At 39.9% G+C, this 62025-nt stretch overlaps 4 protein-coding genes and 2 long non-coding RNA genes across 10 annotated transcripts; 3 read left to right on the forward strand and 3 right to left on the reverse strand.

Moving 5' to 3' along the window:
- The first annotated feature begins 18754 nt into the window (after positions 1-18754).
- On the forward strand, positions 18755-20128 carry LOC109706132 (aspartic proteinase nepenthesin-1-like). Its single transcript, XM_020226934.1, has one exon. The coding sequence runs from the start codon at positions 18755-18757 to the stop codon at positions 20126-20128; it is 1374 nt and encodes a 457-aa protein (XP_020082523.1).
- A 13290-nt stretch (positions 20129-33418) lies between these two features.
- Positions 33419-34792, forward strand: LOC109706134 (aspartic proteinase CDR1-like). Its single transcript, XM_020226935.1, has one exon. It carries the CDS (start codon positions 33419-33421, stop codon positions 34790-34792), a length of 1374 nt encoding a protein of 457 aa, XP_020082524.1.
- A 1940-nt stretch (positions 34793-36732) lies between these two features.
- On the reverse strand, positions 36733-48781 carry LOC109706130. Its single transcript, XR_002215084.1, has 2 exons — positions 48742-48781; positions 36733-36938 (listed from the first exon to the last, which is right to left on the reverse strand). It is a non-coding gene; the product is annotated as an uncharacterized LOC109706130 (long non-coding RNA).
- A 10-nt stretch (positions 48782-48791) lies between these two features.
- On the reverse strand, positions 48792-50895 carry LOC109706131. 5 transcript variants are annotated; one of them, XR_002215089.1, is made up of 5 exons: positions 50470-50895; positions 50257-50368; positions 50055-50142; positions 49799-49982; positions 48792-48850 (listed from the first exon to the last, which is right to left on the reverse strand). It is a non-coding gene; the product is annotated as an uncharacterized LOC109706131 (long non-coding RNA). The 5 variants fall into 5 exon arrangements; XR_002215085.1 differs by having other exon boundaries at positions 50257-50389; XR_002215088.1 differs by having other exon boundaries at positions 50055-50154; positions 50257-50389.
- Positions 50896-53796: 2901 nt separating this feature from the next.
- On the forward strand, positions 53797-55167 carry LOC109706135 (aspartic proteinase CDR1-like). Its single transcript, XM_020226936.1, has one exon. The coding sequence runs from the start codon at positions 53797-53799 to the stop codon at positions 55165-55167; it is 1371 nt and encodes a 456-aa protein (XP_020082525.1).
- A 369-nt stretch (positions 55168-55536) lies between these two features.
- On the reverse strand, positions 55537-56993 carry LOC109706136 (the record flags this gene model as incomplete). Its single annotated transcript, XM_020226938.1, has 4 exons — positions 55537-55706; positions 56561-56645; positions 56736-56867; positions 56940-56993. Coding segments are annotated over 4 exons (333 nt in total), but the record flags the coding sequence as incomplete, so codon positions are not given.
- Positions 56994-62025: the final 5032 nt, after the last annotated feature.

Genomic DNA, 62025 nt, shown 5'->3' on the forward strand with positions numbered 1-62025 from the left:
CTCTTCTTAAAATTCTGGGCTACGGTCCTTTCGGTGTACGACGTTCTCGTACTCGTCCTCAAGATGTATCACTCAACGTAGGACAAGCATCACGCCTTGCTCCACTTGCTACGAGCCAAGAGGCTCGCTCCAGAAACTGGCTCGTAGAAACGCTTCCAGGTTGGGGAGTTAGACACTTGGAAAACCCGTCACCATCTGACGTGGGCTAACCATCTCTCTCCACTACGGTAACACTCGGTTCTCACATTCCGGACCTCTTTCCGTTCCTTTTCCTCTTTTTCACCAGGAGTCCACCAAAACTCTCGGTTAGTTTGAGGTTCGCCGGAGGGTTCATGGCGTAAGTGTTAACGTGATCAGGATACGAGAACCAGGGCACAGACCACGTACTAGATACCGAACCGCGTGGCTGGGATCGTCACTCTCGTCGTTCTCCCTTCTACGATGTTAAACTACGTATATCCGCTAACCTAATACCGTCACCTAAAGAACCATAGCTCTGTTTACCTCCCGAAACTGAAACACAATCCTTACCTAACCGAGAGTTCTATGATACGATGATAGCTAACGCTCTCAGCTCAGTACTGGAAAGTTCTCGGTCCGGTTTTCCTCAAACAAATGAACCCAACATTCTCGAACGAAAAGTGGTATTGTCAAAGGTGCAGAACTCGATTCTTCGATTAGTTACCATCTAGGCACCGGAGGAACCGGTATCACCACATCCTAATTCGTCTCGGAGGTCGTGAGTTCCCGTAGGAGCACCGAGTACTCAAAGATCTACACAAAGGATTCTTCGGTAGTCCTTACGACGACCTGGACCTCTAGCTCAAACATTATCTGAGCCAAAAATCCTGTTACGGTTAAAGGTTCCGTGACATGGTATACCGTGGCCATCTCAAATCTTTCGAGTTCTGAGCTAACATTCTAAACAATCTTTTCACGAAGTAGTTCGGATCACACAGGGACACCCCTCGAGGTCATAATAAACAATCCTTTGCTTACCCAGAAACGTCACATACCTAATATCTCTCGAGTTGTTCTATTGTTATTTTTTATCCATAGGTGATAGCGCGTAGCTTCCCCAGGGTTCACATAAATTTCTAATTAGAAGTCAGTTGTAGTTGACTTTTAAATCGGTTTCTTAAACGTATTTTGTCGAAAATCCTACGTAATACCCGTAATACTTAAGTGGTATTACGACAAGCTAATTACGGAGTAGCCGAAAAACCTAGAATACTTAGCGCAGAAATTCGGTAAAGATCTAGCTAAACATTATTAGAAATAACTGTTGAATAACCAGATGAGGACTTCATTGCTCCTTATACTTCTTGTGGAATACCTCCAAAACGTTTAAGAAGCTCTCGCTTTCTATAAGCGGTTTAATTTCTTTATACTTAAACCCGAGGCTTTTCAACATAAGAACCCCCTTCCTTAAAAGTTCTAACCCCAAAACCACCTGGGATTTTTTCATTTTCGTTAATTCCCAACTGGGATCGGATGTTTGCAGTGACTTCAGGTTTCGAAGTAGTCCGAACACCCACGATAACCGTCAAACACCATCCCAAAAGTTTTTAATGGTGAGACGAATACACGAAATGAGTGTTCCTTCGGTTCAAACAAACCTAACTATTCACGTTAGTTTTAAAGGTTAGTAACATCTTGTTCAACTGTAACCGAAGTTAAGAGTTGAACAGGTACCGCTTTTTTCCTAAGTACCATATGTTACTACGCAGGATTTTATCAGAACCCACATAGGACTACGTCTTCCTTTTCCACTATCGGATACGGAGGGCCGTTGAACTCTCGATACTCTTTTTGAGAGGGTGGGTACTAAAACTTAACCTCATCACTAGACCCGTAAGTCTAAGATGTTTCTACGTGTATCTTCTCAAAAACCCACGGTTTTCAACAAGACCCGTGGGTTTTTAAAACTTTAAACTTAAACTTAACTGAACAGCCAAAGTTTAAGTGATAAATCTTGGCTTTAGTACTTTAGACGTCAAAACTTGCGGGCTTTCGATAACGCCTACGAGCCTAAAGTTTACTAACGTATAACAAAAAGTGACACGTCTCGTTAACTCTCAACCAGCAGTCTTAACCCGTAGACCTTTATGAGACTACTTGCAACCGCAACATAATAACGCCTTCACTTACAGGTCTTTGATAAATCCCGTGGGCTTTCACGTATTAACTTCTTTGCTGATCAAAAATCTAAAACCGATATTGTCTCCCAAAACCACCAAGTTTAGATACATGAACTCGAACATTAACGATCATGAGTTATGAGAATCGATAAATGATACAGAGATTCGAACTCACTTGTAACATAACTCTATGTTAAAGATTTTCTCTCATTTTTCGAACATTATCACACTAGAAAAACACTCTTTTTCTCAAAGAATCACATTTCCATACCATGAACGACCGCTTTCGTAGTAGATCATCTCTAAGGTGTAGGAGAACACAACTCTTCAACCACCCCTATATCCGTTTCACAGTTTGGAGCTTTGTTTGATTAGTACACGAAGAACTCAAACTTAAAAAGACTGAGAAGAGTAAAAGTAAATAACGTCTAAAGAATCTAATTAAAATAACATAAAAATAAAATCTTGGATTAAGATGGGATACTCTTTTCGTATAGATCACCTCTAGGTTGTAAGAGAACACAACTTTTCAACCGTTCCTGCATCTGTTTCGCCGCTTAGTTTTTAAACGTTCTTTGATTTCAAACTTTTACATTTCATAGTAGACGGTGATGATATTTTAATCGGTAATCACCGTAAATAAATACGACAATTTATTAGTTTTTTACGACGATTTTTAAAATCGTCGTATACCGTAGTTTACGACGGATACGGTTACAACCATTTTTATAATCGTCGTAAATAATATTTACGACGGTTACATTTAGTTAATCACAGTAATTCTTGTACGGCGATTCTTCTTAATTTACGATTAAAATTTAATAAATAATCACCGTGTTTTTATATTACGGCGATTATGTTTATAGACTAAAATCTTTGACTTTAAAATTTTAAAATTAAAATAAAATTTAAATTGAAAAAAAAAACTCTACGATGGGCGAAGCAAATAAAGAAAATCTTTATTTGAAACGACCTTTATACTTAGATGATCCTAAGCTTGAATTCTGGAGCTTATGGTTGGTGGTTCAGGAAATGGTGAACGCGATCGCTGATAATCAATACAAAAATAATATTGCCACTTATTTTCTTTTCATATTTAGTGGCATCCATCTCGTAAAGTTTATCTAAATAAGAATAATTTTTGGGTGTAAATACCAACAGTATTTTAGTGAATATTGAAAAGTCTCATCAGAGTTTAGGTGTACACACCAAATAGGGTTTAGGTGTACATGCAAATCATATGGCGCTGATCAATATGTTTTTCTCCAAATAATATAATTTTGAGCAAATTTTATGCTATTGGAAAAAAAAAAACTCTGCATTAAATTAATTCACAGTTCCCAAATGAGTTCTAAACTTTTTTACTGAGACCACTAGGACTACTTTTCATTGACTTTGACGCATGTAGTTCTGACCTCCAAAAGTAACAATTAAACCATTTAAATATTATCTACACATTATGTTGTTTGTTCAGGAGAAGCCATTATGTAGTGGGAATCTACAATTGTCTTTTCTGCACCTAATGCAGTGGGAATCTACAATTATCTTTTCTGCACCTAAGACATCTTATGGATTCTCTCTATCTATTTGGTTGCCTATCTTTTCTATATTTATCTAGTTTTTTCTTATATGTACATATATACTTACACACACATATACATACATACACACACATATACATACATACATATATATATATATATATAGAGAGAGAGAGAGAGAGAGAGAGAGAGAGAGAGAGAGAGAGAGAGAGAATGAATGAGGCTACGATGCTTCTAAAAGTAAAGGGGCTTTTGTGCTTTTGTTTCTTTCTTTTTTTTTTTGACGATGCGACATCCAAATCAATGATTCGCTTCGTTAACTTATTTGAAGTATCTAGATGTCATGTTTCATGATTTTTTATTTCATTTATCCAGTGATCAAAAAGTCTCAAAAATTAATTATTTAAATAGTAAATATGAAGTAATTGCAAGTTTAAGGATGCAGAAATATTCAAATTGAATAAAATTTTGAAATAATAACTTTTTTACTCTTAAAGTAAGATCTTTGATCTAAAATTTAAAGATATAGAAATATTCAAATTGAATGAAATTTTGAAATAATAATTTTTTTACCCTTAAAGTAAGATCTTCGATCTAAAATTTAAGTCCTCTATATCACCTCTTTTTATGAGATTTTTATTTCTAGCAGTTTATTTTGGGACCACTCAATCATAAGTTAAATGAGATCAAAAAAACCATGAAACCTGATTTCTCAATACTTCAAATAGTGTAGATCAAGTCAAATAGAGTGGATCATCGATTCCAATATCTCATTATAAAAAAAAAAAGCACGGAGGCCCTATGCTTTAGAAAGCAAACGGAGCCTCACTCTATATATAAACATACACGCACACATACATACATACATACATACATATACATACATACATATACATACATACATACATATACATACATACATACATATACATACATATACATACATACATACATATACATACATACATACATATACATACATACATACATATACATACATACATATACATACATACATACATATACATACATACATACATATACATACATACATACATATACATACATACATACATATACATATATATATATATATACATATATATATATATATATATATATATATATATATCTTACCCACATTGTTATTCTAAACTCACAAAATATCCATCATGGCCAAAACCATCTATTCACATTTTATCTTTCTTCTTTCAATATCTATCCTACTCTTCTTCTCTGAAACTACTGGAGGATTGAAAAGATCCTTAAGCTTTGAGCTCATCTATCGTTACTCACCTCGTTCCCCTATTTACTACTCTAACCTTACTGATTCACAACGCTTTGAAGACTCCCTCCTCCATTTTGAGAATCGATTCCTCCAACTAAACAACTCTCAAGCAATGTCAGTTGGTTATGAAATAACTGCTATTCGCCCCCGTATCATTTTCTATGGGTCATTATACATGGTTTTTTTGACGATTGGCACTGGCAATGGTACTATTGGCTACTACTTAAGCATTGACCATCCCTTGGATCAATCAATTAAGCGCTTAATAAGTGCTTAATAAACGCTTAATAAGCGTTTAATAATTTTTAGGTTTAATTTGCCAGGCAAATGCTTAAAAAGGGTTTCTTTCTCTTAATAAGCGTTTAAAAACCCGGTCGGTTTAATAAGTGTTTAATAAAGGCTTAATAAGGGTTTAATAACTTTTATACTTTTTTTTTGAATATTAAAAATAAAAATTTATATTTAATAGAATATAAAATATAGATTATAAAATATGAAATATGGCTTAGGCAAAAAATCCGGCTTAAAAAGTTGCTTAAATTTTTAATCTTTTATTTAAAATACGCATAATATAGGCATGGCTTAAAAACGGCTTAGGTTTAATTGATTGATACCATCCCTTTTCCCCCTCTTCCACTTCCCACAAGCACACTCTACCTGGGTCGACCAACCCAAGCTCAAATCCAAGCCCAAGCCAAATCTTATCATAACCCAAGTTTTATCTACATAAATCATATTTTAATAATCAGTCATTTTTTTCATATCAGATTTTATTTATTATTGCCGATAAACTATTAACGTCGGTAATTTAACGGCGATTTACAGGTAAAACAACATCACTCGCGTCTCCAATTTCTTTAATGATCATCCAAACATTACTTATTAACTTCGTAACACAGCTTATTAAGTTTTTTTCCTTTCCTCATAATTATAACAGTAAATTGTTGATGTATCACTTAATTATGAATCTAGTTTTCTGTAAGATTATGATTTTCCTTATAAGAACGTCATATTATAGTGAAAATTATTCAACTATAAAATTCCATCGTCGCGGAACGTACGTCTATCTAATACAAAGCTTACAGGGAAAAGGAATATTTTTTGAAACTTTCCAACACTTAGAAATATAACTAGTGTATCATAACAAGGATATCACCTGTAACTTAGTGATAAGTAGTATATTTTATGTACTTAAAGTTTATTACACTTATAATTTAAGTTACTAGGGCAGTATACTTATCAAAATTATATTTCTAAACAAGAGATTTTTATTAGAATGAAATCTAACGAAATCTATTTATGATAATTTTTTCTTTTTGTATATATAACCCGTGTAATAAAACCCAGAATCAAAGGATGATGAGAGAAAGTACCAACCCTCAGTACAAGTGTTAAGAGACCTAACTTCCGATCAACACTAACGTCGTGTAGTTTTCATTTAGCTCATAAACGAACAACCATACGGGGCTCTTATGAACTTAACAGGACACCGTTGTAACGTTTCGTTTTATAAGGGAAGCAGGTACGTTACTCCTTGTTGAGAGCGGTGTACTATACGTAAACCCGGGGAACATTTACATTACAATACGAGCCGTAATTCGAGAGTATTGAACCAACCTTTTCGGTTGTTTCAAATTCTAAACAGAACATGGAGACACCCAGGTGAAGTTGGTTAAAGAATACCGCCTTTATTAGAGATTCGAGAAAGGAGTGAGCAAGTTTTCGACCTCAATAATCCATTCACTACTTACTCGGCCTCAGGTGTATCTTGGGCGGGCTGGGTAAGCCGAAAGCACGCTTGTAAGAACCGAGTTTGGGTTCAGCAAACAATGGTTGTGATTACAGTAAATTTCATTACATTATCTTCGTGTGTGGAACATACCCATAATAGCCACACCAAACCTGACCGGGAGAAACGTGTTACAACGAAGGCTTAGCATTTTTCGAATATGACAAACTTGGATGGCCCCCTTCTGTTATACTTTTCGCGGGGACCGACGGTACTAACTATTCAACGGAACGTTTACTAAGGAGCCTGTTTGGATTACGGTAATGAGGACTACCTATTGGTACCACCAGTGATCAATTTACACATAGTACACTCGTCGGTTTCCGTTCGGGAAGTTGTTTGAGCTCCACCGGTGGTACCGAGCTTACCTTCGGTTTCCACAGAAAACTCTCGCACGGTTAACAGGCCCTGGGTGGTTATATCGACTAGACCATCACCGTTGCCAACAACTACGTTACCATTATAGAAACACCCGTTCCCAAGACCAGCCTCGTCCTATGTAGTTGTTTCCTTCCCCTAACCGCTCCCAGCTTCATTCCAAGTAAAACGTGCATCGTTAACTACGTACCGAACGTAACCCAGGTTCATTCTATTGACGGACATAGATCCAGATTTACCATCGGTTACGATGGTAAAGGTCACGGTTAACAGTGTTTTTGGTACATGTTACGAACTATCATTTACTATCCCCCCGCTTATCACCAATAAAGTACCGGTTGTCCGCAACCAAGTTGTAACAAGTCAAACTCCTTAGCTAAAAGTCTTTCCGCCTCCCTGAGAAGTTTCGCAACACTTAGCCACTCCAATCCCAACATTTGACCCCTGGCTCCTCTCACTACTATATACTCGAGTTTCGAATTCTAAGAAAATTCACGATGTTATCAAAGTTTCCTTTTCTCTTCCTACCTGTAATTTTCTTCTTTCTATTGTATACTTACCTATTGAAACGGGTACCAACTATAAAACGTTTCTTCATTTAGTATCTTCTGTACTTTTCTAAATATGTATATATATATATATATATATATATTCTGATTTTATCTATTTCGATTTTTTAAATTCGTCCGCTTTTTTTCTTTCTTTCTTTTAGGTTTACTATAGAACCTACATTCCTTTTTTTTAGACACCTAAGTTATCCGTTAGGTGATGTATTACTGAAGAGATTTTACCTTTTTTTTAGACACCTAAGTTATCCATTAGGTGATGTATTACTGAAGAGATTTTATATTTCTCAATTAATCAAAACCTCCGATCTTAATTTAAACGAGCTCAATGTTTTTTCATCAACGTCACTAACCATTTTTGTAAATTTTGGATTAATTAATTCTTGTGATTTAAATTAAGTTTCATAAAAAAAGTTACGACGATTTATCAAAATCACCGCTAATTAAAAATTTAAGAGCCGTTAATATTAACGGCGATTTATCAAAGTAGCGTTAATACTGTTAATAGTGATAACCATCCCAACTATTTTTAATATCACCGTAAATAATGATTTACTAACTATTTACTTTGAATATCGCCGTTAATGTTAATTATAATTTGATGAACTAGGTGTTGATTTATGAGGTTACTTAACTTTATAATTTTTTATCATTATTGTTTTCTTGTAATTATTAAACATATTGTTTATTAGACATGAGAGTTTAATGTTAGAGTCGTAGATTTAATTTAAAACCTGTGCACAAGATTGTTATTTTATGAACAAGTTTTAAATCGGTTTTTTATTGTTTAAGATTTACTGTAATTTGTGGATATTATAGCCTTTTCGGAGTTTAATATTTACGAATTTTGAGAAACAAGGTGAAACTTTTGAACGAGTCTAGCTAATGTTTCGGAGTTTCTTAGACAAAGGTCTTATTATAGAAAGCGTTAGTCACCATAGTCATTCGTATACAAATAAAAGTACTAACTTATCCACACATTTTTTTCAACGTCATTTAGTGTATTATAAATATTCTCTACTATTGTGATAATTATTCTTAATGGTTAAACTTCAGTTCTTATCCTAACTGTCGATCATCTTTCTAACCTTTTAACTTATGATCAACTAAGTGTAAAGGTCGATTCAAATAAAGATTTACTTTATTTACTTCGCCCATCGTACGATGGAAAGAGAGTTTTTTTTTTTTTAGTATTCTTTTTTAATAAGATAACTTCGATTTCTGTAAAACTTCGTGAGATAAATGGACTGTAGGTCTTATTTCCGTCATCAGCACAAGCAGAGAGTCGAACCAATTATAGAGCACGTTTAGGATGCTCCGTTGTTGTATTATAATCAACCTCAAGCTTCTTACTTTACAGATCTCAATGACCAATCTCAAGCTTCCGTTATAGATTGAGTTTTTACAATGGTTTTTTTAAGTCTTTAACTCTAATTTCATTGAGATTCTAGTTGTAGGAGTAGTTTTGATAGAGATTCTTCGACTTTATTTCTAACTAAGTTTAATTTTTTTATGATGTATCTTCAACAATTTTTTTAATGGAATTATCCGTCTAGTTCTATATATCTTTCTTGATCTTTTTACTCATCATGTAGGTATAGTACTATTCTTGATCTTCGTAATCTTTGGAAGTGATCATATCTTATGCTATGTCGTATATACATCAACTAATCGCTTATTCGAGAAAACAAAGAGAGTTGTCATTCCATGGATATATACTTAGTTTGAGTGACCGGCTAACTGAAACTACGATAACAACTAACAACCTTATCCTCACATTAAGGCGTGGACAATTTTATATCGTTTTAATTTAGTTTGTTGACATCTTTTTACATAATACTTGATCTTGTTGTGTACTTTTGTAATAGGTTTAACACAGTTTTTTATTTCTCTAAAAAAAGTTATTAACTAACTGTGTTCGTTCAAATCTGGTGAAGCTACGTTAGGATCTACTTGACACTACGTTAGCGTATTATATGTTATGTATTCAAATGATTCTTTAGTGTTATTAAAAGAATTTCTATTGTACTTAGCCTAACTTTTTACTCTAGAATTAATTAAAGAGTTTTTTTTCCCAGTTTCGAACAATTAAATATATCTTTCCTTCGTTCACTTTAAACGGATCGTACGTCGATACAGGTTTAGACTAGAGTATACATCTACATGGTTTTAAACGACAAAACAAAACAACAAGATTCTCTGATTATGGAACTTATCTGAGGCGTATAACCTTTTTACTATTGTAGATGAAAGCAAGAGCGTTGTTTTGTAATGCTTGGAGTAAAATTGTTGAGCTTTTGTATTAGGTGATCAGTGGTGAGGTTAGTAGTTTTTAAAGGTGACGATTACAGTATAGTTATGTTTTTGGGATTAAGCACGCTGCTTAACCATTGCTCTTCTAAAGCTAGGGGTTACCTCGGGTATGGAGCGGTATTGGGGGCCTTAACCGGGGTAACCGGTGGCCGCTCGGCGCGCCGCCGCAACGGGTGCTCCTATACCATACTACATAATAAACTTAATAAACTAGTTCTAGGGGGTCGGCGGCGGGACCTCGAGGGGGTTGGCGGCGGGCCGGCGGCAGCGCTCACTTGGGCTCTAGTTCGAGAACCCAAACTAGAGGAGGCGGCGCGGTGGCCGATGGAGGGCGGCGGCCGGTCGTCCACGGAGTCGGGGATGACTGGCCGGCGTGGGCAGGGGACGGCCTCGCGAGCGGCAAGCCGGCGGCCGCTGTTTGGATACGAGGGTGACCAGGCCATTCGGGATAAATACATGGTCGTGTGATAAATCCCAAAGGCCAGTAGAAAGGCCACTAGCTTTCTGTGGGGATATTAGAGTTTTCACTCGTGCTACTAGGGATGCAGCACGACTTGTAGCACGAGTGGAGGCAATCCCAGTCTCTACGGGGCCAAACGCACTAACTACGCTAATTCATCGACACACGTGACAAAGTGACTTCAAGCGTAGTAAGCACACGAACGGTGTCACCGGGCGTCACGAGGCTTCTCACTCGTTTTGGAGGTTGTGCGGCTCTGGATAGTCGCCCACCGAGTCGAACCGACTTACTGGGAGCCAAACGCGATCGCCCGGTACTTTCGGGCCTTTAGTGTAATTCATTACACTAAAATACCTTAGCCCTCCCAAAAATGCGTTAACATGTGAAACCCCAACGACAACCGTCGTACGCGCCCGTCTCCCATTGGAGACCTGACTAACAGGTTCCGGGGTCCGGGAACGCCTCTAGCTTTTAACTAAGGGCCACGTAAACAGCCGTTTTAGGCGGCTGCCTTGCGCAAAAGCCAAGCCTTAAGAAGGCTGCCACGGAGCACTCGATAACAATACAGCAACTCGGCACAACCGACCAGTGGGCGTAACAAAGCTCCCAAGCCCTTACTGCCCACTCGCTGCCACCCAAGGCCACAGCTTTAACTGTGAATGCCCTTGGGCCTAGCCTTGCTAATAGGCTGCTATTAGCGAAGCTACACTCCGTCACACAAACGACGATTCAGACTACTTATTACCACAAATCACCGTCGCCCACTGAGCATCGTGCTCAGCTACTTAAAGCCCTGTCAAGCACCCAGGGCCGCCTCAGGCTACGCTAAAAACCCTGAAGGCCACACAATGCCATTAGCCAAAACCCCCTTTGGCTAAGGGCACCCAAATTAATACCCAAACACGCAAATCACAAAGAACAAACACCCAATCTATGATTGGACCACCTGGGAGGCATCCAGGTCAACTACTAGAAGGTGTCAGCCCTTTGTCCGTGCAACAAGTATGTCCATCCATGAAGCTAGGCTTCAGCCATGTCACCACGTGCGAGCCACTATAGAAGAATGGGAATAAGAGAGCAACAATAGAACGTATATATAGAAATATATATCACAACTCGGATCGTGGGTACAACAAGAGCGATATGAGATGAGCCAACAAAAAGTATAGATCATAATACTCATCCTCATCTCGCCTAAATACTAAAGTCAACTCTAGTTACTGGATCAACCAGCCAAAACCATAAGGCACAGACACTGGATAAGCCAGCCAAATGACGTAAACAATAACACTGGATGAACCAGCCAACCTGATAAACTACTGAATATACCAGCCACATGGGACTCCCCATCCTAACAGCCAACTAACGGCTGCCTACTAATATCTAATGTAACTAAGCACTAAACTGTAGGAACACTGGATCAGCCAGCCAAAGTACATAAGGCATAATACTGGATAAACAGCCAAGCACACGTATAGACAATCAACTGTAACTCATCAGTTATGAACGTATGGAAGCCTTCCTACAACTCAATAAGGTAGGATCAACTGGATTCACCAGCCATGAACATAAAGAATACCAAGCTACTGGATAACCAGCCACACGGGGCTCGCCCGCCACTAACAACCGATCAACGGTTGCCAACCAAAAACTCGTATAGTCGTAAGCTAGCGGTGTATGAGCAAGCGTAAAGTGCTTGTGGTCACCAGACTAGGTGGCGCCGATACACAAGAAAAGGCTTTTTCACCAATCTACACGGTCGGGCACTCGGGTCGCCAGTCTTGACCCAATATACGTCGGCCACGCGTGTCGCCAGTCTTGACCCAATATATGTCCATCTCACGGTCACCGTATCCGAACTCCAAACGACTGGCAGTACGGTCCAAAGACTAACCCATAAAAACCCTGACTAGCAGACCAACTATGTATTAATATGAAACAAGAAATAATGTCATCGCTAATCAATATAAGGATATATAACAACAAATGGGTATGTAGTAACGACGACATCAATATTGTAGGTACATACGTAAGACAAGATAAATGTCATCGCCATCAATATACAAGATCATAACAAGAGGAAGGAAAGTCAAAATAACGATGATATCAGCAATATAGAAGAGTATTGAAGTAAATAGAGAAGGACTAGGCCACTCATGAGGAGCGGAAGCAGCCGAACACCATGGGTGACCCTTCCCTCTGTACAAATGTACAAGAGTGGGGGGTGGTAAAAAGTCCATAACACCCGCCACTCCCAACTCTGCTCCGCACTCTGTGCAAGCATCGCCAGCTATCTCAAAGGCCGGGTCACTGTAAGCCAGATCAAAGATAGGAAAGAATGAGTTTTATTTATTGAATCTGTATAACCAAGTCAACCAAAAACAAATGAACCTATTTACACTAAAACCATTTACTTAATTTCTTGAATATCAAAAGAAACTCTACTTTTGCCAAAAGATGGGGAGCACCATCGTTAAAAATTTCTTTTTTTCAAAAGCACACCCTTTGTCAAAACTTTTCCAAAATAACCGAAAGTACTGAGAATCACGAAGTTTTACTCAAAGGCACACCCTTTATAAACTTTGACTATCTACACCTAAATACCTATAAACATTACTTTACTTACATATACACTTACCACTTACATATGCCAACACCAACATAAAACATGAAGACGCTACGGCACGTTTATATCCCCTCTGAGACAGGCACACTTATCAAGTGAGAGATATAAACACCACCGAGACCATATGGGACCTCCAGTCCTAAAAGTTTTTTTTTTAAACCCGTGAAGGCGAAATGAAAATTTGGTTTTTTTTTCCTGGAGCCCCACACTGTGTGTCCCTGAGAAAAGGCTCTTTCTCATTAACCTCTCGGTTTTCTGGTAATCTTAACTATTTCGTCTACATACACCTGGCTACGTCTGTGGTGGTGAGTTGTTGTTAATGATAAAATATCAAAAGCACCTACTAATATCGGCCTACTGAACCCAAACAAAATAGTTTTTATTTAGGCTTCGAAAACTACGAAAAGTCTTTAAATTTTTAAACCAGCTCTTGCTTAGGCCAATAATATAATCCTAGGAGGCATGTCTAGCTCCCTCTCTTAAATAAAGATTGTTCAAACTTTTAAAAACATTCCGATTACTATAAGTGTCCATCAACTGTTGGTCAATGTGTGGAGTCGTCTTGCCACAACGTTTCGCGTTTTTAGTTTCAAATCAGCTCTACCGTTTTTCGTACAACTTTCGCTTTTTCGAGGGTTTGTTTAAAACCCGTCTTCGCCATAGATGATGTTGTATGTAAGAGTTTTCTTCAGGTTAAAATCACGACCTCTTATAATGTGGAATACTTCGTATTTGGCCGACCTTTGGCTTCCATTTTGTGAAATTTTAAAAACCTAGCCAAAGAAAACAAGTATAAGATAGTGTTTTATCCGTTTTTAACCTACTATTATCAGTCTTCACATAAAAACAACCTATATCGTTTTCTTCATTTCGGATAGCTAAAATATTAGGACGATGATTGAGAAATTAATATTCAGCACTACGATATAAACTACTTGTTTTTCGAATCCTAACCTCGCGTTTTCATATCCTATTAGGTGAAGATTATAAGCTTTTATTTTGACATTGACTCTTATCTTTGTTGCCACCTTCATGCTGTTCGTGCCTTTGTTGTGGTGTTCGAAATGGCGCTTAAAGTGGTCTTTGAAGAGCTCTCTGCTACGGTTCTTTTCATTCTAGTGAATCACTTTATATGCTTGTCACGTACATAAGTGTTACACCTCTTAGCGTTTTGTAGCTTTTCCACTCTCTTAGATTAATAACCACATTCCGCTGCTTATTTCTTTTACACGGTAATTCTTTTTTATTATAGACACTCAAACAATTTAGCGGATATCTATTTCTTCAATAACCTAAATAGTGATGTTGTTTTTGCCAGGTATCGCTGTGAAAATTTATAGCCATGTCCAGTTTTCTTCACTACGAACGATTTAATGGCTATGAAAATTTTTCACAACGATATACACCCCAGCGATCCATATATCACTGTCAATTACTCACAGCGATATTGGATTTTTCTCACAATGATTAAATAGTTGTGAATAAATTTGTAAATCGTTGGCGATCTTGAGATGAAACAACCGACGCCACCGCCTCCTCCTGCTCTCCCTTTCCGAGAAGCAGATCTTAAAGTCACCTAACTCACTCCTCTCTTACCCTCTATCATTAGCTAAAAAATAAAAAAAAAGAAAAAACAAACATTAGCCCGACTTACCCGACCTACCCCATCCAACTCATCTCATTGGAAAATAAAAACCAAACTAATCCGAAATATAAATCCGTAATCATCTAATATAAAATTTCAAAACCGTATTTATCCTGTGAATATATTTTCACAGGGTTTGTACACAGGGATATTGGATCAAGACAACGTTACATACACCTATATATTCTGCTTTTCCTATAATTCTCTAAACTTTCTTTATTCTTTGGTGGCCAACACCATATGATTGGGATTGCTAAAAATAAAAACAACAAAATTATCACAAACCTGTCCAATTCAACTACTAGCTTTTTCATGCTCTTCCCAAGCTCAACTATGCGAAGCGTTGGCTCCTCGTCTACCAGCTATAAAAGTGTTTCGGCGATGATAACCTCTTTAAGTATAAAACGGCTCTCTTCTAGCCACGCTTCTTGTAATCGTAATACCCCCTCACAATCTCTATTACGATTACTCTAATTCTAATCTAATAAGCTAGAATAGGTAATAATATAAGCCAATAAATTTAATACCAATTCTACTTTAGTTTAGTCTCATCCTATGATACATTAATCAATATTTATCTATCCGGCCCTAATAAACCAATCGCTTCGGCCATAATTAATTCAACTTCGGCTCGGCCCGCGATTAATTAAAAACGTTCAACATACCTGCGTAGGACCACTGAAAAGAAGTTATAACAATCAAAACAAAACGAAGGTGTTGTTGTATGGTTTAAGAAACTAAGCAGAAGAAGAAGAGAATAGAAAAGATAAAATGAAAAACATCTCTAAAGATATATAGTATTGTTCATATATCTTGCATAAACAACCTCCGGGTGACGGCATTGTCCTAAATGAATACAACAGCATAATACGAAAAAATGTCATCTCTTCCAAAATAGTTTTTTCTTTTTAGTTAAAGTTAGAAAACAATACTTAAGGGCTGTGTAGATGAACGTAACAGATATGACAAATATTGGGTTGTAACAGGTAACTTTTCTAAACCGTTTCTTTCGTACGAAGAGATTTTTTCCGATTCAGTTTTAGTACCTAAAATAGTTTTTCGTGTTATACTTTCTATTCACGGTTTCTACTTCACTACAACTATTAAGGACCATTGTCAGTCTACAGTATAAAGGTTATTAGAGTTCTCAAATAAAAATTATTCTCAGGGTATTCTAATCCTTATAAGTGAAACCAACGTATTATAAGAAAGCTAACACCTGGTGATCTAGGTGGTAGGTAGTATATTTTACGTGTTTATAGTTGTGTCATACTTAAGACCTAAGTTACTAGAGTACTATGCTTATCAAAAGCAATTTTTAAATAAGAGGTCTTTTCCAGAAGGAAACCTATTTCAAATCTATTTATGATAATCCCTTCTTTTTGTTCGTGTATCCGTGTAATAAAATCATAAATCGGAGAATAAAAAGAGAAAATTCCAACCCTCAGTACAAGTGTTAAAAGACCTAACTTCCGATCGACATTAACGTTGTGTAGTTTTCATTTAGCTCATAAACAAACAACCATGCGGGGTTCTTAACAGTTTCAGAGGTCGCCGTCGTAACGTTTCGTTTTATAAGGGAAGACAACTTGTTACACCTTGTTCGAGACGGTACGATATGAGTAGAGCCGGGGAACGTTTACTTTACAGTATGAACCGTAATTCGAGACTATTACACCGACCTTTTCGGTTGTTTCAAATTCACTCTAAGGTATAAAACAACCCAGGTGAAGTTGTTTTAAGGATACCGCCTTTATTCGGGATTCTTGAAAGAAGTGGGAAAGCTTTCGACCCCAATAGTTAGCTCTCTGACGACGGGGTCTCAGGTGTTACTTGGGTGGACTGGGTAAGCCGAAAGCCCGTTTGTAAGGACCGAGTTTAGATTCAGCAAACCATGGTTGTGACTACAGTAAATTCTATTATATCATCTTCGTGTGTGGAACCGAACCATGATATCCACACCAAACCTGACCTGGAGAAACGTGTTACAGTAGAGGCTTAGCATTTTTCGAGTATGAACAACTTGGAGAGTTCCCTTCTGTCATACTCTTCGCTGGGACTGATGGTACTAATTACTCAACGTAACGTTTACTAAGGGACTTGTTTGGATTACTTTAATAAGGACTACCTATTGGTACCGATCCATGTTGATCAACCGATAGTACGCTCGTCGGTTTCTGCTCGGGGAGTTATTTGAGTCCCATCAGTGATACCGATCTTGCCTTCGGCTTCCACAGAAAGCTCTCACACGGAAAACACATCCTCGGTAGCTATATCGGTTGAACCATCACCGTTGCCAACAAATACGTTACCATTAAGGGAACGCCCGTCCCCAAAACCACCCTCGTTCTCTACAGTTATTTCCTTCCCCTAACCACTCCCAGTTTCATTCCTAGTAAAACACCCATCGTTAAATATGTACCGAACGTAACCCAGGTTCATTCTATTGATGGACACNAAAATAATATTGCCACTTATTTTCTTATCATATTTAGTGGCATCCATCTCGTAAAGTTTATCTAAATAAGAATAATTTTTGGGTGTAAATACCAACAGTATTTTAGTGAATATTGAAAAGTCTCATCAGAGTTTAGGTATACACACCAAATAGGGTTTTAGGTGTACATGCAAATCATATGGCGCTGATCAATATGTCTTTCTCCAAATAATGTAATTTTGAGCAAATTTTATGCTATTGGAAAAAAAAAAACTCTGCATTAAATTAATTCACAGTTCCCAAATGGGTCCTAAACTTTTTTACTGAGACCACTAGGATTACTTTTCATTGACTTTGACGCATGTAGTTTTGACCTCCAAAAGTAACAATTAAACCATTTAAATATTATCTACACATAATGTTGTTTGTTGAGAAGCCATTATGTAGTGGGAATCTACAATTGTCTTTTCTGCACCTAATGCAGTGGGAATCTACAATTGTCTTTTCTGCACAACATCTTATGGATTCTCTCTATCTATTTGGTTGCCTATCTTTTCTATATTTATCTAGTTTTTTCTTATATATACATATATACTTACACACACATATACATACATACACACACATATACATACATATATATATATATATATATATATAGAGAGAGAGAGAGAGAGAGAGAGAATGAGGCTACGATGCTTTTAAAAGTAAGGGGGCTTTTGTGCTTTTGCTTCTTTTCTTTTTTTTTTGACGATGCGACATCCAAATCAATGATTCGCTTCGTTAACTTAATCTACACTATTTGAAATATCTAGATGTCATGTTTCATGATTTTTTATTTCATTTATCCAGTGATCAAAAAGTCTCAAAAATTAATTATTTGAATAGTAATATGAAGTAATTGCAAGTTTAAAGATACAGAAATATTCAAATTGAATAAAATTTTGAAATAATAACTTTTTTACTCTTAAAGTAAGATCTTCGATCTAAAATTTAAAGATATAGAAATATTCAAATTGAATGAAATTTTGAAATAATAATTTTTTTACCCTTAAAGTAAGATCTTCGATCTAAAATTTAAGTCCTCTATATCACCTCTTTTTATGAGATTTTTATTTCTAGCAGTTTATTTTGGGACCACTCAATCATAAGTTAAATGAGATCAAAAAAACCATGAAACCTGATTTCTCAATACTTCAAATAGTGTAGATCAAGTCAAATAGAGTGGATCATCGATTCCAATATCTCATTATAAAAAAAAAAAGCACGGAGGCCCTATGCTTTAGAAAGCAAACGGAGCCTCACTCTATATATAAACATACACGCACACATACATACATACATACATACATATACATACATACATATACATACATACATACATATACATACATACATACATATACATACATATACATACATACATACATATACATACATACATACATATACATACATACATACATATACATATATATATATATATACATATATATATATATATATATATATATATATATATATATATATCTTACCCACATTGTTATTCTAAACTCACAAAATATCCATCATGGCCAAAACCATCTATTCACATTTTATCTTTCTTCTTTCAATATCTATCCTACTCTTCTTCTCTGAAACTACTGGAGGATTGAAAAGATCCTTAAGCTTTGAGCTCATCTATCGTTACTCACCTCGTTCCCCTATTTACTACTCTAACCTTACTGATTCACAACGCTTTGAAGACTCCCTCCTCCATTTTGAGAATCGATTCCTCCAACTAAACAACTCTCAAGCAATGTCAGTTGGTTATGAAATAACTGCTATTCGCCCCCGTATCATTTTCTATGGGTCATTATACATGGTTTTTTTGACGATTGGCACTGGCAATGGTACTATTGGCTACTACTTAAGCATTGACACAGGTAGTTATCTTACTTGGACCCAATGCAAGCCATGTATAAATTGCTACCCACAAAATGATCCTTACTTTGACCCTCACCAATCCCCTTCCTTTATTGACATCTCTTGCTCCCACCAAAACCCCTGCCCGCAAGGGAATTACCATTGCATAAACAACCGTTGCCACTACCAAGTTGGCTATATCGATGGCTCCTACACAAAAGGCACACTCTCGAAAGACACCTTCGGCTTCCGTTCTAGCCATAGTGACTACCCTGAGTTTATTGAGGGGCTCGTCTTTGGCTGCTCGCATGATAGCCAACTAGTTGTACCTAGCCATGGTTATCCATCAGGAATAATTTCATTAGGTTTGTTCAGGGAATCATTTGCAATGCAACTCATTAATCATGGTAGTCAGGGTCGCTTCTCATACTGTCTTCCCTTGAGAGGTTCAACAAGTATGAGCTTTTTACGATTCGGAGATGACATTGTGCAAAGAGGTCCAGTCCAAACCACACCTATAGAACCAAGCCAAGGTGTGTGCTTCTACTATATTATCTTAAATGACATCAGTGTTGGTACCAAACGACTTGGATTTGAGCCAGGAATGTTTGCCCGAAAGCCGAATGGGTCAGGCGGGTTCATTGTGGACTCTGGGGCAGCAGTCTCTCGATTGATAACCCCAGCTTTCGAAAGGGTGAAGAAAGTTCTTAGGGCTTATTTCCGCCATAGGAATTTTGTTGAAGTGGACCCAACAAAATATGGAATCTCACTTAAACTTTGTTGGCTTTTCCAGCCACATTATCAGAGCTTAATGCCAAGTATGACATTTCATTTGCAAGGGGCCGAGATGAGTATACCATGGCAGAGCTTGTTCCACATTGTTCAACAGAAGGGAATATTTTGCTTTGCAATGCTGCCGCTGGAGACTTTGACAATTCTTGGGGCGTACCAGCAAACAAATACTCGATTTACTTTTGATGTGTTGCAATTACAGCTAGCCTTCAATCCAGAAAATTGTGAACATGACTCCCAACCTTAAAAGAGAAAAATAAGAGGATAAATACTAAAATAATGTGCCTATGTGCTTGTTTTTCTTCCCTAATAGTATTTATCTAAACTTTATCCAAAGGAAGACCTTTTCTGGAGAATAAATTTTTAACAAAAACTATTCATATCATGAGATCATTGAATCCATAATTCATACTGTGTTGATATTTGTGCATTTTATATGATGGATGGTGGATCTAGTGGTCCACAATCGAAAGAATATTATGCAACCAAAGTGAATATTCCTAATCTTATGGGACTCTTATTAAAAATAAACTCTTGAGATTATTGGAAATATGACATCTGACTGTTACCAGGAATTATCAACATCACTTCATCTTTGGCACTTATCTTTCATATTGTGCTTTTTGATAAAATCCATGATTTTGATTAGCCTCTTTTAGAGAAGCATGCTTTCTTTGCCAAATCTTTTCAATGGACAATGTTGGGTTATAAACAGTATAGACAATGCAAGTAGATGTGTAGATTGAAATTGATTTTTCTTTTTTGATAAAACCTTCTCTACTGTAAAAAAACATAATACGACAACATAAGTAAATCCTGTTACGGCGGTGGGCCTCCAACAAATACGTTCTATATACTTGTTATGGTATATAGAAATCTCTACAAAAAGTAAAATAGAAAAGATAAGAGAAGAAGAAGACAAATCAAAGAATCTGGTATGTTGTTGTGGAAGCAAAGCAAAACTAACAATTAATATTGAAGAAAAGTCACCAGGATGCGTCCATACAACTTGCAAAAATTAATTAGCGCCCGGCTCGGCTTCAACTTAATTAATACCGGCTTCACTAACCAAATAATCCCGGCCTATCTATTTATAACTAATTACATAGTATCCTACTCTGATTTGATTTCATCTTAACCATAATTTAAATAACCGAATATAATAATTGATAAGATCAAATAATCTAATCCTAATCTCATTAGCATTATCTCTAACACTCCCCCATAATGCTAATGTTCTTCGCACCGATCTTCTCTCGGCAAAATATGAATTTCTCCAATAGTAGCGGCTTTGTGAAAATATCGGCCATCTGCTCCTCGGTTGCGTAGCGTATCAACTCGAACCCTTCTCGTACTTTTTCGATCATCAACTTAACCTCTCCAATCACTATTAAAACAATAAAAATAAAAATCGTTAGGGTTAGTATACCACAACCGGTGGCTTCTTGTTTCTTTCAAATCTCTCAATATCCTTTTCGTCTTATATATCCACATACACTACAAAAGAATTAGGTTATAGGGACACATGTTTGGGACACTTTTATGTAAGTGTCCTTTTATGCCAAAACTTTAAAAAAAAAAAATCTACTAATGCCTAAATATAAAGCATAATCAAACCAAAAATAAAAGGTTACTTTACTCAACCCACCCCACCCAGCCCATTCAGCCCGATTACAAAAAAAAAAGAAAAAAAAAAAAAAATCGATTACCATCTTCCATTCTCTCCTCACTCAATCCACTGAAATCCTAGACGAAGAGCCGTTCCCTCTCGTCCTGCTCCGCCACCGCAGCCAACAAAGTAGAGTTCTAGCGGTTGCTAAATGTTTAAATAAGTGTTGATAAATTAGTAACACACTTTTTAGGTTATAGCGACACTCATTAACTGTCACTATATACATAGCGACCCCACATATAGCAATACTTTTTAAAAGTATCGGTAATTTAGCAAGCATCACTTCTTTTGACCTGTACCGATATTTAAAAGTGTCGCGATGGACCGTTTTTGTTGTAGTGATAAATCCAATAACTTCTGTATCTATAGGCGATTTAACAAACTCATAGATATTATTTTTTCTTAATGGCGCATTTTCTTTATTCGTCGCCTTACACCAATCATTAGATTCTCTCACCTTTTCGAAGTTTTGCGATTCTCCACATTGTGAATACATGCACTGTTCGTATATTTCACTAAGTGATCTTACTTTTCTTGGCGTCGTCTCTGGAGAAGTTTCTGGTGAAATTCGCGGTAAAGCTTGTGGTGTTGTTTCCGTGCTTGTCGTAGTTCCACCGTTGTTTCTATTCTCAGTTGCAGTTTTATTTTCGAATATTGGAAGTGGATTATCCTGTACTTTTGTGCTCCAATCCTAAGCTTTTTGTTCATCAAATATAGCATCACGACTTATAATTAAAGAGTTAGTAGCAGGATTATAAAATCGATAGGCTTTACTTCTTTTGCTATATCCAACAAAAATACACTTCTGACTATTATCATCCAATTTTTGCCTATTTTGTGATAGGATATGAACAAAAGAAACCGATCAAAAAATTTTAAAGTGTTTTACCTTCGGTTTCCAGCCGGTTTATGCTTCATAAGGTGTAATATTCTCCAGCACTAAAATTGGACTTCTTTTGAGAATGTATGTTGTAGTAGATACCGCTTCTGCCCAAAATTTGTTTGGGAGCTTTTTCGCTTTCAACATGCTTTTTGCCATCTCGACTAAACTTTGATTTTTGCGCTTTGCAACACTGTTCTGCTGAGGTGTGTGGTTGTCAACTACCTGTGAATATCATTAGCCTTACAAAAATTTTCAAACTTGTTAGAAATAAATTCTCCCCCTCGATCTGTACGGAGGATCCTAATATAATAACCGGATTCGTTCTCGACCAAATTTTTAAATTTCTGAAAAGCATCAAAAGCTTCGGATTTATTTTTGATAAAACAAACCCAAGTCATCCGTGTTACTTTATATACATATTTCTTTGTACAGGAGATTATGCATTCCTTATATTAGTGTATACTATATTAGTTTTCTTACCAATTCACAACTCACCATGTATTAGCTTGATCTCTGTTTATATAAAGAGGTCTTTTGTAATTTATTAAATCAGAAAGAAATATATTTTCTTCTCCAATTATTCTTTGTTTCATGGTATCAGAGCGCGACTAGCTTAATACGCAAAAGCTCGTCGTCACAAGATCGCCGTCGGTATCTCTCGACCTAATTCTGTCATGACATCCGCACCTCCATCGATGCCGCCTGTACAGGTTCCTACACCGACACCTCCATCAGTGTCGCCTGTACAGGTTCCTGCATCGACTATTGCCCAGCTCGATGTTAAACTCTCCGGGCCTAATTATCGTGAATGGTCGGTGTCCATTCAACTCTTGTTTGATGCTCTCGATCTTACTGGACATATTGATGGTGCTGGTCCACCAACCGATGATTCCAAACTCAAGGACTGGCTCGTTGCTGATCGACGTGCTCGTGGAATTATTTCTACATCGGTAAACATAGACATTCGGATGCAGCTTATCAATTTGTCCACCGCTCACCAGATGTGGTCTCTTCTTCGGCAGATGTATGAGCAGTCTAGTTATGCTCAATCATATGCTGAGTTTCAAGAGATCTCCATGGCTCATCAAGGTGAGCGTAGTATCCAAGAGTTTTACAGTTTTATGCAGGCTCGTTGGCGTCAACTGGCGACCATGGATGAACCCTTGTGTCGCACTTGCTCAGCTTGTCAGTGTACTGTCAAGCAAAAGCAGGTGCGTGATCAACAACGATTGTTCCAGTTTCTTATGCGCCTACGACCTGAGTTTGAAGCATTACGTGGCCAACTACTCCATCGAACTCCCTTCCCTACTATTGATGTGGCTCTCGCGGAATTGATTGCTGAGGAGACACGTCTTCGAGTTTTGAGTTCCTCTTCTTCCGCAATGCCTAACGTTCTTGCTGCTCATGGTCCTGCAAGTCCACCTCCCGTGCCAGCGCCTACTTATCATCAACCGCCTTCTAGTTACATTCCAAATCCTGGTACTAGAAAAGACAAACGAAGCATTCAATGTCGTTACTGTCATCTTTGGGGTCACTCAATTCAAGATTGCCGGAAAAAGAAATGGGCAGATCAGCATTTACGATCCTCTCGTAATATGCCTACTGTTGCATCTGCTCCTTCTGTTCCTCCGGTCAACAACGCGTCATCTACAGAGCAGCAACCTTCAACTATTCAATTGAGTCTTCCTCAACTACTGCAGATGTTTCAGCAACACCAATTGACTCCATCCACTTCGTCAGGGCAGTCCTCCTCTATCTTTTCATCTACGCCATCAGGTTTTGGTATGACTGGTCCTGGAGGTACTTCGGAACATTCCTGGATTTTAGACTCAGGCGCATCATTTCATATGACACCACATGCTTCTTTACTTTCTTCACCTTCTCAATTAAATTCACCTTCACATATTTTTACTGCTGATGGTACCTCTCTTTCTGTCAATAATAGTGGCGTTGTTTCACCTAAATCTGATACTTCAGGACGCTTTACTATTCCCTCTGTCCTACATATACCTCGACTCTCTCTTAACTTACTATCTGTCAGCCAAATTACTGATCATGATTGCACAGTGACCTTTGATTCTTCTTCTTGTCTTGTGCAGGATCGTCGGACCGGGACTTTGATTGGACAGGGCCATAGACGTGACTGCCTGTACTACATGGACTATCTGCATCTTCCTCCTAAAATTAATTCAGCAAATATTGCTACAACTTCAAATTCTGATCTCTGGCATCGTCGTCTCGGTCATCTTTCTTCTGATAAGTTTACTGTTTTAGTTCGTAGTGGTGTATTAGGTCCTGTTTTTAATTCCGAATCTGTTTCTTGCATTGGATGCAAACTTGCTAAACATTCCATTAAACCTTTTCCTGTTAGCAATTCTATTTCAAGTGCACCATTTGATCTTATTCACTCTGATGTTTGGGGACCAGCACCTATATCAACTCGTGTTGGAAATAAATATTATGTTATTTTCATTGACGATTACTCACGCTTTACCTGGGTTTATTTTATGCATAACAAATCTGAACTTTTTCAATTGTATCAAAATTTCGCTGCCATGGTTCAAACTCAATTTGGTGCCACTATTAAAACTTTCCGCTCTGATTCTGGTGGCGAGTATCTTTCAAATGAATTTCGCCAACTTCTCGCTAAGCATGGTACTTTGCCGCAACTCTCTTGTCCTTATACTCCTCAACAGAATGGTGTTGCTGAGCGTAAACACCGACATATCCTTGAAACCGCTCGATCTCTTCTAATTGATGGGTCTGTGCCTAAACAATTTTGGGCAGATGCGGTTTCTACCGCAGTTTATCTGATTAATATTATGCCCTCCAGTCTTTTCTCCGGCGTTTCTCCTAGTGAGCGATTGTATGCTAAATCACCATCTTATACTCATTTGCGTGTTTTTGGATGTACTTGTCTTGTTCTTTTGCCTCCGCATGAACGAACCAAATTAACTCCAAAATCGTCAATTTGTGTTTTCTTAGGATATAGTCTTGAGCATAAAGGGTACAGATGTTATGATCCTACTGCTCGCCGCATGCGAATTTCTCGAGATGTCATTTTTCTTGAACATGTATCATATTATGCTCAATCTAAGTTAAGCGTTGATACTTCTGCCGTTTCTTCACCTTCTGTTATTGATCTTTCATTTCTTGTTAATTCTTCGTCGACCACCACATCTTCTCCCGAAGAGCCCCAACGAATTGTCGCTCAGCCCACTGAATCTTCGTCTTCTGCAGAAGTTTCTATAGTACCGGCACCACATGACGACCCACCAATTACTGTTCCTTCCGACGATCAAACGACTGCTGAGCGCCGCTATCCACTGCGTACTCGCCGCCCCACACAATTTTTTGGTTGTCTTGCCTCTCCTTCTTTTTCTCCACGATATCATGCTTTCTTTGCAGCCATTTCTAATATCCAGGAACCCCGTACATATCGCCAGGCCGTTTCCATTCCTGAATGGCGAGATGCAATGACCACAGAACTTACTGCCCTTCATCGTACTGGTACTTGGGAACTAGTTCCTCTCCCGCCGGGCAAGACTCCAATAAGTTGTAAGTGGATTTATAAAGTCAAGACAAATTCTGATGGCTCAATTGATCGCTATAAAGCCCGTTTAGTTGCTCGAGGGTTCTCTCAAGAATATGGCATTGATTATGAGGAGACATTCGCCCCTGTTGCTAAGATGACCTCTGTTCGCATCCTTATTGCTCTTGCTGCCTCTCGTAGCTGGCCTCTTTATCAACTTGATGTCAAAAATGCCTTCTTACATGGGGATCTTCATGAAGAAGTTTATATGCAACCACCTCCTGGTCTTTCCCATTCATCCGGTCATGTTTGCCGGCTACGGAAGGCTTTATATGGCCTTAAACAAGCTCCCCGAGCTTGGTTTGAAAAATTTCAGTCTGCTATTCTTTCCTTTGGATTTCATCAAAGCGAAAATGATCATGCCTTATTTATTCATACATCTTCTCGCGGGCTCACTGCCTTACTTTTGTATGTTGATGATATGATAATTACTGGTGATGATCCTGATTATATTCGTTCCGTTAAATCCTATCTTCAGCAACAATTTGACATGAAGGATCTTGGTCCTCTTCGATATTTTTTGGGGATTGAAGTGGCATATAGTCCTCGAGGATATATATTGTCTCAACAAAAATACACTGCCGACTTGCTATCTCGTGCTGAGCTCACTGATACTGACACTGTGAGTACTCCTATGCAGCTCCACCAAAAACTAACTCCAACTATGGGCGAACCTCTCACTAATCCTACACGTTATCGTGAGCTAGTTGGTGCATTAGTCTATCTCACTATATCTCGCCCCGACATTGCTTATGCGGTTCATATTGTTAGTCAATTTATGCAGGCGCCTACTTCTGTTCACTATGCTGCTCTTTTACGCATCTTGCGCTATTTACGAGGAAGTATTCATCAAAGTCTATTCTTTTCTTCCTCTTCCAAGCCTCAACTTCGTGCATATTGTGATGCTGATTGGGCTGGAGATCCTACTGATCGTCGATCTACGACTGGCTATTGCGTTTTCTTTGGGGATTCTCTGATTTCTTGGCGTTCAAAGAAACAAGATAGTGTCGCAAAATCTAGTACGGAAGCTGAATATCGTGCTATGTCCTCTGCAGCCTCAGAAATTGTATGGCTTCGCCGACTCCTTGGTGACCTCGGTGTCCAGTGCTCTAGTCCAACACCTTTATATTGTGACAATCAAAGTGCTATCAAAATTGCGAATAATCCTGTCTTTCATGAACGTACTAAACATATCGAAATTGATTGTCACTTTGTGCGCCATCATTACATTAATGGAACGATATCTCTGCCGTTCGTTCCCTCTGCTCAACAACTTGCTGATTTTTTCACCAAATCTCAGACTACTCAACGACATCAGTACCTTCTATCCAAACTCTCCGTGTTTACTCCACCTTGAGTTTGCGGGGGGGTGTTACTTTATATACATATTTCTTTGTACAGGAGATTATGCATTCCTTATATTAGTGTATACTATATTAGTTTTCTTACCAATTCACAACTCACCATGTATTAGCTTGATCTCTGTTTATATAAAGAGGTCTTTTGTAATTTATTAAATCAGAAAGAAATATATTTTCTTCTCCAATTATTCTTTGTTTCAATCCGGCTATAATCATCCACGAAAACTACAAAATAGTAATTGTTGCTGAGTGGCGGTGTCTGCATTGGTCCACATACATCTGCTTTATCAATTCTAATGGTCCTTTGGCTCTCCAATTGCTCTTTCTCGGAAAAGAGTCCCTGTGTGTCACGCCCCGAGGTCCTTTTTTTTTGGTTTAAAAGTAAAGCGGAAGTGCCCAAATTTTTTTTTTGAAAATCCTGACCTCCAGGGTATGCCAGAGCCACCACAAATATAGAGAGTCCACTGTTCACACGGACAGAGTCTCCCCTGTATTTGCACGGCATCGCAGAAGTACAAAATACAACCACAATCGTATACATTCACCATTCACATATACATTCATTTCATTACAAATATCCATAAATCCACATCTATCAGTTTCAAATATTTCCCACACGGAAACTCATTTTGAAGCACTAAGAGTCATGAAAGCCAATAAAACCTTTTCAAAATCGTTTCCCACACGAAAATATTTTTTCTTTAAACCATGCTACCACGAGGGGTAGAAAACCGTTTTCATCTCAAAGAAAACTATAAGTTCTTTAATTCATTTACCAAAATCACATTTATCCAAGTAAACAAAAACCAACTGAACCAATATGTCTAAGTTATTTATTTTGAGTAAGAAAGGATAGAAACTAGACCGAATGTCACCGGGCCGGAAACTCTATCGATCGCTACGAACGTGTCTCACGCCTTGTCTCAACCCTCACCGCCCACGATACCTGAAAAATAGTGGGGGAGGTGAGAACATGTAAACATGTTTCCCTTCCCAGTGGGTACCGCAAGCCGACGAAGGCGAGGAGTACTCACCGGATCAGGAAGAGATAAATGATTGAGAAGATATAACGACTATAGTAGCAATAAAACTGAAAGGAAGGCGAACAATACTAGAACATATAACTACCGCTACTGTAAATAGAACAGAATGCATACATGGATGTTATAACTACAGCAGCAATGATGTATGGGTAAACAACAATATATAGGAATATGACTAATTGCTACTGTAATAAAGAACAAAGTATAATTATGTATCAACCGGACGATCAGTCCTAAAAATACCCAATCAGAAACCTGGCATGACGGTCCGCAAACCTTAAGCCTATGCCACTGCCACTCTACCTGTATATAACCCAGTTCTGACCGCTGTGCGCACGGGCTGCATATAACCCAGTTCTGACCGCTGGGCTCACGGGCTGGCACATCCAATCAATTTTTCGGAAAAAAACATCTAGCTGGGGTGGATCAGACCGCTGGTGTTCGTGAAATGCGAACGAGTATGTGGCAATCGAATGCTGATATGCTCAAAAACCAACCATTGGCAACTAGCCAACAATCACTGCCCGCTCGGGGCACACCAACCAATAGGTCATCGAACCATAAGGAATACAAGTACCGACCACTTAGGTCAACTAGGATGGAACAACTCAACATCCTTCCGAAGGTATGCAAGTATCGACTACTCAATGTCAACTAACAGATATGCACACGAACCGACAAATAGGTCATAATACAGAATACATGAAACCGACCGACTAGGTCACAAGGATGTCAAATCACGAATCAATGTAATCTATAATCATCCGTCGGCAATCAATCGACAATCCTACCCCTCAGGGTACACCGACCATATAGGTCATCAAATAGTCCAACCGACCAAGTAGGTCACAATAACAAATGCAGTAAACCGACCGAATAGGTCACAGACACGGAATACCAAAACCGACCAACTAGGTCATTGATCTCACCTGAAATCATAAATCCGCTCTACTCCTACTCATGATACTAGATATGAAAAACAACCGAGTAGAGTATAGCCAGAACAACATGGGTGCTAGGCTCAACACTATATATAAAGATATATATGCAAGATAACAATAAGAGAACAAGGGTAAGAAGATATCACCGAGTGTGCATCACTGTACCGACTTCGGATCGATGTACCCACCTGTATGAACAACGTGCCTGTTTCCCGACTGTGGAAGATTATTAACCGGGCCTACGGAGGGTCCACCAGGTTAGTATCTAACCCACAAACAAGAAACACTAAACGCACAAACCCACAATTAAACCCACGGGAATTGGTTTCCCCCAAAACCGATTACCGTAACATGCCGGAAGTCCCGAAAATCGCATCGGACTCCGCCGGGACCCACGAACTGTCCCGAAATTCATCGACTCATGCTACGAGTCACCCGCTGCCACTAAACACCATTATTCATCAGACTTGGCAGCAAACACACCGCCTCAAATCGAAGCGATTATCGTCGGATAATCGTTCCGATCCGGGTTCCCGTAAGTGTCAATTTCGACACCGGAACCCACCGTCGCTCACCCGCCCTTCCCGAACCCTCGAAACAACACGGGTGACCAGCCAACATGGCTCAACGACATAACAATAGCTCACAAGGCACCGTCGGAAGAATTCCGAACCGAAAACGCGTTTCGTCGGCGGATTTTGCCGACAAACGCACCGGGAATCAATTTTCGATCTCTGCAAGGGCCTGGGGCCTTGGACAATCAGTACAGAGGTTACCCTCTGCCCGCACATGCTGCCAACAGCAACCCCAAAGTGTACAATTGCGTAAAAACCCTCCCGATTCCATAAAATCACATTATTTAATGTGATTTCCGGGCTTTTATGGCCCGCTAGCGCAAACCGAGGGTCATTCAGCCAAGTCGAGACACCCGCTGACAGGTCTCGGCGTGCTGGAGGTTGTGCTCACTCTTCGGAGCACTGCGGGCCACTGTGGCAAGCACACGAATGATGCGAACTTCAGTGAAACAGCGCACACAGCTACTTAATCACATCAATCACGCAAACCGGGGCACCTCTGACCCTAACGGAGGTGAGCACGATGTTCAGCACGATGCAGGGATCATCGTGCTCACTTTTGAGATTATAGAGGTGTCTTCCGATCATCGGAAAGTTGACCGAAAATCCTAAATAGTGTGCTGGTACATAAATAGGGCTTACTGGACCAGTGGGAGCATAGGTTTGTCGCCGGCGGCCGGACGGCGAGCGCTCCGGCAGGGGACGGGTGCGGCCAGTCAGTAGGGGCCGAGGTACCTGCTGGCCGGCGGCGGGAGGCAGCTGGTGGCGTGGTGGAGGAGATCAAACCCGAGAGCTTGATCTCGGGTTCACTCGCGACGGCGGCCGGGCGGCGGCTGGGGGAGCTCCGGGGCGGCGGCTGGGGGATCTTGATCAAATAATTCAAATAATGCATCATACCATATCCTCATGGGCAACGCCGCCGCGCGGCTCGCCGGTGGCCAATGGGGCCAATTTCGGGGGTTATGGCGAGGTATGGGCTCCATTGGGGATCGAAATCTTCTCGTTACCAATTCGTCGCTCGAATTAGGGTTTTTGTATTGATATGACATTAGCAGTGGAAATTTTTGATGATTGGAGTGGTGACTAGTGGATTATGTTTTCGAGTTGTTAAAATGAGGTTTGTAATGTTTTGTTGCGAGAACGAAAGTAGATGTTATCATTTTTCCAATATGCGGAGTCTATTCAAGGTATTAGTCTCTTAGAACAACAAAACAAAACAGCAAATTTTGGTACATCTACATATGAGATCAGATTTGGACATAGCTGCATGCTAGGCAAATTTCACTTGCTTCCTTTCTATATAAATTAACAAGCTTTGACCCTTTTTTTTGAGAAATTAATTAAGATCTCATTTTTCAATCCGATTCATGTTATCTTTAAGAAAATTATTGTGATTTCTTAGTAAACTTATGTATTGTATATTATGCGATTGCATCACAGTTCATCTAGGATTGCATCGAAGTGGTCTAAACTTGCTTGTGTCAATCAATTATTGAAAAAAATCTCTTTATTTTTTGACACAATTTGGATAATGTTTTCATGTGTTGTTCTAGTTCATAATACATTTTTCTACAGTTGTTTGATTTAATTTTGCTATATTTTAACAGGTGCGGAATTACACTCCTATTCCAACAATCAACAATAGCATCAAAGTCAATCGGCCAGTGAGTTTGATTCATATATAGGTACCTCACTGTTGAGAGAAACAAAAGAGCTTATTCGCTAATCAACTACATATATGCTGTATCGTATTCTATACCAGTGAAGGTTTCTGATGCTTCTAGTTCTTATCATGATATGGATGTACTACTCATTTTTCTAGTTCTTTCTATATATCTTGATCTGCCTATTAAGGTAATTTTTTTAACAACTTCTATATAGTATTTTTTTAATTTGAATCAATCCTTATTTCAGCTTCTTAGAGATAGTTTTGATGAGGATGTTGATCTTAGAGTTAGTTTAATCTCAATTTTTGAATTTTTTTGGTAACGTTTTTGAGTTAGATATTGCCTTCGAACTCTAACCGGTAACTCTAGACATTTCATTCTTCGAACTCCAACTAATATTATGTTGTTGCCTTGTAGGATTTGCACGAGATATTAACCAAGCTGAGAGACGAAGATGACTACTGCCTTTATTCTGGATGCCAGGTAAATAGAGTGCTTCAAAATGTCTTTAGCTTCAATAGAATAATTTTTTCTTATGATTTTTTTTTTTTTGGAGAGAAAGGTAGCATGCTACCCGCTTCATTTATTTCATTTAAAAATAAACTTAGCTGGAAATGTGAATCAACTAGTATTCAATTTCCCAATCTTTCTACTAGCTGTCAATCCTATTCTTGACTTCAAATTGGTAATTCTTATTAATAGTGTTATCATCTCTTATAAATATTATGTGATTTACTGCAACTTTTTTTACACACCTATTCAATCATGAAAATAAACATATGCTTACTGATACCACTGATTGCAAAAGATATTATTCTGGAAACAGATTCTTTGAGGCTTTGTAATCAATCTGAGCAAGTTTTCAAAGTGGAACAAAGAGTTTTAAGCATTTATAATTTGAGGCTTTTCCGATATTATAGATGTTTAATGTCATTTAGAATTTGTTATTTTTTGGCTAAATTTTGAACAAGTATTTTATTGTTAGAACACGTGTCCAAAATTTAATTTAGATGCTGAGATTGTAATTTGAGAGTACAAATTATTTGTTATACAAATTATTAATGTTCTTTTGTTATTACTATTTTTTAATATTTCAATTCATTGGAGTGTTTAGTTGTGGATCAAGTATTTTAATATTAATTGTAATTGCCGCTATAAGTTTCATTTATCAATCATTTAGTATGTTTTTTATGGCAATTATAATTAATTATAGTGGCATTTATAATAGTTGCTATTATATAGTATTTAGCAGCATTTATTTGGACTTTTACCAACCGCCAAAACAAATGCCACTATAATTTTTATCAACCCTACCAATAGTGATAATTGTCATAATTGCGAGGAAACTATTTAGCAGCAATTATAATTGCCGAGAATTTAAAAATTAATCGCCACTAAAACTATTTAGCGGCATTGAAAAAAATACTTTGAATTAAATTTAGTGTTCTTAATTAATTAGGTTCTAAATGTTTTTACCAATCGCTGCAACTACTTTTTTGTAACTCCAGCAAATTTAATTCTAGCCTCCAAAACTAATTAACTCTTTATATTTTAGAGAAGTCATTATGTAGTGGATTACCTATTGAATCCACNGAGAAATTGAGTTTCTCAATTTCTCTCCATTTTCTCTTCTCCCATTCATCCTAACCACCCATCAAATTTGATGGACGGTTAAGAACTTAGGAGCACAAGGGCAGCTGTGCTCCTAATAGCACAGTAGCCCTACTATATATATATATATATATATATATGTATAAATCTTTTCATGTCTTCTATGATTTACTTCTTTGCAAAATATCAACCATGGGCAAAGTTATCCATTCATATGTTATCTTTCTTCTTTTAATGTCCATCCTTCTCTTTTCCTTTGAAACTATTGTAGCACTTAAAAGAATCTTAAGCTTTGAGCTCATATATCATCACTCTCCTCGGTCCCCAGTTTACAACCCTAACCTCACCGATTCACAACGCTTTGAAGAGTCCCTCCGCCTTTCTGAAAATCGATTCCTCAAACTGAACAATGTTGAACCAACGCCTGTTGGCCATGAAATAACCACTATTCGCCCCCCTATCATTTACTATCAAGCATTGTACATGGTTTTTGTGACAATTGGCACTGGAAATGGTAGCATTGGCTACCATTTAGACCTAGATACAGGCAGTTATCTTACTTGGACCCAATGCAAGCCATGCATCAATTGCTACGTGCAAAATGAACCTTACTTCGACCCTCGCCAATCCCCTTCCTTTGTTGATGTATCCTGCTCCGACCAGAACCCTTGCCCACAAAGATATTACCATTGCATCAACAACCGTTGCCACTACCAGATCAGCTATATTGGTGGGTCCCGGACAATTGGCACGCTCTCAAAAGACACCTTTGGCTTCCACTCGAGCCATGGTGGCCACCTCGAGTTTGTTGAAGGGCTTGCCTTTGGCTGCTCACATGATACACATTTAACTAGCGACCACCATGGTTATCCATCAGGAGTAATGGCATTAGGTTTGTCCGAGGAATCATTTACAAGACAACTTATCAATCATGGCAGCCAGGGGCGCTTTTCATATTGTCTTCCCCCGGTAGGTTCAAACAGTATAAGCTTTTTACGATTCGGAAGCAACATTGTGCAAAGAGGGCCAGTCCAAACCACACCGATAATACCCATACAAGGTGTGTGCTTCTATTACATTACTTTAAATGACATTAGTGTTGGTAACAAACGACTTGGGTTTGAGCCAGGAATGTTCGCACGAAAGCCGAATGGGTCGGGCGGGTTCTATGTGGACTCCGGCTCATTCATCACTTACCTAATAACTCCAGCTTTTGAACGAGTGAGGAAAGAGCTTAGAGATTATTTCCGCCATAAGAAATTGGTTGAAGTGGACCCACAGAGGTACAAGACAAATCTTAAACTTTGTTGGCTTTTCCAACCAAGTTATGAGAGCTTAATGCCGAGCATAACATTACATTTACAAGGGGCCCAAATGCATATCATGTGGCGAGAGTTGTTCCTCATTGCATGGACGAAGGGAATATTTTGCTTTGCAATGTTGCCACAGGACAATTCAAGTATTCTCGGGGCATACCAACAAGCAAATACTCGATTTACTTTTGATGTGCTGCAATCACAACTAGCCTTCAATCCAGAGAATTGTGAACATGACTCCCAACCATGAAAGAGAGTAGTAGGAAACTAAGACCCAAAATAATGTGCCCAATATATATGTTTTTCTTTTTTAATAGTATTTATCTAAAGCAATCTAAAGTAAGATTATTTTTAGAGAACAAATCTTTATATTAAAACTATTCATATGACGGGATCATTGAATTTAATATTCACATTATTTGAAATTCATGTATTTTATATGATGAATAGTGATTCAATGTCCACTATAGGAACAATACTATGTGATCAATATAAAGATTCACAACCTTTCAAAGTTTTTTATAAGGAAAAGGGACATTCGAAACATAATCTATCTGCATGCAAGGCGCTGTTACCTTAAAATATCAACTTATTAAAAGTGATATTATACTGCAAGAATATTCCTTTTAGTATTAGAATGTCTTTTGATCTAAGTATTAATTCACTATGTAGTTGTTAAATGACAATATTAATACTCCTTTCCTTTTTTTGAATTATTCGACACAATGCTTCAATTATTCATTACAAACCTACTAGTAATTTCTTTAACCTCTGCGCTCACTACAACAAAATGGACATTTAGCGGCAATTTAATGGCTGCAATTATCAAATAGCCGTTATTATCTATTTTAGACTATACTTTTTTTACTGACTAATAATTTTATACTAAATACATCTATTTTGACCCCAATACTATTCTAAACCGAACCCGAACCTAAACTCAAACCCAACCAGCTGGGTCCATCTCACACGAACACCCTTCACCTTCTCCCCCTTTTCCCTACCATAGTTAGTTAATTTGGATTCGGCAAAAATTCGGTACGGATATAATACGCATAAAATTTATTTTCTAATTTTTAAATTCGTTGAAAAATTCGGCCTAAAAAACGGATTCGGTATAAAGTATAAAATATTAGATATAAAATATAAGATAATTTATATTTAAAAATAAAAATTATAAGTTTTTTATTCATATTTTCAATAATTTGGGAATAATTCAGGAATAATTCGTGAATAATTTGGCTGGCCCAAAAATTTGCGAATAATTCTCTTTCTTTGGAAAAAATTCGTAAACGGACCGTTTAATTTGGATTTTTAATAATTTGCGAATAATTCGCAAATAATTCGTGAATAATTCGCGAATTAACTAACTAGGTTCCCTACCTCTCTCCTATCTCGCGTGAGCTCGAGTTCTTCCCTCTCCTTCACCACTCTTCTCTCATCTTTCTTCCTAGGCGTCCTCTCTAAGCTCCGACCCTATCCCCAAATCACCGTCAGTTTCGCCCCCAACCTTCTCGGCTGCCGATTTTCTCGACCCTGTGTGCACCGGTGCAACATCGCTATCGACCACCTCGAGCACTATCCAGCGACGTCAACTTTGCCACTGCCAACAACGTCTAGGATCTCCAATTTTTTGAGGAGATCTGCTACATCAAGAACTATCACGCCCCGGGGTCCTTTTTGAAAGCTAATTTGAAATCGAGCTATCTTTATAAATCAGAGTCAGCGAGAAACTGCCCTTTTTTTTTTTTTAATCTAGACCCTCAAGACGTGCAACAAACCCGCCACAAATACAGAAATTTTTGAAACAAATAGATAGAGTCTCCCCTGTATTTGCATGACGTAGCGCATAGTACAATTGAACAACCAGATCTCTATTCACACACACAACAATAGGATGTACAAGGATCAACTCATTTCAACATACAGCTAGCCCTCCTTAGTCACATCCATTCCATATTCATCCTAATAGTTAAAAGTGTCTCCCACACGAAAACTATTTCTTTGAAATTTTAACTTTGTGAAAAGCATGAAAAACTATTTTGAAAATTATTTCCCACAGAGACACCTTATTTTGAAAACACTAACACGAGGGGTAGAAAACCACATTTCGAAATCCGAATCCAAAGCCATATGTCCAAAAATCACGAATATTCTAAAACCGTAAGCAACCAAAAACTCATAAATACGTCATCCAAGAATCCGTGAATAAAAAATCATCAACTGAACCATATAAGAACAACTACTAACAAGTATAGAGGTTAAACTATACTGACACATGTATGACTAATGTTAAATATGAAGTATAGTCAAAATGTATACCGAGATCGAGACGTCTAAGACCGCCCACTAGTTATAGCCTCATACTGTGTCCTGACCAATCCTACCTATATCACCTGTCGAGAAATGAGGGTAAGAAACCAACAAAGGTCTCCCAGTGGGTACCGCAAGCCGACGAAGCCAAGCATACTCACCGGTAACCATGTATAGGTAAAGAAAGACTTACAATAGCAATGTAACTATAAAGATAGAAGAATTGTAAATAAGCATGTAACAACCGCTACTATAGCTATATGCGTCATCCAGACGAAAAGTCCAAATGTATCAAATCTATATCGCCGTGTCGGTCTAAGGACCTCAGGCAAAAGCCACTCTCCACTCGCTCAACTTGCGAGGCCCCAGATAGTTGTATGTATAAGATATAATAAGGCTAATCTCTTAACCCGGCTTAAGCATTTTGGGCATTGGTTAGGCTCAAGAGGTTAAGAGAGCTAAGCGTGCTAAGACGGGAGTAGTCCTAAGATGGGTGACCCTCTGGGAAGTCAAGGCGTTACAGTTGGTATCAGAGCCAATTACCACCCGAAAGTGTGAGATGAGTTGTAACATATCGAAACCTCGAAAGTGATTATCGAACTTTAGCCAAATTGGTTAAAGTGCCGAGAAAAATGGATGGACAAGTCCCATTTAGCATTCCAACAAGATTGGAAGGGTTAAAAATAAGTTTAAGAGGTGTTAAAAGGGTTCTAGCATCGACCGGCGCGAAGTAGAATCGAAAACGGCGCAAAATAAGTGTTCTGGGCAAAGTGTACCGGTACAACCATCGAGTTGTCACCGGTACAGCCCTGCAGCCCGAGAAGGGATTGCTCTCGGGTTTGAGTTTTCGCAGAAATGTACCGGTACACTCCTGATGTGTACCGGTACACTTTGATAAAATCTGAACAGTTTGCTCTCGGGTTGCCTCTGCACAGGAAATGTACCGGTACAAAATCCCGTGTACCGGTACACTTTGGGTCTGACAGCAAAAAGAAAACTGCTGCAATTATGAAAATGGGGAGAGTTTAAATGCAATTATAGCATCGTAATAAAACCCCAACACCCCTCCTCACTCTCTCCCACAGCCATTCACCCATCCCTCTCATTCCTCTTATTTTCTCTATCTAGAGAGTGAAAGTTTTGGGGTGCCCAAGGATCTATCTAGATTGTATCTAACACCTAGAGGGGGGTGAATAGGTGTAATAGCCAAAAACCACAAATCTCAATGTGATAAAAATAAATCCGAAAGATAAAAATCACACCGAGATTTACGTGGAAAAACTCCAACTTGGAGAAAAACCCACGGGACCAACACGCGAAAAAATAATTCACTAAGAGAAAAGATTACAAGGTGATTACCGACTCCACAGACTCAACCTCTCTTAACCTCTTAAGAATCTCGCGCAATCCTCCGGGTTGTCCATGCCCTCACGTTCGAATCCACGAACGCCTTGTTTCAAATCCACTAAACGGCTCCACTCCGAATCCACGAAGCTCACGATCCGAATCCACGAACCGCCGTCAATCACGCCGAATCCACAACGTCGTCATGAAGAACATCATGATTATGGTGATCCTTTGCTTAGAGTATCGTAGAAAACCAGAGAAGAAAACTCCAAGCGAAGCATAAATCAAATCGACATATTGATATCAAATAACAATCTCTCGATTTGACCTAAAAGAGGCTATTTTGTAGAAAATAGGTTTTAGATGAAATCCTAGCCTCTGGGGTTTCTCAAACATGTATTCTCATGATGCTTAGTCTATTAGAGGACCCTAATAGCTTATTTATAGACTTTAGAATTAATTGGAGTCGGATTAGAAAGTTTTTTCGAAAATTACATTGTGTACCGGTACACTTTAAGCTGTTACCGGTTACACGATGACGGAAGAGAAAACCTGCGTAATGCTGTAACCGGTGACAAGTCGCTTGTTGTACCGGAATAGAATGTGTACTGGTACACTTCCGATGTTGTACCGGTACACTTTGCAAAAATCTATTTTTGCACGGTTTCGGGTTTTGCAAAGTACTAATGCACTTTCTAATTTAGTAAACTTTGGTATTATGATTTTAATGCCTACAAGTAAGTATGAATCACCATAACATGAATTAAAACCTTACCTGGGCATCGTGATTCACATAGTGAGTTAATTTCGCTTTCTTCGAAGTCTTGGATTCTTTGATCTTCGACGATACGCACCAATCCTTCAAGACTCCGACTCACTTCACGAAACTTGCCAACACATAAGACTTAAAAGAGAGCTCTCCAAAGGGTGGATTTGGAGGAGATTTGAAGGAGAAGCTTGGCTTTGGTGGCTTGGAGATGACCTAGGGCTCTTCTACAAGGTAGACATGGAGATAGCTTTTGGCTAAGGTGAGTTTAGGGTAAAAACTCATCTAGGGTTTGGGTTTATATTCTAGAAAACTAAGTTTTGATCTTCTAATGGTATAAAAATCTAGTAATGGCTTAGAACACATGAAAACTCATATTTTCTTCCAGGACTCTAATGGTGGATTTTTAGGGTTTGCATTCTAAACCCTAGAAATGACTTGGATGGTTCTAAATGAACTTCTAGAGCAGGTTGGACAAGCTCTCTTTTACTTGTTTTAGAGATCAAAACCTAGGATTTTGCAAATGGCAACATTAGGGCACCCAATTTGGGTCTTTTACCTCCGAATGTTTTTAAGACAAATTGATCTTGTAGAAACCTAATTAGGGGTATTCCCGACGCGTGGGACAACTCCGTTTGACGTTACTAAATGGTCTAAATAAAGTTATTGAGAAAAAGCCTAATTTGGCTTCGTTTTGCCGCAGGCAAAAAAGTAGGGCTTCAAAAATCTCAAGAAATTCACTGTAGCATCCCTACAACCACCGAAGGTGGGTGGTGCATACCGAAGACCTCGAAATTCTTTTTATGTCTAAAGTGTCATATTTGAGCATATGTGTATTGAGCATAAAATTTGCATAGTAGGGTTATATGTGAGCATTTCATTGCATGTTGTGAGTACAAATGCATGTGAGTTATGATCAAGAATGTGAGAATTTTATAAACCCTATGTATGCATGACAAGTGACACGAACTTAGTGGACTTAGTAACAAATGTGACATCTTAACATAGAAGTAGAAAATGACATTGATGAGTCGAGAATGCTAGAGTTGGAACACTTAGAAAATAAGTGTGGCATGTGTACAAGAATATAGTAGTGTATTTGACACTAGCAAAAATAAAGAATGCAAGTAAAGGTGTGATAGCGACATTATGATAATTTCAACCTTAGAGTTAAGGGTCATATGTGCATTGTTTTCTTATAGTTAAGGAATGGATTGAACTTGACATCCTTATAGTTAAGGATTAGATCATACTCACCTGTAAGTCCTTGCTCGAGGGTGGTAGCTCCCCCTCGGGCGATGTGCTCCGGAGTTATCATCATTGGGTGTAGTAGTCTTTCCAGAGGACGGTCCCGTCGGGTGTAGTAGTCTCCCGGATCTTTGGGATTTGTGTTGGTGAGTCTATCGTGGGCGACGCCTATGGGCTAGCCTAGAGATTGGGTTCTGATCAGTGACCTTGCATTCATCATGATTATTTTATTGAGGATAGCATTATTTATTGTTCAGACATATTAGCTGCATTTGCTTTAGCTTGGTTAGTATCTATCCATTCTTCTATTATGCCTGATTTAGACCTAGTGGGAAAGTGTCGGTTGCCGAACCCACTGAAAACTTTGTTGTAGTTCTCACCCCATTATTTCCACAGAGTCGGGACCGAGCGAGCCGACGGACGACCGCGGTAAGGGCATCGCGCCCTAGATAGAGACCTCCCGAGTGGGTTTCCATTTTGGTTTAGTTGCATAACTTTATACATCATCTTTTGTATTTTGATGACTATAGATGTTAAAGGGAAAAGAACATGAATGTTGTTAAAGATTTTATATTTAAATGCAAGAACTATATTTTGAGATCATGTGATGTAAAAGAGAAGAAATGACGCAAAAAAAAAATGTAAATAATTTTCTAAGTGTAGTTTACTACTTTCACTATTGGCTATTGCTTGTCCTCGTGCAAGCCATTGTGTATGCTTTCGCTTATGCAATTTTATACTCTATCTGTACCTGTTGTTGAGCCTTGGGCGGACAGGGGAGGCTCTGTCCGTTCGGCGTCTGTTCGACGCTCTCGAACCGGCTAAAAGGATCGGGCTCGGGGCGTGACAGATATAATGGTATCACAGCGTAAAGAGCCAAAAAGTGAAAGTATAGGATCGACCTAGAGACCCTTAGGATTGGAAAACCTTAAGGATCTAGGAAACGTGAGCGACGTGGAATCAAACTATAGCGAAAGCTTGTGATTGGGTTAATGTTAATATGTCTCTAATGTGATTAGGGGCTAAATTTAAGTTGATATTTGTTTTCTTTTCCTTGTGTTGTGATTGGCGGCCGACGATATGATGCTTTGGAAGGAAAATAAATACACTTATTGCTTTCGCCGAATTGGGTATATTTGAGTGTAATATTGTGTAACTAATGTGAATTGCTTCATTTCAGGAAGCAATGCCACCTCGTGGACGACCTAAGTTGCCTCGTGGTCGACCGCGGACGAGGTCTATGGCCGAGGAGCCAAGTGCGGCTCTCGTGCAACCCAGAGCAGGAGGTGACGGGGAGCTTCGGGAGCAGATGGCCGCGCTTATTGGCGTAGTGCGGCAACAAGCGGAGTCCGTTCAGTACAAAGGGAAGCAAATCCAAAGGCTCCAGGAAGCCTTGGAGCGGCAGCAGGCGGCAGCGGCGGCGCTAGAAGAGGCCGTGCACCCTGCGCCTCCTGCAATGGTGCCGAGTGCGGCCGAGGGTGTGGCCGCAGCAACTGTGCCAGTTACGGTGATATCGGTCAGATCGGGGACCTCAAACCATGATAATGCGGCGGATGAGGCGGAGCGGGAGCGTGCGTTAGCAGCTTTCGTACAGTTCAACAAGTTCAACCCACCTATCTTCGAAGGGGGAGTGGTGGAGTCGACGGTAGTGGAGTCATGGGTTGACTCCATGGAGACGCTTTTCGAGGACTTGCATACCTCGGAGAAGGACAAGGTGTACCTCGCCACACATTACCTTGAGAAGGCGGCGAAGGTGTGGTGGAAGCGTGTTAGGTGGGATCGATCGCCCGATCTTCTGCCTATGCTGTGGGAGGAGTTCCGGAGGGCGATGTTCGCCAATTACTTTCCCGACACGGTGAAGCGGAAGTTGCAAGAAAAATTCCGCAAGTTGAGGCAAGGGGATCGCTCCGTGGCGGATTACGAGCAGGAGTTCTCCCACCTTATCGATTGCATCCCGGAGGTTGTTTGCGATGACCGGGACCAGGCCGATTGGTTCTTGCGAGGACTTCGGTCGGGGATTCATAGGGCCGTTGTAACGTATCGAACTTTAGCCAAAATAGATTAAAGTGCCGAGAGAAATGGATAGACAGACTCCAGTTGACATTCTAACAATGTTGGAAGGGTCAAAGTAGAGTCCCTAGAGTGTTACGCAAGTTTTAGCATTGCTCGGCGCGATTTAAAAGTGAATAATGTGAAAGAAATAGATGAACAAGTTCCAATTAGCATTCCAACGAGGTTGGAAGGGCTACAAATGAGTTTAAGAAGTATTAGAAAGGTTTTAGCATCGAACTGCGCGAAACAGAATCGAAAATGGCGCAAAATTGCATTCTGGAGCAAAGTATACCGGTACAACCATCGAGTTGTCACTGGTACAGCATTGCAGGCCAAGAAGGAAAAGCTCTCGGGTTTGAGAAATTTTGCCTGTGTTTCCGGTGACACCTCTGGTGTGTACTGGTACACTTTGAAAAAACATGCAAGAATTGCTCTCGGGTTTGTCTCTGCGTAATCGTGTTACCGGTGACACGCTACAGTGTACCGGTACACTTTGGGTCTGACAGCAAAATGAAAACTGCTGCAAATACAAATATTTGGAGGGTTTTGTTGTAATTGTTATAATATGTAATATACCCCAACACCCCTCCAACCTGGTCTAAACAACAACCACTCTCTCCCGATCTCATTTCCCTCTTTTTCTCTCTAGAAAACTCTCCAAGGAGCAAGGAGAGGAAGGAGAAGAAGGATTTTTGAAGGAGTTTTGGTAGATTTGAAGGCTCTAGAAGCTCTCCTATAAGGAGGACTTGGGGATAGCTTATGGCTAAGGTGAGTTTATGCATGAACTCCTCTAGGGTTAGGATTTAAACTCTAAGTTTTAGAGTTTTGAGCTTCTTAGAGGTTTTAGAAGCATGCTAGAGCCTTGAACACCATGAAAAATATGGTTTTCTTGGAACCCTCTAATGGTGGATTTTTAGGGCTTGCATTTTAAACCCTAAAAATAATTTAGATAGTTCTAAATGAGCTTCTAGATGTTGGACAAGCTCTCTTTTTCTTATTTTAGAGATCAAAATCTAGGATTGAGCAAACGGTGTTGTTAGGGCACCCAATTTGGGGCTTTTGCCTCCAAATATTTCTAAGGCAAATTGACCTTATAGAAACCTAATTGGGGGTATTCCCGATGCGTGGGACAACTCCGTTTGACGTTACGAAAAGATTTATATAAAGTTATTGAGAAAAAGCCTGATTTGGCTTCATTTTGCCGCAGGTGATAAGGTAGGGCTTCAAAAATCCCAAGATTTGAACCGTAGCATCCTCTCAACCATCTAAGGTGGGTGGTGCAATCCGAGAACCTCGAAATTTCTTTTATGTCTAAAGTGTCATATTTGAGCATATGTGTATTGAGCATAAAAATTTCATTGTAGGATTATATTTGAGCCATCTAGTGCATGTTGTGAGTACAAATGCATGTGAGTTACTAGCAAGAATGTAAGAATTTTATAAACCCTATTTATACATGACAAGTGATAAGAACTTAGTGGACTTAGTAAACAAATGTGACATCTTGACATAGAAGTAGAAAGTGATAATGATGAGTCGAAAAGTTAGAGTTGGAACACTTAGAAAATAAGTGTGGTATGTGTACAAGAACATAGTGGTGTATTTAACACTAGTGAAAGTAGAGAATGCAAGTAAAAGTGTGATAGCGACATTATGACATAACAACCTTAGAGTTAAGGGTCATATGTGCATTGTTTCCTTATAGTTAAGGAATGGATTGAACTTGACATCCTTATAGTTAAGGATTGGATCATACTCGCCTGTAAGTCCTTACTCGAGGGTGGTAGCTCCCCCTCGGGCGATGTGCTCCTGAGTTATCATCACTGGGTGTAGTAGCCTCCCCAGAGGACGGTCCCGTCGGGTGTAGTAGCCTCCCCGATATTGAGATTTGAGTTGGTGAGTTGTTGAGGGCGAAACCTATGGGTTAGCCAAGAGATTGAGTAATGAGATTGTGATATTGCGTTCATCATGAGCATATTATTGAGCATTGCATTATTTATTGTTCAGGTATATTAGCAGCATTTGTATAGTTTGATTACTATCTATATCTTTTTTTTCTATTATGCCTGATTTAGACCTAGTGGGAAAGTCGGTGTGGTAGGTTGCCGAACCCACTGAAAACTTTGTTGTAGTTCTCATCCCACTATTTCCATAGAGCCGGGACCGAGCAAGCCGGCGGACGATCGTGGTAAGGGCATCGCGCCCTAGATAGAGACCACCCGAATTGTTTTCACATTTCGGTTTAGTTGCACACTCTTTAGTTATCATCTTTTGTATTTTGATGAATTTAGCATTATGAACATGTTAAATGAATGATGTAAAAAGGATATTTATTTCAAATGTCAAAAGTTATATTTTGAAGAAATGAGAAGTAAGAAGAAATGATGCAAAGATGTAACTGATTTCCTAAGTGTAGTTCATTACTTTCACTATTGGCTATTGCTTGCCCTCGTGCAAGCCATTGTCTATGCTTCCGCTTATGCAAATTTTTACTCTATTGATTCTTGTTGTTGAGCCATGGGCGGACAGGGGAGGCTCTGTCCGTTCGGCGTCTGTTTGACGCTCTTGAACCGGCCAAAAGGATCGGGCTCGGGGCGTAACAGATATAATGGTATTAGAGCCGTAAAAGCCAGAAAGGTGAAAGTTTAGCATGGACCTAGAGACCTTTAGGATTGGAAAGACCTTAAGGACCTAGGAAACGTGAGTGACGTTGAACAAAGTATAGCGAAAGCTTATGATTGGGTTAATATTAATATGTCTCTAATGTGGTTAGGGACTAAATTTAAGTTGATATTTGTTTTCTTTTCCTTGTGTTCTGATCGGCGGCCGACGACATGATGCTTGGGAATGAAAATAAATACATTTGTTGCTTTCGCTGGATTGGGTATAATCGAGTATATTGTCTAAGTAACTGACGTGAATTGCTTCTTTTCAGGAAGCAATGCCACCTCGTGGACGACCTAAGTTACCTCATGGTCGACTGCGAACGAGGTCTATGGCCGAGGAGCCAAGTGCAGCTCCCGTGCAACCCGGAGCAGGTGGCGACAGGGAGCTTCGGGAGCAGTTGGCCGCGCTTATTGGCGTAGTGCGGCAACAAGCGGAGTCCGTTCAGCGCCAAGGAGAGCAGATCCAAAGGCTCCAAGAGGCGCTAGAGCGACAACAAGCGACGGCACCTGTGGAGGTCGTGCATCCTGCGCCCCCTGCAGTAGTGCCGAGCGCGGCCGGGGGCGTGGCGGCGGCAGCCGTGCCTATTACAGTGGTGCCGGCTGGTTCGGGGACCTCAAACCTCGATAGTGCAGCGAATGAGGCGGAGCGGGAGCGCGCGTTCACGGCTCTTATTCAATTCAAGAAGTTCAATCCACCTATCTTTGAAGGAGGAGTGGTGGAACCGGCGGCGGTGGAGTCATGGATCGACTCCATGGAGACATTGTTCGAGGACTTATACACCTTGGACAAGGACAAGGTGCAGCTCGCCATACATTGCCTTGAGAAGGCGGCGAAGGTGTGGTGGAAGCGAGTTAGGCGGGATCGATCTCCCGATCTTCCGCCTATGCCTTGGGAGAAGTTCAAGAGAGCGGTATTCGCGAACTACTTTCCCGACACGGTGAAGTGGAAGCTACAGGAGAAGTTCCGCAAGATGCGACAGGGAGACCGCTCAGTGGCGGACTACAAGCAGGAGTTCTCTCACATCATCGACTGCATCCCGGATGTTGTTCGGGATGACCGGCACCGAGCAGACTAGTTCCTACGAGGATTGCGGCCGGGGATTCATAGGGCCGTGCAAATCCTTAAGCTCACGACCTTTGCGGAGGTCTTTGATCGGCCTTTGTGGGCGGAGCATGGCTATGCCCACGAACGCGATGAGCGCGAGTCCGCAGCCGAGGCAAAGGACAACAGCAAGAAGCGGGCGGCAGGCGGTGCCTGGGGCCGGCCCAGTGCAAAGAAACCCCCTCGGTACCCCCAACAGCAATCGAAAAATTGGAAGCCTCCCCGGTGTGTTATTTGTAGAGGCGAGCATCGACCGTTAAACTGCCCACAAGGCGAAGGAAAGTGCTTCAAGAGCGGTCAAGCGGGACATATGATACGGGAGTGCCCGAGATGGGCGTCGTCTGCACCGACGGCGGCCTCAGTTCCTTCGACCTCGAGACAGCTAGCAGGGTTACCACCGGCTATGTCTGCTGGACGCTCTTCTGCATTGCGTCAGCCAGAGGCATCTAGGGCACCGAGTGGGTGGGTTTTTGCCACTCAGGTGGAGGAGCCGATTCCAGTCCCCGACGACGTCGTAGCAGGTATTATCTTGATCCGAGGCACTAGTGCTAGAGCTTTATTCGACACTGGTGCATTGTATTCATTTATAGGTGCATCATTTGCAAGGACGCATGGCATTAAGATCGTACATCATTATGACTATTGGACGGTGAATGCGGCCGAGCATTCATTCCATATTCACGATGAGTGCGTGGCGTGCCCAGTGTAGATAGGTGGTTGGGTTATGCCGATTGACCTGCTGGTGCTAAATCGGATGTGGGGTTTCGACGTGATCTTGGGGGGCAACTGGCTTTCCAAGTATTGTGTCGTGATAGATTGTGAAAGAAGGGTGATCACATTCCATTAGCCTAATCGAGAGGAGCTAGTATATCGGGCATGTAAAAGCTCGCTCTTCGCGGCGACCGTATCGGCGGCGAAGGCGAGGAAAATAATTAAGGGTGGAGGTGTAGCCTACTTGGCGACAATGGTGGAAGCCCGAAGGGTGCTCCCGGAACTTAGTGGTATTTGGGTAGCATGCGAGTTTTCGGATGTATTTCCAGCGGAGTTACCGGGATTGCCACCCGACCGGGAGATCGAATTCGTCATTGATTTGATTCCTGGGGCGGTGCCAATCTCGAAGGCTCCATATAGAATGGCACCGGCGGAGCTAAAGGATCTAAAGGCACAGTTGCATGACTTGCTCGATAAAGGCTTTGTGAGGCCGAGCGTGTCACCGTGGGGAGCTCCGGTGCTATTTGTTAAAAAGAAAGATGCCACACTTCGACTCTGCGTGGACTACCGCGAGTTGAATAAAGTGATAGTTAAGAACATGTACTCATTGCCGAGGATTGATGATTTATTCGATCAGTTGCAAGGGTCGAGGGTGTATTCAAAGATAGACCTTCAATCGGGGTATCATCAGTTGACGATACGGCCCCAGGATGTGCACAAAATGGCGTACCATACGCGGTATGGCCACTACGAGTTCACGGTAATGCCGTTTGGGCTTACTAATGCCCCGGCTGCATTCATGGACTTAATGAACCGAGTCTTCCGTCCGCTATTGGACTGGTGCATCGTGGTATTCATTGACGACGTATTGGTGTATTCTCGGATCGAGGAAGAACACGAGGAGCACTTGAGAACCATGTTGGAAGTGCTTCGAAAGGAGAAATTATATGCCAAGTTGAAGAAATGTGACTTTTGGCTATCGGAGGTCACTTTCTTAGGACACGTGATTTCGGGTGATGGCATTTCGGTGGATCCGAAGAAAGTAGAGGCAATTAAAGATTGGCCTCGCCCGACGAGCGTAACGGAAGTCCGCAGTTTTGTTGGGCTAGCGGGCTATTATCGGCGGTTCGTGGAGGGGTTCGCTAAAATAACCACTCCACTAACGCGCCTCACACATAAAGGGGCAAAGTACATTTGGAATGCCGAATGTGAGCAGAGCTTCGAGGAGCTAAAGAGAAGATTGACCACGACCCCGGTGCTTGCTCTACCGACGCCGGGGGAGACATTTGTGGTATATAGTGATGCTTCCTATGTTGGTCTCGGGTGTGTCTTGATGCAAAACGGGCGGGTGATAGCTTATGCCTCGCGCCAATTAAAGACATATGAAAAGAACTACCCGATTCATGACCTCGAGTTAGCGGCAGTGATTTTTGCACTAAAGCTATGGAGGCACTACCTATATGGGGAACATTGTGAGATTTATACGGATCACAAAAGCCTTAAATACTTGTTCACCCAAAAAGAGCTAAACATGCGACAACGGTGGTGGTTGGAGTTATTGAAAGACTATGATGTCACTATCCTATACCACCCCGGGAAGGCGAATGTCGTGGCTGATGCACTTAGTAGGAAATCGGGAGAAAATTTGGCTTCGACAATTACACCTCAACCGTTATTGCAAAAAGAGATGCAACGGCTTGGATTGGAAGTAGTAGCACTGGGAGTGCCGGCTACACTTGCTGCGTTAGTTGTCACGCCCCGGATGACTCGTTTTCCGGGCACGCCGACAAATCCGCCGTATACAAAGAAATTTTTCCTGTATACGAAGCGTCAAAGTACCTGTAGAAATACAATGCTACAAACAGTAGCATAGAGCTGCTCAAAAAAATAAGCTAAATATCTGAGTTTCATATACATAGCTAGAATCCAAAATACAAAGCTACTCGCACTGGCGAGTTAAACAACTATGTACATAAACTCCAAAACAAAACTACCTGCAGTAGGGGAAAGCCTCTAGCTCTGACTGTCGGGTAGGGCTCTAGCTCGCAACGCCCTTGCCTCGATCCTGATCGGCAGAAGATGCAGCAGCCGACACCTGTGGCTCTGCAAAACATAAGTAACAACTGGGCGTGAGAACTACTGTAAAAACAAGTAGTCGTGAGAACTACTGTAAAAACAAGTAGTCCTCAGTGGGTACCGCCCAAAACAACATCGGTCACCCACTAAGTCTACAGAAGGGAGCAAGGATAGAAGGAAAGCAGGAAGCATACTCTACCGCTATCATCCACTACACTATCATGCTCTACACTAACCAACTGTAGGAAATGTCAAATCTGACCCAATCCAATCGGGACTGTAAGCATACCCGTCCCCGGGACTGTGAATACACCCGTCCCTGCCCCGTTGCGACTATCAGGCTCTATCCACACTAACTGGTCCGTGGAGAGCAAGTCCAACTGGCATGAGCGACACCAACGCGAAAGCACAAAGCCTGACTCCGGAGTGGCACTCGTGGGCGCTACCCAACCGAGTATGCAGCGTATCTCTGTCGAGCTCAAACAGGCTCTGAAAAGCCAAAGTCAAGTAACCGACTCAAACTGGTCTAACCACCAACAGGTAATGTGCCCTCGGCACAATCTGACGCCAAAAAGGCGATACGGGTCCACCGTCAACTCTGACGGCACCCACCAGTCGGGAACAACCTGAACGATCCTGTAAAAATCCACTCGGCGCACCAGCACGAGCGTAAATGTAATCTAAACTACCTGGAGTACTCGTCTCGAAGATACTGCGACAGTACAATTTAATAACGGCTCCTAGAGCTAAATCAGGCAGTTTAAACAAGTGACAGGTCCAAATCGCAGGTTTTCTCCTAATTCAATTTCCAAGTCCAACATGTATAACCTACTTAATTTATTACCACATGCTCCAAATTCAGATTTGCAATCTACAATATAATCCATGAATTCGAGCTAGAATAGAGTATCCAAAGGTCGAAAATTATACATGCCGACGAATATGAACTTAGGAGTAAAAACCGATGTAACCCACCTCTCAAGCAACTCCTGGCAGCGAAGAAAGCGTTAAATCCGACCAAGCTAACCTTATCCAAATTCAGCAAACAAGGGTCCTGAAGCTTCGTCTCGAAGTCACGAATCCAATGGCCCAGGTTTCGCTGAATTCCGACGCTCCTACGCAGAGAACGGGCCAGAATACGAAACGTCGACGCTGGAACCTGCGAAACAGCATCTCTGAAATCTGCTCGGCAAACAGCAGCCTAGTAAAACTAGGGTTCGACAGGGCAAACCTGCTCCAAAAATCGCGATCTTGGGCTCAGAATCTTCGTCTCGAAGTCGTGAATCTAGCACGTCAAATTTCGTCGCGTTTCGACACTCCTACACAGAGAACTAGGTAAAACACGGCGGGTCGATGCTGGAATCAGCAATCAGCACTTCAGAGTCTACTCGGCAAACAGCAACTCAGTAAAAAGGGATTTTGACAGAGCAAACCTTCTCCAAATCGGGCGAGTAAGAATCCTATGGATTCGTCTCGAAGTCCCGGTTCCAACGAACCAAATCTCGTCGAAATCCGATGCTCCTACGTCGCGTACGAGGTGAAATACTAACAGTCGACGACAAGATCCTGCGAATCAGCACTTAAGCTCGAATTGAATGAAGCTTGAAGTAGAGAAGAAATCCATGGAGGAATGAGAGATTACCCACCTCAACCAGCGACTCCAATTCCGGCACGGCGTCGAGAATGACGAAATCACACCTTCGCCCGGCCTCCTCACAATGCTACGACGACGAACGCACGCTCGAACGGCACTGCGGCGCAACGTCGACGACGAAAACCTCCCGAGCTCGAGCTCTCCACCGTGCCCACGAGCTAACATAAAGAGAGAGAGAGGATAGCAACCTTAATTAGTAGCACCTGCCACCTTATCCTAATTAAGGCGGTGGGATAAGGTTGAAAGGTGACAATTATCCAAAAGCCCCTCACCTATTACGATATTCAACTTTAGTCCTCTACTTTGAAACTTGAGTTTTAAAGTCTGTTTTTTTTACATCTATTCTGCACAAAACGTCTCGAGCTCAATCAAGCATAACTTATACTATAACCTTACTAATTTGCTAAGGTTTAGTATCTCAGATTAGTGGTGCAACCGACCTTATTGGAGAGGATAAAAGAGCTACAAGCTTCCGATGAGTATCTCCAAAAGGTGCGCGGTGAAGTTGAGAGCAATAGTGCCGAGACTTTGGCATTGAGACCGACGGCACACTTTGATTTCGGAATCGTTGGTGTGTACCTAAGAACAAGGACATCCGCAAGGCGATTATGCAAGAAGCGCATCAAACTCCTTATAGTATCCACCCCGGCGGCACCAAGATGTACCAAGATTTGAAATTGCATTATTGGTGGTCGGGCATGAAGAAAGACATTGGGGAGTTTGTTGCGCAATGTCTTACTTGCTAACAAGTAAAAGCAGAGCGGCGGTTTCCTGTGGGAAAATTACAAAGCCTACCTATAAAAGCTGAAAAGTTCAAGAAAGATTTTGCTACCCTTAAAATATGTAGATTTTCTAAATCAATTTGCGAGCTTCACTGTCACTACTAGAAAATTAGTTATTAGTGGTTTTTATTTACGCTGCTAAAAGATTAACGAATATTGCTAAAAGTATATATGACACCAAATATTGCCTATATCAATGTTGCTAAAAGTATTAGTAACATTTATAATGAATGCCACAAGTATAAATCAATTGGTGTTATTAGGAACATGCCGCTAAAATGATTTTTTTTTTTTTTTTTGAGAGAGATAGGTAGCACGCTACCTGCTTCGTTTATTTCATTTAGAAATAAACTTAGCTAGAAATGTGAATCAACTAGGATTCGAACCTGAGTCTCGAGTACCAACCATCAAACCCTTTGTCACTTGCTCTAGGGACGGTCGGTTGCTAAAATGCTTGTTAAATGTTAATTTTAAGTTGTTTATTAGTGGCGCAAGAATATAATGCCACTAATACAAATACCTGATTTTATGGACTTAAATTTTAAAATTTTTATTTTTGTATTCAATTTTAAAATTAAAATTAAAATTTATATTTATATTTGAATTTATTATTTTTTAGATAAAGGTAGCATGCTACATGTTTTTTTTATTTCTTTTAGAAATGAACTTAACGGGATATGTGAATCAACAAGTATTCGAACTTGAGGCCTCAAGTACAAACCAACAATCCTTTTGTCACTTGCGCTAGAGACAATCAATTATATATATTTGAATTTTTAAGTTTTAAATTTAAGATTATAATTTCAAGTTTTTAAAATTCAAATTCTAAAATATTAAACTTTAATTCAAAATTTTAAATTCTAAGTATAAAATGGGATATATTAATAATTATATATTGATTAGTGAAGGCATTTAGCAATAAGTGTTACTCTTTTGTTACATTTAGTACCATTTTTTATAAAATACTTGAAACTTTAGCGGCATTTACTAATTTACGCTACCAATTTATTCTATTTTACAACATTATCAAGTAATGCTATTAAATATATTAATTAGTATTCTTTAAATAAATGCTACAGAGTAAATACCGCTAAATTATAAATTTGTTGTAGTTTATATATAATAAGACTATCTTTAATTCAAAACTGCAAGCAAGAAGATTTCCCCAGTTTTTTTTTATTATTTTGGTAGCAAAATCAAGTTACAAATAGCAGCCAAACACCTTTTGAACTACTTATGTGCTCCCTAATAAAGAAATTCTTTTATCATAAACAATATCTTTTGACATCCAAGCACTACAACAAAAACGGTCTATAGCGACATTTTTAAATATAGGTACATGTCAAAAAAGTGCTGCTAGCTAAAATTACCAACACTTTTAAAAAGTGTTGCTATATATGGGGTCGCTAAGTATATACTAACAGTTAAAGAGCGTCGCTATAACCTAAAAGAGTGCTGCTAATTTACCAACACTTATTTAAGCATTTAGCAACTGCCGAAACTCTATCTCGTTGGCTGCGGTGGCGGAGGAGGACGACAGTAAAGACTCTTCGTCTAGAATTTCAGTGGATTAAGTGAAGAGAGAAGAAAAGATGGTAATTGATTTTTCTTTTTTTTTTTTCTTTTCTGTTTGTAATCGGGCCAAATGGACTGGGTGTGGTGGGTTGAGTAGAGTAATTTTTTATTTTTGATTGGATTGGGCTTTATATTTAGGCATTAGTAGATGTGTTTTTAAGTTTTAGCATAAATGGGACACTTACTCAAAAGTATCCCAAACATATGTCCCTATAACCTAATTCTGTTGTAGTGAAGTGATCATACTCAGTTTTACATAGTAGTGAGACGACATTATTGGGACATTATAAAAGTGTGATATTTGTTAGAAGCAGGAAATTTTTATTAGTGCTATTTTTTTTTTGTTTTCAAAAGAGTTATTTGGATGGCTTTTATAGACTTGCATAACACAACAAAATAATCTCATTCTTATGTAATTTTGGGGTAAAATGAAATAAGCTTAAATCTACAAAATTTTGGAGTAAAGTAAGAGTAAAACATCTTAACCATTCATCATTGCCTGTTTCTCAAAATTTCTCTTTAAATTGAGGTACTTTTAGTAAAATTCAAAGCAAGTTATAGTGTCCAAGCACATTACATACAAAGTTTTTTTATTTGAAATAATGCTATTTTCAACAAATTTTTATGCCATTGAAAAAAAAAAACTATGAATTAAATTTAGAGTTCCTAATTTGGTCCAAAATGTTTTTACCGTCCACTGTAACTATATTTCGGTAACTCTAACAAATTTAGTTCTAGCCTTCAAAAGTAACTAAATTTAGTTCTAGCCTCCAAAAGTAACTAACCCTTTACATTTTAGAGAAGCATTTATGTAGTGGATTGCCTACTGAATCCACAGATTTCTTTCTTACTCCAAGATATCTTATGGATTTTTTTTTTTAGCTTTATCTATTTTAGTCTTATATATATATGTATATATCTTTCCTGTTTTTCGTGATTTACTTCTTTGCAAAACATCAACCATGGCCGGATTCATCTATTCACATGTTACCTTTCTTCCTTTAATATCCATTCTACTCCTTTCCTCTGAAGCTGTTGAAGCACTCAAAAGAATCTTAAGCTTCGAGCTAATATATCGTCACTCTCCTCGGTCCCCAGTTTACAATCCTAACCTCACTGATTCACAACGCTTTGAAGAGTCCCTCCGCCTTTCCGAGAACCGATTCCTCCAACTGAACAACGTCGAATCAAAGCTAGTTGGCCATGAAACAACCACTATTCGCTCCCATGTCATCATCTATGAAGCATTATACATGGTTTTTGTGACGATTGGCACTGGAAATGGTAGCATTGGCTACCATTTAGACCTAGATACAGGCAGTTATCTTACTTGGACCCAATGCAAGCCATGCATCAATTGCTATGTGCAAAATGAACCTTACTTCGACCCTCTCCAATCCCCTTCCTTCGTCGACGTCTCCTGTTCTGACCAGAACCCTTGCCCGCAAAGATATTACCATTGCATCAACAACCGTTGCCACTACCAGATCAGCTATATTGATGGGTCCCACACAATTGGCACGCTCTCAAAAGACACCTTTGGCTTCCATTCAAACCATGGTGACCATCTTGAGTTTGTTGAGGGGCTTGTCTTTGGTTGCTCACATGATACACATTTTGGCAACTACGATGGTTATCCATCAGGATTAATGGCATTAGGTTTGTCTGAGGAATCATTTGCGAGGCAACTTATCAATCATGGTAGCCAGGGTCGCTTTTCATACTGTCTTCCCCCGATAGGTTCAAAGAGTATAAGCTTTTTACGATTCGGAAGCAACATTGTGCAAAGAGGGCCAGTCCAAACCACACCGATAGTACCTATACAAGGTGTGTGCTTCTATTACATCACCTTAAATGACATTAGTGTTGGCAACAAACGACTTGGGTTTGAGCCAGGAATGTTTGCGCGAAAGCCGAATAGGTCGGGCGGGTTCTTTGTGGACTCCGGCACGTTCGTCACTCACTTGATAACCCCAGCTTTTGAACAAGTGAAGAAAGTGCTTAGAGGTTATTTCCGCCATAAGAAATTGGTTGAAGTGGACCCACAAAGATACGAGACAAATCTTAAACTTTGTTGGCTTTTCCAACCAAGTTATGAGAGCTTAATGCCGAGCATGACATTGCATTTACAAGGGGCCCAGATGCATATCATGTGGCGAGAGTTGTTCCTCATTACATGGGAGAAGGGAGTATTTTGCTTTGCAATGTTGCCACGGGACAATTCAAGTATTCTCGGGGCATACCAACAAGCAAATACTCGATTTACTTTTGATGTGGTACAATCACAGCTAGCCTTCAATCCAGAGAATTGTGAACATGACTCCCAACCATGAAAGAGAGCAATGGGAAACTAAAACCCTGAATAATGTGCCCATATAGATGTTTTTCTTTTTTAATAGCTTTTATCTAAAGCTAATCTAAAGTAAGATTATTTTTAGAGAACAAATCTTTATATGTAAAACTATTTGTATGCTGAGATCACTGAATCTACTATTCACTTTATGTCATGCCCCGGGCTGCACAGTCCCCCGGGCACGCCGACAAATCCGCCGTATACAAGAGAATTTCTCCGGTATACGAAGCGTAGCTGAACCTGTATAAATATACAATACTACAAGCAGTAGTATAGAGCTGAAGTAAACAATAAACAAGCAGGTAGAAATAACAAACTTAATATACCTACATCAGCCCCGGATACAAGAGAACACTACTCGCTCCAGCGAGTTCAACTGTATGTACAAAAGCGCCCGAACAAAAACTGTCACTACCTGCAGCGGGAGTCCTCTAGCACTGTACTCGGAGGGTAGGCTCTAACTCGCCACGCCTTTCCCGCGGTCCGCCTCAGAAGGAGCAGCCGCCGAAACAGAAGGCCCTGCAACATCGGTGGAAGAAAGAGGGCGTGAGAACTACTATAAAAGCAAGTAGTCCTCAGTGGGTGCCGCCCTAAACAACACCGGTCCACCCACTAAGTCTACAGGGTAAGCAAGATAGAAGAAAATGAAGCTGGAAACTCTCTACAGCTACAAGTCGCTATGCTATCATGCCCAGAACTAACACCTATAGACTCAAGTCAACCAGACCCAATCCGAAGGGGACTGTGAACGCACCCGTCCCTGGGACTGTGAACGCACTCGTCCCGTGCCCGGTTGTGACTGCACAGCTACCCCCACTCTAAACCTCAGTGGAGAGCAAGTCCAACCTGCACTACCCGACACCGACGCGAAAGCACAAAGCCTAACTCCGGAGTGGCACTCGGGGGAGCTACATAGCCGAGTATGCAGCGTAGCTCTGTCGAGCTCAATCAGGCCCTAACCAGCCAAACCCAAGTAACCAAAACCGACTTTGGGGCCCACCGCCTGCCCCGACGGCGCCCGACACCCCGTAACAGTCTACACTCAGCTAGTATAAGCTCGGCGTCCCAGCACGAGCACAAACACAAGCTACACTATCCTGGGTATCCATCGCACAAAGCCCACGACGATACAATGCAACACGGCTCCTAGAGCTAAATCCGGCAGTGTATGTAAATGACGATTCAATTCGGGGTTTTCTCCTAAGTCAAATCCAAGTCCAACAAGTATCAATTATCACCACTCACTAAGCATGCTCCCAATTCAGGTTTTTAATATACTAATCCATGAATTTGAGCTACCTAATTTAGTGTTCAACGAACAAAGCATACAAGTCGACTAATATGTACTTAGAGGCAAAAACCGATGAACCCACCTCTCAAGCAACTCCTGGCAGCGAAGAAAGTGGCCCGGATCCAAATTGATCCCTCGCTGGTCCGTCGAGGTCCCCGGTTCTCCTGCTGCGAAGAAGTAAACCCAATTACACTCAAAATCACGAAATCTGCCCAGAAAACAGCAGCGAAGAAAACATTAAATCCGACCAAGCTAACCTTATCCAAATTCAGCAAACAAGGGTTCTGAAGCTTCGTCTCGAAGTCACGAATCCAATGGCCCAGGTTTCGCTGAATTCCGACGCTCCTACGCAGAGAACGGGCCAGAATACGAAACGTCGACGCTGGAACCTGCGAAACAGCATCTCTGAAATCTGCTCGGCAAACAGCAGCCTAGTAAAACTAGGGTTCGACAGGAAAAACCTGCTCCAAAAATCGCGATCTTGGGTTCAGAATCTTCGTCTCGAAGTCGCGAATCTAGCACGCCAAATTTCGTCGCGTTTCGACACTCCTACACAGAGAACTAGGTAAAACACGGCGGGTCGATGCTGGAATCAGCAATCAGCACTTCAGAGTCTGCTCGGCAAACAGCAACTCAGTAAAAAGGGATTTCTACAGAGAAAACCTTCTCCAAATTGGGCGAGTAAGGATCCTATGGATTCGTCTCGAAGTCTCGGTTCCAACGAATCAAGTCGCGTCACGTTCCGATGCTCCTGCGCGGAATACGAGTCAAAACTCTGCGGGTCGACGCTGGAATCAGCAGCAGCAGCAGTGCAGTTTGAAAATCGTAGAAGTTTAAAGCCATAAAAGCGATCTCAAGGAGCCACTCACCTCGACAAACCCTCCCTGCGAGCAGCACCTCGTCGAAAACTCACTCGATCCGCTCCGCGGCGCGTTGTCGACGAAGCCCGAGCTTCTCTTGAGCTCCTCCAACACTCTAGGTTGCTAAGGGAAGTAGAAGGAGAGGAAGAAGAAGCACAGCAGCAGCAGCAGCATGAAGAAGCTCCCCTCTCTCTCTCCTCTCTGCTCCAAGGTAAGGGTTAAAGGGGAGGTGATGTGACAAGATGGTCAAAAAGTCAACTTGCACCCTGCTTCCACTTTGTACCGGTACAAACCCAGATTTGTACCGGTACAGCTCACTGAAAATCTACTATTTCGCAAATCTTCAAGATACACGCTGCTCTCAAGTTCCCACAAGGCCCGTTTGGCGTCCACTTCGCGCCAACGCGACCCGGACTTGTCCCGACACTCTCCAGAGCTGTCGACAAGCCTCAGCTAAAATTTCAGGTCTCTACACTTTATTTGAAATTCATGTTCTTTATATGATGAATAGTTATTCAATGTCCAATATAGGAACAATACTATGTGATCAATATAAAGATTCACAACCTTGCTAAAGTTTTTTTTTTACAAGAAAAAGGGACATTCGAAACATAATCTATCTGTATGCAAGGCGCTACTACCTTAAAATATCAACTTATTAAAAGTGATATTATATTGCAAGAATATTTCTTTTAGTATTAGAATGTCTTTTGATCTAAGGGCGTGTTTGGTTTGCCCCTTTTTTACATTGGAATCGGAATCAGAATAGATGAATCCATTTGTCCGTGTTTGGTATGCGGGATTTGTGACACCCCAATAATCCCACATCCGATAGTTATGGCTAGATATGGGGGTATATAAGCTTAATTAGGCTAGACATAATAATTGAGATTAAGCATTTTGGGCTGGTGTTCGGCCTGGACGAGTTATTGTTGCTAATGGGCTCCGTCGTTACATTTGGTATCAGAGCTGGTTCACCAGCCGAAAATGTGTGGCGCGTCTCGACTGAGCCAGGGTCTGAAAGATAAGATAGGCGATATCAGACTCTAAATGACAAGCTGACCGGCTATACCAGGGTCTGGATGACAAGTCTACTGAGACGAGTTTCACATCGCCTGGTGATCTTAGCTCTGTGTGTGATTTGACTCACGAGGAAGTCAGGGCCTAAAACGGGAGGATGTGACACCCAATAATTCCACAACGGATAGTTATGGCTAGATGTGGGGGTATATAAGCTTAATTAGGCTAGATATAAGAACTGAGCTTAAGTATTTTGGGCCAGTGTTTGGCCTCATTGAGTTATTGTTGCTAGTGTGCTGAGTCATTATAGATTCCCATTCTAATTTTGATTCCCGGGTGAATTAGAATCCCCAATTACCTGATTTTCCAATCCGGCCTAGGAGGCCAGATTGGAAATTGACTCTGGGTGGAATGGATTTATTCGAATTAAATTTAAGTTTTTTAAGCTTATTTTTCAATTAAAACATAAGTTTAAGTTTAANACAGTAATCAAACAAATAGAATATTTAGTAAAATATGCAGTAAAATAGAAGTTTAGAAAACAGGGCATCAAAACCTGGGAACGAAAACAGTGAAATTTATGAAACGAGCCAAACACGAGCTAGCCCAACTCGCTCGTGTTCGGCCCGTTGACACCCTAACTATGTATTAAGGATGCGGCTATAACCCTCGCATGTTAGTGTCAAATATATCTTATGGTTATGATTTTCAAATTATACTTTTAAGAACATTAAATCCCACCATATCGTTCACATTTTGATTTTATGATTTATATCTTCGAAACATACAGGCTAAAAGCTTTTAAATAATCGTTATGAGATTAAGAATTTGTGCCTTTGTATGAACTTAATTATCCGGACTCGTGCCTCCAGCCTTCAGTTAACAGGTATTTAGAATTAGGAATATCAACCCATCAGATTCAGAGCGGGTTTTCAAAAATCCAAATGCCAAATCTGAAACCCAAACCCTAAACCCGAATCTGACGGGTTTTAAAAATCCATATCCAAACTCAAACACGACTAAAATTCGAAACCTGAACTGAAACCGAAAAGCTGAAAACTCGAACCAGAAGCAATTATTTCTCTTTACAATATTCAAAATATATTGCATTAAATTTAAATAGTTCAAATGCAAATTCAAATATAACATTAAATATACATAAATACATACATACATACATACATACATATGAGTTAAGCTGAATGCTATCGGTAGCAAACGGACTCATTTGCCACACATTTGTTTTCGGTAATGGAGCCTCCAAATTGACTATCAGTACTGTTAAACATAATCTATACTACTTAAAATATCTAGAAACTAAATTTTAAATCTTTTTGACATCATTGACCAACTGATCAAAGGGTTTCAAAATTTTTAATTTTAATGGTCGATATGAGGCGTTTTCTCGTTTAACAGTGTAAAGATATATCCAAATCAATTAAATTTTGGTTAAAAAATTCTTTAAACTATTTAGAACAAGATCTATACTCTCAATCTTGATTACAAGATTCCTATCATACTGACCGTCCCTAGAGCAAGTGGCAAAAGGCTTAGTGGCTAGTACCCGAGACCCAAGTTCAATTCCTGGTTGATTCACATTTCTAGCTAAATTTATTTCTAAATGAAATAAACGAAGCGGGTAGCGTGCTACCTATCTCTCAAAAAAAAAAAAAAGATTCCTATCATTACTTTTTTAAAAAATTCATTTTCAGGCGTTCATTTTTGTGTTCACTTGATGGACGAGAAAACAACATTGAAAAAGTATGAAATTTGGTTTCTAGATACTACAAGTGGTATAGATTATATTCAACGGTGCTGATCGTTGATTTAGAGACTTCATCATTGAAAACAAATGGGTAGCAACGAAAAACATTTGCTACCGATAGTATTCCAGCTCAACTCTCTCTCTCTCTCTCTCTCTCTCTCTCTCTCTCTCTCTCTCTCTCTCTCTATATATACAAAGAGTAGGAGACCATGCACGAAAAAACCGCCACTATGCTTCCCCCCACCAACACCCCCCCCTCTCCACCTTCACAAAGCTCTAATCTCTACAATTAACACATCAAAGCATCGCCCTCCCCAGTCCTCGCCTCACCCCCCCTCCCCCGCTCAACACACTCACCTCCACCCTCCCTATGCCCCCCTCTCTAACCCGCCCCCCCCCCCCCCCCCCCCCCCCCCCGTCAATTGATTTAAAATCTACATATTAATGTACAAAACTTTCTGAACTTTTCAGCTTTATAGGTAGGTCTTTTAATTTCCCACAGGAAACCGCCGCTCCTTTGTACTTGTAGCAAGTAAAAGACATTGCTCAACAAACTCCCCAATTCTTCTCATTGTATTAAAAAGTAATTAACCTTCTTTGGGGTCTTATTCAAAAAATAACCTTCTGACAGGCCAACCACAACACTTTCTTTCATTTGTCCTTAATAAGGAGCCAAAAGATCCATTTTAATTTTGTTTAATTTTGGATACGATATTAACCTCAGCCCGCTGAATTACACCAATTAATCTCAATCATAATCTTTCAAATCATGCACAGGTCTTGTGCACGCACCGCGTGTGATACATAGAAGTGTGAATTTGTCGGCTTCTGACATATTCGCCCTTAGCGGATCGTCTTCTTCTAAGTACAATCAACAACGATTCCGAGATGCAACAATGAACATACGTAGCAGAGCAAAGATCTCTGAGATATTTCGAAAGTTTTAAGCCAGCCAGAATCTATTGCTCTCAACCTCAACCATGCATCGCCTACTGAATATTAGCATTACTAAAGAAGCTAAATATGGTATGAGACTACACTCTAAGTCTATGTAGACATCTGGATCAACCTCTTAATATTTAGCTTTAAGCCAAACAAATAAAAAGTCGTATGAGCAACAGTCGTAAAACTTTTGTAGGAATAAATAAAGGCGCAGCATTATAAGTGGATATAGTAAATTAATATATGTTTCATTGAAGAGATAAATAATTAATAAATACCCCAATGAAAGCAAATTACCATGAAAGATGTAAAAAAAAATTTTGTTTTTACATCGTATACAAGGTAAAAATTTGTCCAAATATATTCAATACAAAACAAGATAACGTGTGTTAAGAACCAGTATCATGTCCTTAGCGAGAGTAGGTTTGCCGACTCAACTCTCAAATGAGCGTGAGGTGGGGTTGGACCAATCATTCTGCGAGTGACGTAACTATTCGGCCTGATCACATCGAATCAGTGATACTGTCCTATACATTTTATAGAAAATTATGTTACTTACTTACAGCTCGATGTTTTGAAATTAATGATCATGACCAACTAATCTACAAGGATTCTAAAGATTCCAAATCACAATTGAATGCGCAATATAATACTCATCAACGCTAAAGGTGCTAGACCTACACCCATATCCAAAAGATGCATCTCGAAGTATTAGGAACAGCTCTAAAATAACCCATAACTTAGAACCCCCCGCCCTCCGTCCTCCTGTCGAAGGAGGGATAATGGGTACGATCTGAATTTTAAATTAATTCCAATCCGAAGCATGCAAATTATTACGATCAAATAATCTAGTTGTCAGATATTGATATTGAAAATAAAAATCAATAGCATGGATTCGATATGCATTTTAATCTGTACACTGACCCAACCGAAGTTAATATATAATATACATATATATCA

This window comes from Ananas comosus, unplaced genomic scaffold, assembly GCF_001540865.1.
Source record: "Ananas comosus cultivar F153 unplaced genomic scaffold, ASM154086v1, whole genome shotgun sequence".
NCBI lineage: Eukaryota > Viridiplantae > Streptophyta > Magnoliopsida > Poales > Bromeliaceae > Ananas > Ananas comosus.

What these genes read in the sequence shown, in the direction of transcription:
- LOC109706132 (XM_020226934.1), top strand. Translation starts at nt 18,755, where the DNA reads ATGGCCAAAACCATCTATTCACATTTTATCTTTCTTCTTTCAATATCT.
- LOC109706134 (XM_020226935.1), top strand. Translation starts at nt 33,419, where the DNA reads ATGGGCAAAGTTATCCATTCATATGTTATCTTTCTTCTTTTAATGTCC.
- LOC109706135 (XM_020226936.1), top strand. Translation starts at nt 53,797, where the DNA reads ATGGCCGGATTCATCTATTCACATGTTACCTTTCTTCCTTTAATATCC.